General features: G+C 37.4%; 1 protein-coding gene across 2 annotated transcripts; it reads right to left on the bottom strand.

The window, feature by feature from the left end:
* Positions 1–361: 361 nt before the first annotated feature.
* Positions 362–23892, bottom strand: LOC131078900 (5'-adenylylsulfate reductase-like 3). Of its 2 annotated transcripts, none has more exons than XM_058016727.2 (4): positions 23426–23892; positions 1798–1985; positions 1502–1626; positions 362–1394 (listed from the first exon to the last, which is right to left on the bottom strand). In XM_058016727.2, exons 1-4 carry the CDS (start codon positions 23609–23611, stop codon positions 922–924), a joined length of 972 nt encoding a protein of 323 aa, XP_057872710.1. In that variant the 5' UTR covers positions 23612–23892; the 3' UTR covers positions 362–921. The 2 variants fall into 2 exon arrangements, with proteins under 2 accessions (XP_057872710.1, XP_057872711.1); XM_058016728.2 differs by having other exon boundaries at positions 1502–1614.
* Between the last annotated feature and the right edge of the window lie 37056 nt (positions 23893–60948).

The following is a 60948-nucleotide window of genomic DNA, read 5'->3' as shown; positions in this document are numbered from 1 at the left end:
AGAAATGGAGCCATAAATGGAAAAAGATTAAAAGCTAAAATCTAGTATAGCGCTATGTTGAATAAAATAAGTACATCACAAAAAAATTGAATGCACAATGATGCAAAGGAGCACGTGATAAGTAAAATATAGCACTAATCATACCAAGGCCATCTCAGAATCCATTGCAAGCACACGGTAAAAAAGGTGATATCCATGGCTAATATCAGAGGAAATGCCGAAGCCACAAGTTTCTGCTTCAAAGAAATATAGCACTGATTATCCCTAGGCCATATCAGAGTCCATTGCATGCAGATGTATGATACAATGTACAAAAGGGAGCATCCACGGCTTGATATAGGATGAAATACTGAACGATCCCTATCAAACAAATTCTTGCTTCTAACAAGAGAAAGTGAATATACAATTATGCCTGAAATATGATGAGGAGTTAGAATACAATTAAAAGTGCATATACAGATATGCCTACTACACCATTGAGGGTTTGGAATACCTAACCCTGACAACACAAACATAATTTTCCAAATATAAAATAAAATAATAACGTATCTAATTGTAGACCTTGAAAAGCACGGGAAAGAATGCTATGCAGGATGATGATGCACAATGAACCGCACAAGGGCTCACTTTGAGAAAAAAAAAGGCTATTCCTACAATTTAGATTTTTCCTTGCGCTCAATTTAAAAAGAAATTGAAGCCTTTCATCATCCTGCTTCAACTTTGTGCAGTCCTAAACTAGGATAGGCAGACAATTTACACAAATTCAAGTGATCAATGCCACCCCGATATACAAAAGAGGAAATGACCTTTTGCACCATTAAAATCTGCTGTAGACATTTCTTTCAGACCTTTGATTAGAGCTTGCAGCCCCCGAAGTTACAAACTGTAAGTGCTCAAGCAAACTCTTCATTTTGAATATTCCTAACGACCTTCTCCATTGGAACCAGCTTTACTAGAACTGCCTTCACCAAGTGAAACGGAAGCTAGAGACTTCGAAGCCCATGCTCTTGCATTCATAGCACCTCCTTGGAAGTTACCTGTCTTATAAAATTTCAGACTACTCATAATTCTATTTCTATTAAAGATGTATAAAATCCGTTCCATGTAACTTGGTGAGTATTCTCTCGTGCTGGCCACATCTGCAGGAAAAACATGTTTATTCCATATCCGCTTGAGCCATAATAACACCTTTGGGAATAGAAAATATAGCATTCTTGAAACCAGAAACAGGATAGCCAATGTCAAATAATTATCCTCCTGAAGCAATTTCTCTGGAGATTTTGCCCATGAATATGGACAGTGTTTCTCATTCTCAATATCCTTGACCATATCCAAACCTCTCAAACTGCTTCCATCTACCAGTGTCAAAAGGTAGGGAGAAACGGGTTCAATACCTGCACCATGATAAGAAATCGCTGGTTTAAAAGGAAGAATTGCAAGACAAGGTCAACATAACTCTGAAAGAATTAGCAGCTTGCAGAATTACTTGGTACAAACATACCTGTAATATTTTTGTAGAAAGCAACAAATGACTCTAGCTTTCTGGATCCAGTATAACGCACCCTCATTGTCTGGTTTTGGAGGACGATGCTAGGGAAACTGTGAACTCCATATCTTGAAAGAACACTGCGAATGTTAGGTGGCATAAGATTACAACTGTAATCTCAAATGAAGACAGGCACATGGTCCACAACACTAAAAAGCAAACGTGATTGGAGCAAAAAACTTCTATTCCTTCAAAGAGTCGAGATTATGCAACTAAAGGCAAGATGAATGATATAAAGTTTTTAATCCTACCTGGGCCTAATAGCAGACTCTTCAATAGCTACATGATGAATTGTTGGAAACATCGATGACAAAGTATTAAAAACAGGTTGACAAAGCTTTGAAAATGGACACCATGATGCATAAAATAGCACTGCCATGTAGGAGCTGCCACTTTTGTGTAGAATATTTAATGCCCTCTCCAGGGAAACTTCATCCAGCTTCATATAAACAAATGAGAAAACCATTAATTATCAACCATATTTCTGTATCTAGAGAGCCCTAAAAATGGTTTCTTGAAATGAAAATAAACATCCAATTATATATTGTCATTGATGCTCTCCAAATCATTCATACTCTAATAAATTGATAATTTGATATATAACTTAAAATCATGGCTACAAAAAGGCTTGTCACAGTCGATAAAATATTAATTAAGGGTTGTCCTTGATTCAAAAAAATTACTTCACATGATCCTCTTAGAACAACTTTTCAAGTGAATATAGCTAACATGACTCACGACTAGCATATTAAAAGAGAGAAAGAGGTTACAATCTTAATTACAAGGAACAATCAGCAAAACAGACCCAAAAAAAAGGTCTTAAGGTCAACAATAGAAAAGAGTATTGTTCTAAGGAATTTAAAGTATTCTATGAACATAATAAAATTGTAAAACATGAAACTACATCTTATACACCGCAATAGAATCTGGTAGCCAAAAGAATGAATAGAACTTTAATAGGCAGAGCCAGAAATATGTTAAATAGTACTAATTTAGAACAAAAAAATTATGGCCTGCCCCAACAATTCAAGTCTAAATACATATAATATATTTGATGCAGATGCCAACTCCTTGGGAAAAGGGATCAATACCTCAAGGCCCTACCAGGGGAAAGGGTTATTCATTTACACTTGGATCTGTGTTGAGCTAGACCTTTCTACCAAAATAAGTCATTTTAGGAGCAAGGGAAGTGAAATGGGATCAAAGCCTTGATTGCCAGAATTTCCCATTTAGATGTAGGCCTTGTAATGAATATGGTCATCTTATCAGCAAATGCTCTTCATGACAAATGAGGACATCCAAAAGAAATCAGATATAGAAGCCAAAGAAGACAAAGTCGGAAATACAAAGCCAAGAAGGTGGAATGGCATAAGGAACAAGAATAGCAAAAAAGGGACAACAGGAAACAAGGAGGCAACAAAGGGCATAAGGAAATCAAAGAACATGGATCCAGAGGAGGAATCTATCCTAGAAACCCAATTTAAAGAAAGACGCAAAACAATTGGCAATAATTATTTTCTTAGGGGATATGGCTTAGGAGAACTGGAGAAACTATAAGAAGAACCTCCCTACTCCTCAGATAGGGAAAAAAGAAGAGAAGAAATGTCTCACACAAAAAGGGACAAGAACTTGTACCCAGATAAAGGAGGCTCATGTACACGAAACAAATAGATAAGGGTAGATACAAGCTCAGACCAAAGCAGTAGAGATATCCCCCAACAAAATGCAAAAAGAGTGATATGAAAAAAAGAGACTTCAGAATTTCTAAGGCTATATGAGAAAAGGAGACTTCAGTGACTTCAGAATTTCTAAGGCTGGTAGACCATCCAAACATGACAATGATGGCAGACAATGGCAGCAAAAAGTTAATCACAACTGAAGGGCATCTTGGTAGGCCCCAAGAAATCTAAAACCTTTCAATGAGGGTTTTCACTTGGAACATTAGCCCTCAATGACCCAACCAAGAGAAGACTTCCCAGATGGCATTTGGGAAAATACAAACCAGACATTCTACTTTTGCAAGAAACCCAATTGGTGGAACAAGATGCCTTTACCAAAGCAAATGCCACTTCAGGTGGACTTGGCACTCTCTGGAATCTTTCTGATCTCTTACTCAAAGAGATTTAATCCACAGACCATTGGCAGGTTTTCCAGATCCATTGCAATAACCCTGTTAAAGATTTTGGACTTAAAAAATATTTATTGTCTGCAAGTAATCAGGAAAAGTAGTGTTCGGTCCCAAATTCTTCAAGTGATCAGTTCTTACGAGAACTTGAAATGGATTATGATAGGTGATTTTAATACAAGGATCAATCACTCTGAAAAATTGACGGGAATCATCCAATTCTCAGTAAGGTTCTAGTTTTGATTCCTCCATGTTAAATGTTTGAGCCAGGAAAAGGTCTTTCAGCTAGCCTAACATAAGGAGTGGAGCTGCTAAGATCTTAGAGAGGCCAGATAGAGTACTACCATCCACTCAGCAGATGTACAGGAACTTGGTCTTCAGTTGAGAAGTGATGACAGAATAGGGCTCAGATCACTGGCCTATCCTGATAAGCATTGAAGAGAATCGTTTTCCAAGAAGAATTCCCTTCATATTTGAGAAGGATGTGGCAAAAACATCCATAGCTTGACGGCTTTGTTTCAAAATGCTGGAGTTCCAACTCTCAAAGGTATGGCACTAAAATGTCCATGTTTGCTCAAAAGCTTGAAAATCTTTATAGTATGCATAAGGAATGGAACAACATTTTTTCCTCCAGAAAAGCGACTTGGACAAAAAAAATGGTGGAAAGCCAAATGGCTGTAATGAAGCAAGGTCTTATGGATAATCTGAAAACTCGCGAGTAAAATTTGACTTCTCAACTTGAGGAACTTCACCATAAGGAAGAGAATCTCTGGAAGCAAAATGACTCAAATAGGGGGGTAGAAACACAAAATTCTTCCTATATTGTAAAATGAGAGGTCACGCAGTACCATTGCCAAGTTGGAACATGCAGTAGGTGACTTCTTAGAGCAACCCAATGTGATCATGGAAACCCTCTTGAAGTACTGGAAGCTTGTTTTATAATTTCAGGGATAAAAAACATGATGTCTTCATGCTGAGCATCCCCAAACTACTAAATGTTTGACAATAATGCCCTTTTCACTAATATCACTTTGGAGTAAGTTTAAAAAGCCGTTTTTGGGATGAAAGGGGATTAGGCCCCTATCCAGGATTATTTACCAGCTTTTTTCTATCAGCATTTCTAGGACCTGATTGGTACGGAGCTATGATCTAAAGCATCCAAATCTATGCTCACAGGGCCAAACTCCATCTTCCTGGTCCTAATTCCAAAGTAATTGGCAGAAATCAAGCCAAAAGATTTCAGAACTGTCTGTTTTTGCAAGACAATCTAATAGGTTGAAATAGGTTCTTCTCAGTATCTCTGCTCGCAAAGGTTGATTCTTACAAGGGAAACAAATCTCAAGTGGAAGCATAGCCACCCATGAAGTGATTCATTCTCTAGCAGTCAGTAAAAGAAAAGGAACGCTTATTAAACTAAAAATCTCCAAAGCCTGTGACAGAGTTAGGTGGGCCGGCCTTGACAACGTATTGGAAAATTTTGTTCTTAACAAGGAATGTCGAGAATGGTTAAGCAATTGCTAAGCAACTCCAGGTTCTCAAACACCATAAATGGTTTGGCAAAAGATTTCTTTAAGAGCTCTGGAGGCCTAAGATGGGAGAATCTGCTCTCCCCTTACCTCTTCATTATGATGGTGGAGGCTCTAGGAAGATAACTCAAGTACCTGAGTGAAAATATGAAATTTAGTGGGTTTCAATCATCTCCTAAAGTGCATCCTTTCACTCACAAATAGCTTCCCTGCCTTCTTGGGGAGATGTTAGAATCCAGAGACTTGATTAGGGACTATGAGATGGCCTATAGTCAAAGGGTGAACCAAGCTAAGTCCAAGGTTTTCCTTAAATGACGTAAAGGAGGAGTAAATCTTTTTTAGTAGGATCCTCTCTTTTAAGAGATCTGAACTCCCTACTAACTATTTAGGATTCCCTCTATTTGCTAAAAAGAACAAGAAGGAACTTTGGTACCTATCCTTCAAAACCTCAAATCTAAGTTAGATGGATGGAAGGGTAAATTCTTATCTTTGGCCTTTGGAATCACCCTTCTCAAATTGGTTCTTCAAACCATCCCAATATATTGGTTTTCTTTACTTCTAGATCCTAAAGGAATTTCCACTACCTTGAACCATGCAGAACTTACTTTGGCAAAGAACGATGGGTACACAGAAACTTCTTCGATTGCATGACATAGGTTTGCAAGCCTATTGGATATGGGGGAGGGCATATCAAAAAAAAGTTATCTTTAATAAGGATTTTGTGGCTAAACTAATTTAGATATTCATTTAGGCAATCTCAGAGGCTTGAATTGAATATTCTAAAGGGCAAATATCTCGAAAGAAGGTAACTTCGTTTCTCTCTCCTTAAAGAATCTCAATAGTCCAGCTATTTTGGACAGCATGGATGGCATTAGAGCTTTATACCAAATAATAGGTATTCTAGATAGTCAAAATTAGAAAATCAACTGATTTTTGGAAAGATGTGTGTAATCTGATTCGCATTGGGAAACAGTGGACAACTTTGCATATAGGAAAAGCTAGGAGGCTATGCCAATGAAGATGTGTGTTTTCCATGGTAAGCCTTGAGATGCACAAGCACTCTTATAGTGCCATGACCAAGATGAAGCAAAGACATGTCAAAGGTGTGTAGAATATTGTCATCTATTCATCATACACGTATAATACATAATTACAAAGAATCTGGCTTGAGAAAAAGCTATTGTAATTAAACAGCTCCGGAGACGTGTCCATCTAATTTGCCAAAGAAATCCTAGAGTACAACCACACCAAGTCAACTAGTTTGACTAGTAAGAAGACAAGCATATCAAATGTACAGCAAATTGTATTTATACAATAGGCTATGAGTTAAGTCTTCCACAATATGCTAACTAGCAATTGCACCTTGGTGTGCAATGGGTACGCCAAACCAGTATATAAGGTCAATTAAGAAAAAAATTGGTATTTTTTGGATAAATTTGTGTAGTACATGAGGTCAATTGCATAAATTCATTTTAGGGTGTTTGAAGTGAATTTCAGGATAAGTGATATTAGGGACTAAACAATTGTTGTTTCAGGCTGGTTGTGTGCATAAGTTTCTAAGATTATATTTTTCATTGGAGATAGTAAAAAAGGGTGGCCATTTGCCTCACTTTTGCTAGAGTTTGTTTCCAAAAATTCTAGTTCTCCAAGATTAAAATTGTTGAGCCTTTAATTATTCTATTGTTTTCTTTCAATTTCCTTTCATGTTCAATTTAATTTGGTCATGTAAGAGTGTATAATTATTAGTTCCTTCGTTAGAGCTAATATATTTTGTATGGTTTGTATATGTGTCGGCAAAATATTGTTAGGCAAGAACTAAGCAAGATAAAAAAAAAAGTATGAAAAGTGCATGTAATGAGGATAATTAATGATGTGTGCACCAGCAAATGGAACGAAATGGACGTCACTTGTTATATGGAATAATAATAAGACCAATTGTATAACTTTGAAAGGGCTAAATGCTATGTTCTACAGTGGTTCACGAATGGGGACAAGGACAAGAACAATGAGGGATGCATTTAAGATATGATAGTCCAAAGGTCATTTTCTTGGGATGGCAGGGGATGGTAGTATATGTATATCATACAAACAGAGAGAAATAAAGAAATTTTTATAAGATTAACTAATATTGAGTAATATAACATCCATCATGACATCAGTGACAATAATGACAGTAGTATTACAACAATAAATATATTATGATTCAGATTCATAGCTAATGATATAAGTATTAAAATAGCTATATAAGTTTCTAAAAGTCAGATTCGTAAAGGAATTTTAAAATAATCTTCTTTTAATGTCGTGAAGTAATTTTTAAAATATTGTAAAATTAATACAAACATATTAAAAAATATAAAATTGCCATATCATATAAAATTAAAATTAAAATGTTCATGAATAAATTATTTAAAAAATCAATACAATTTAAAATTATTGAAAAAAAAACATCAAAAAATAGTAAAATACAAGATTAAGAACAAATATATAAAAAGTACTAAATTACAAAACAAACAAATTGACATCTTTCTTACTTAAAATTAAAATGAATTTAAAACATCTTCAATAGTAAAGATTATGGTATTAAATGTGATTGCGACAATAGTACGATGAAGTGGCTGCTGCCATTGTAGAAAATCAGTGTTATCACGCAAAGGGTCCGGAGAAGAAAGCATACAATGAAAAAACTGTGGCCCACTTGCTATCGCATCTCGAAGAAGAAGATAAGTGACACAGAATACTGACCAACAAAATCCAATGATGGAAAGCACTGACTCTCGTAAAACAAAATGGTGAAAATCGATGAATGGCTGTAATGCATTGCATCGTCTTGCTTGTATGTAAGAAGTTTAACACCGTTGATTGTTTCAATCAGGCTGTCCATCTCATATAAGGAGACGCCTTCGGCGTAAAAATAGATATGGGGCGAGGGAGAGAAAAATAAGGGGAGATTATGTGTGTGTCATAGAGAGAGAGAGAGAGAGAGAGAGAGAGAGAGAGAGAGAGAGAGAGAGAGAGAGATGTCAATAAATATAGAGGGAGTGATATCGATAAAGGGAGATATAGATTAGGGCCATAGAGAGGGATAGGAAGAGAAATAGATAGAGATAGGGAGTTAGAGGTAGAGATATAAATAGAAAGAGATATAGAGGAGCAAGAAGGAGATAAAGAGCTTGAGAAATAAATAGATAAAGTTAGAAAACAAGAGATATGAAATGAGTAAGAGAAAGATAGAGGAAATATTATTTCATTAATATGAGAATACAAGTAAGCATATTTGATCAATGTTGAAAAAGATGGTGTACAGATAAGGCCATTTATTTCAGTGCTTGACATGAAATATCTAAATGAAATTCAAAATCCACTCCTTATCTAGGTGGAACACATGATAGTTCAATTGAGATTGGCTTGCAAGAATTAACTGGAAGTTCCACCTGAATTTCATTGTAATCGTGTGGAAAGGTCTTATTTCAATATAAAATGTTGTCAAATAGACATCCAAAACAATGGATAGATAATGTGATGTAAAGTATATCTGCTTCCAAAGTAGAATAGACAAAGAAAAAAGAAGAGAATAGGAAAATGATTAAATTTATTCTAATAACATTTAATTATTATTTGTAATTTCATAAAAAGAACACAAATTATTAAATTAAATTCCAAACTTAAATCTAAATTCAAAATTTACTAATATTAACAAAAATAATAATTAGTAAACATTATAATAATAAAGATTTATTTTATTAAATTAATAAATAATTAATTAGAATAAATTTAAAATTTAAATCTAAATTATAAAATTAACATATATCAAAATCCAAATATTAAAAAAAATAATTTAAACAATAATTATAAATAATAAATTTATTACATTGATAAATAAAAAGTAAAACTAATTATTAAAGTTGATAATAAATGAAAAATAAAATTATATAAAAATCAAATCATAAATAAAACTTAACTAAACATTGTAATAAAAATAATTAAAAACTATTCAACGTGTATATTAGTATTTTGTAAAGAGGTGGAATCAACTTTGGATTTGACTTTTTTTAACATGATAAATACTAACAATATTATTAACCTTCCACTAGTATGTTATTAAATTGCAAATGTGTAGACTCTATGGTTATTGGTAATAGTAACGACACTATAAATGTTGCCAGGCATTAAAATTATATGCACGTCTACCACCAGCTGTTCATGATATGCTTGAAAACGTGTTTGGCTTCGTTGTCTATGCTCAAAAAATGTGAGTAGACAACAAAGTCCAAAAGAAACCAGTGGAAAAAGACCCTACGACTATAGTCAGCATTCAGACATGTGAAGTATTTCAGGGAAACGTGCCTGGGAAGACAGGTTGGTGGAAAAGATGGCAGGATAGTACCGACCACTCACAGCAAGTTGCAAGTCATTTCAAAATAGGTTTTAATGCAGCAAGTGACGGTAAAAAAAAGTGCAATATCTAACGATCCAAAATACTGTGATCGTCTTGCAGGCCTCTGCTATGATATGGACCGTCAAATTGTAAAATCAGCTCTTTCATCTCAAATAAGGAAACGCCTTCGGCGTAACAAGTGTCACTGGAATATGTTGTGCTTCCCATGTGCCCAAGGTTGTGCCAAATGTCAAATCTATATGGTGCCAATTGGCTGCCACAATCATATGGAGCAGACACAGCCATGTGCCGTACCCATATGGAGTCAAATAATCATATTGGTGCAAATGCATGTGTGCCCACATGCAGGTGGCACACAACAAAGAGATGTCAGCAAGGAGGTGGTGAAGTTTGTTGTCAAAGATAATGTGCACACTCCTAAAATGGAATGTGATCATGAAGTTACACACATGACTAAAGAATGTGAACAAAGTTGTCTTGTGCTAAGTTGGATTGAGCTAGTTGTGATTGGTGCTTGTGCAAATTTATGTGAAACCATTCTACCAGAAGTCTTCATGTGTGATGGATCTTAAGGCAAAGTACGAACAGAAGAAAATATTGTGTCATAAGATGTGATAATGTTGAGTCGGTGCACAAAAGTGAAGTTGGCATGAAATTGTGCTTCGATTGATTTGGCTCCAATTCTGCCCACTTTGCTAGGTTAGTATCTATAAGGCCTTACAGATTAATACCTCAACCATTGGGGGCTCAAGGTAAACAATTATTAGACCTCAACACTTTGCTATAATGTTTAAGAACAAGAGGATGAAAGGAAGGATATCTTCTGGCTTGGGATAGGAAAGGGAATGGGGCTGAAATAGTGAAAGGAGGTTACCTCAAATTCTTAAAGACTATTAAGGAAGCCCCCACCTTAAGATCCTAGACAAAGACTTGTCATTCAAAACCTTGGCTTGAGCCCAAAGTTTTCCTCTACTTGGTTGCTCAAAATAAAATTCTGATTTGGCAGCAATTAAACGAAAGGGGTTAAGATATAAATGGAATCATCATAAAAAACGCTAGATAGGCCACCCCTAATGGTTTCTTGAAGCTCAACTTTAACGGAGTTGCAAGGGGCAATCCAAGCAAAGTGGGCATTGGGATTATCAAAGATGATTTAGAGAATTTTGTAACATGTGGATCTTTCTTCCTAGGGCCAAAAACAATAACCAAGTAGAATAGACAACAATGTTGAAGATTTGAACATAGCACATGCGACTAGCAATAAGAATCTAATGGTGGAACAATATCTTCTTGCCTCGCCTTGCCTTAGCTTTAATAGCTATGTAATGATGTTTGGTTTACTCTCTGTTTGAGCTTGGTTTAATTAAGTTTTTTGGCTGTGATGGGTAGTACCTATTTTTGTTTGCATTGTGGTCCATTCTTCATTGATTATGGTAGGAAGATGTTTCCTCATGGCCCTCTCTACCATGGAACCATTTAAGACGAGAATCTAAAATCTAACTTCAAGTTCACCTACTCAAGTTTGTTGTGGCTGGAAGAGCATGTTTGATGAAGGTGTCAACAACTTAAGGAAGCAACATAGCAAAATGTCCATATAAGAAAAATTTGTGGCTCATCTAAAAACCATTTCTTATGGTGAATTCAAGGTTTTCAACAATGACCTATTGTAGTGAACTGCTAGCTTCAATATTTGTAGAACTTCTAAGTAGAGATGCATAGACTTGTTGAAAAGTAGCTTATTACCATAGTTCCACAAAGTTTCCTCATAGGAGGATGCGAGGATGCGGTGATGGGTATCAAGGATGAGGGGTACCAAGGGCCTAAATTTGGGGACATCACTAGAGTGATTGTGGGGGAGTAGCACTAATATACATATGGTATTTGAAAAAATATTTATAAAAAGATGTATAAGGATTACAAATGAAACTTTGGCAAATTAGTAAAATACTAAAACTTAAATACTACTGAACTTTAAAGTGGGTATTAACAAGTTAACATTGAAGTTTGAACAATGAAAATGTCGAATTTGAAGTTTATATTATATTCAAGATTTCATAATGATGTACAATAACAAAATGGAGTCAAGTGGGACCTCTAATCATCGCCAAACTCTTCAACACTAGATCTGCTAGAAGTGGGCTCCACCAAACTAATACCAACCAACCTTGCCCATGTAACTATAGCATCCTCATCAATCTATATAAGCTTCTCTACCTCTACATCACACCATGCTGCTAGACTCTCTTTGTACAAAAGTGTCTTGCGGTCAATGAGATGCAAAGCACTATACCCAACCACAAACTTTTTTGCTCTCCCAAAGGTAAGTTTGTTCCTCTTAAGGGAGTGGATGAAGCTATAAGTAGAACAGTTCCTCTCAATAGCAGTAGAACTAAAAACCTAAGATAGCAATCGAATGGCTAGAGTGGTAGTCAAAGAAATTGATCCATGGCAATTCCACCACAAAATTGGGTCAACTTGTGCCATAGTTGCCATATCCATCTTGGTTGCCTCAAAGGAATCCCTAAGAGTGGCAAATTTTATTCACCCAGTACGAATGATGTTGGCCTCTAGAAGATCATACATCTTTTGGATGACCCTAAAGAACCCTGCCTTCACCTCAGCATCCTGAATGGTGTAACTCTACTAGGCCTTTATTTGTACCACTTGGGGTTCAATGCACTAGCAACCATGTGCAAGATAGTGTTAAGCTTCTCCCATCCACAATAAATGATTGACTGAATGTGTTGTAGAATGCTAATGTGGGGTCCTCTCACACAACAACCCTCATTTGGTAGCATAGTATCAATAGGCTAGGTGCATTGGCATCCCCATACTAATGACTTCGAAAATTAGAGTAATGATGGAGACTATATATTTAGCATCGCCCCAAAAAACATCACTCTCCACTACATCCTTCACCCTCATCCCCTACACTATCTTAGACTCGGGCCACTAATTCCATTTTGTTGTCATAACCATTAATTGCAATGCCTATTGTAACTCAAGCATTCTGTCCAAGAGAATAAAATAGGATGCATATCTAGTCTTGACAAGTTTTAGTAATTCCTTCATAGAGAAGGTCCTGAAGAGCGCATGTGAAGTGTGGTGGTTGCAGATAAACATGTACACATCTCTAGCATCATTTACCACTACTTTGATCCAATCAATCTTTTCCATATCTGTGAGTGCATTATTCATGGCATAAACACAACAAGGAGTCCACCAAATATGTCTATAAGTTGTCTCCATTAATTTACCTACAGCTTTTCACACATTAATTTGAAGGTCCTAAAGAGTGCATGTGAAGTGTGGTGGTTGCAGATAACCATCTACACATCTCTAGCATCATTGACCAATACTTTGATCCAATCAAACTTTTCCACGTCCGTGAGTGCATTATTCATGGCATGCACACAACAAGGAGTTCAACAAATATGTCTATAAGTTGCTCGATTAATTTGCCTACAGCTTTGCACACATGGCTTGTGTTTGTCACTACTTTGACCACATTTTGTGGCCCAACCTCGCCGTAGCATCCTTGAGAATCTAAAACTAAAACTCGACATCTATGTGATGCCCTAAACAGTCAACTACCTTAAGAAACTATGGGTCCTCTAAACATGTAACCATGATATTGATAAGTGAATGATGCCAAATGTTTGTCCACCCATCCATGACTATAATGCATCCCCACTTGCCATCCAACATTCCTTCATTTTCACTATTAATGCGTTTATCTTAAAATGTTCCATCCAAGATTGTGCACCTCCGTTTTTGTCTCCCCTAGTGACACATATAATGGTCCTAGCATATTGCTAACATTGCCACTACTTCCTTATAATTAGAAGATCAAGCCACATGGAATGGAATGCCATTAGCAAAGGAAAATTTGCCAATGGCATCATCTACATCATGCTTCGCTTGTATATCATATAATTCAGCTATTTGGTTAGGAACATCACTTCTCAAATTGTGTTTCCCCTTAGCCTCTACTACATGGGCCCTTGAAAAGGGACCTAGCATATGTGCAACTTGCCTCTACAAAGTAGTAGAACCATGTGGCAAGTTTGGATGACCCATCAACCTATGAGACAAAGAAGCAAATATAGGTGCAACTACATTGTCTTCACTGTCACCGCACAGCTTATATATCTCAGCTCTACATTTCAGGGTTGCGAATCTCCCCAAAAACTTACACGCTTCCACACCTTTTCCTCAAATATGAAGGAGATGGACATTAACTCTAGTAATGCTGCCATAAAATTCAGGGCCACAAAAGTGTCACTTCCACAATGTTGCACCCCTAGATGTCCCAAACTTGCTTGATAATCTTGTTGCAAATTGTTTCAAAGGAGACTAACGAACAAAGGGACCCTTAGAAATATCTACTAGTAAAGTGGAGTAGCAATTCATACTTGCACATACACTTGCCATGGAACTGGTGGTTTGGGCTTCACCGTCACAGTCATCCCCTTCAACCTTAGCCTCAATTGCATAATTTAATTCAATACTTGCACTATAAACCTCAACCTCATCCTCACTCATCCCATGAGAACTCATTGTAACACTACAATAAACAATAAACAATATAAAATTTATAATTTTAATATTAAAATTCAGACTGTATGTAGCATAATGCAAAGAATTAAGACATAAAGATTTTGTTTCTGTTTTTCGTACTTCAGGTTGCACAAATTGTAGAAGTAAAGGATACACAAATAAAACTCTTTGTTCTTAATCTTTGTCAACCAAGGATTTCACTTTTGTTTTCTTACTTCAGGTCGCATGAAGTGCAAAAGCAAAGGATACACAAAAGTTTCATCCTAATTTGACAAATGTCAAAATAAAAAAAAACATAAAATTTATAAACTACTAAACCTAATTTGTAAAGCAATAAACTTAAACAAAAAATTTTAAAAATATTACTGCCTACAGCCATGTCTATGAATATGTTATTTTTCCAAATTTCAGTCTTGAATCTAGATGGCAATATGAACAGTGAACAATAAGTATACTTGCAGCCATGTCTAAAAATTTATGAAATAAATTAAAATATAAACATGAAACCAATTTAAAAAAATTGAAAAAGAGTCATACAATCCTACCTTATGCTTGGAAAATCCTTGCAACTTGGTGTAAACTCTCTCTTCTTTCTATTCTTCTTGGTCCTCCTCAACCCTCTTGCACTTGCAGCACTTCAATTCACTCTTTTGCTACTCTCAACCTTGCTGTTGAAATGAATTTATGAGTAAAAATGAGGATTTTAGGGTGTTAAATAGGGTTTGGAAGGCTTTAATGGGGCCCATTGACCATTTGCCTCATTCATAGTTTCACAAAAAAAAATGATTTTTTTTAATGAAAATATGTTTCATGCTTGTTGCTCGCGGGAGATGCCTAGGTGTCCAGGGACCCCAACATTCCCACAATGTTGTCGCATGCCCACGAACGTCTCTATCCTCAAAAAGTGAGTATTTTTTTTTCGGGGGGGGGGGAGGCAGGTGAGTACGCATCCTCATGGAACACTACTTATTACACACTAGAATGGCACCCTTGAAGTCACCAATGACTGCAATCTCCCACAACTTGGTGAAGGCATTCTTCTTAGCCAAGAGGCAAGATGTCTTCCATGGTGTCAACTTCCCTCAATCGGCTAATCCATGTCCTACTAAGGATAGCAGTGTATGGGTTGTTACAATGTTTAGAACTTGGGCTTCTCCTAGGTGTTATAGTAGTATTGGTAAATGTGGAGTTACCCCATTGTCTTAATATTTGCTTCCATACCTCAATATAGATTGTTTTTTGAGGATTTTTGCCAACAAGCTTATTGTTCTTTGTTGGGCCCTTTTTGTATGGTTTGCTTGTTCCTAGTGCTCAATGCTTTGGTGATACAACTTGGTGGCTACTTTTGGTTAAGGGCTCTCTCCTTGTAATTGTCCTTCATTAAATGTATCATCTTCTTTCAATATAGGCATGGGTGGGGACCTCAATGAAAACCATCAAAAAACATTTTAATAAAACCAAAAGGGGTTTTGCAAGTCCTAATAGATGTTCTCTTTGTTTCCATAACGAACAAGAGATCAATCACTTGCTTCTACATATCCACTTTGTCAAAGAGTTTGAGGAAATTACTTTCAACTTTCAACTCCCATTGAGCCTTTAGTTCTACTATTTTAAAGTGCATGGAAGCTTGGAGTAGGCTTTCAATGTTAGGGATTAATTAAAACTCGTTGGATCTTGCCCCAAAAATCATTTGTTGAAGGATTTAATTGAAACTAAAAAATACTAGTGCTCAATAACAAGAGTATCTATAGACCAAGAGTGGAAGGATTTTTATGGTCAATTGCATTTTTGTAGATAAATCATCTTTGTAAACAAACAAAGAAATCCTATTGATTTTGGTTTTCTAAGGAACTTGACTTAAGAATCCTTTTTTATTAGACTAAACCTAAAGTCAAAATGAAGGACAAGCAAGAAAAACGGGTAAAGCACCCCTTGGGATGAGCAAAGTTGAACTTTGATGGTTCCTCCAAAACAATCTAGAGATCTTGAGGACAAAAGCTATTATAATAGATAATGAGGGAGACAACATTAGATTTAGATCTAAAGATACAAGCACTAACTTGATCAGTGTGGCAAAAATGGGAGTATTGATCATGGTTTTAGAGTTCACAATGGAACCTAAAAGTTAATGTGTCTTAATTGAAGGGGATTCTATAATCATGGCGGAATGTATGAAAATGGAAAAGTTTGTCATTTGGAGGTTGTAGAGCCTTCTAGCTCATGCTCTATTTATAGTTTCTCAAACAAAAGAAGCTTGCTTTCTACATGTCCAAAGAAGTGGAGATAAAGCAACAGATTGGCTCATCAACCTTATAGCTATCATCCCATGTAATGTCCCCTTTTGTAAAATGCCCTAGTTTGCCCTAGATTACAACTCTCAGCCAATAAGGGAGGGTTTGAGGAGGAGTACCTTTATCTCCTTAAAAGGGAAAACCAATTGATTACAAGGTTACTTAACTAACTAAAGGAACCCCAATCGTAGCAAGCTAGGATGGGTAACTTGATAGGGTGTAACTTTGCAACCATTCCCCCTCCATCAAGCCACCTTCTCCCACTCACATGATTCCATCCATCACCATGGTAGAGAGGATAAGGATTTACCCCAATAGAGTGCCCTAATCTAACACTCCTAAGCCCAAAGGCAAAGCACCTTTGCCCCCCTTTGGCCTCATGCGAACACCTTCGCCCCCCTTTGGCTTCATGTGGACCCTGCCATATATGAGGTGGTGTGCTTAGGGGTGACCCCAACACCGTTCCCCCTATTTGAGATCCCTCTCTTCTCTTACCATGACTGAGAACATTCAAAACATATGAAGGTTCCAATATTATTCGGACATTCTACATATAACAAATAAACTGCAGATAAATCGTTAGTCAGATACAATATATAATCAGTTATAACAGCGGTGCATAGTAATCATTAGCATGCAGAGATATATGTATATTGATACAACATTTACCATGTTATGCACTAGAGACTCATACCAAACTGCAATATTCAATCAACCTGTTGAGTGTTTACGAAATACCAAGTCTGATGCAATGCCTCCTTGGAGTGATAAAATTGTTGTATAAGTATCTTCTTCTCCTTCATTGGTGAAGACTCATGTCTACTTGTTCATAAAGTTATAACCCTCCTCTCAAAAGACATCTCTATATCTTGTGTATCCCATCCTTTCATAACTACTAGGCCCCTTAGTGAAATCGCACTTAATTGGTGATTGGTTAATATATCATTTTGGGCACACTAATCAATGAGTAAACCCATAGACATTAGTTAACATGTTAATAGGATATTAATATCTTTTATGCAAGATTGCTGCCCTTGGCATCTCACAGGGGTCTCATGGAGAACATCCCTTAGTAAGTATGTTCCTCATAATTTGAAAAATAAGTGAATGACTTTATTCATGAATATACAACGTATATAGAGAGATTTACATGACGGTGTTCTAAAAAGAACAAACCGTTTAACTGCTTAAAAAGCTAAAAAGCAAACTATGCCTTCTAATAAAAGCAATAGTTACACTAAATGAACTAAAAAAGACAACTAAGATGACCATTATAGAATAAATATAATATTATTTTAATATCCTCCCTAATGGTCATCGTACTCACTAACCTATAGAAGACACTGCAAGTCTTTTGATCACAAATGCAAAGAAGGTTGCCCCTTCTCTTCAGAACACCCTACGGCTGCAAAGACCCTCCCAAGATCTGCAAAATGGTGATGACCAAGAGTACGAGAAATTGTCCAACTTGATGTAATGCTCACACACGAATTATAGAACTGTCACACATGTATTATAGAACTGTCACACCTTGAAACCACGATTTTGGGGAAAAATCGGCAAACCCTCCAATGAGCAATAGACACAATTTTGTCAAAAACCACAAAAACTTTTGCAAACTAGCACTAAGCATTGTTCGCTCCAGCAACTCCCAAACAAACTGCAAGATACCACAAGATAGCACGATTTTTGTGGGAAAAACCATCAAACCTGAAAATTTGAGGTTACAAATCATCCTTTTTGTGGAAGTTTCGATGTTTTAACGTTGTATATTCATGAATAAAATTCATTCAATCTAAAAACCCAAAATAATTTTTTAAGGAAAAAAAATATAAAACCCACATAATTTTTTTATAGACAAAAATTATGAAAAACCCAAGATAATTTTCTTTTGGAGCAAAAATTATAAAACCCAAAATAATAAAAACCATCACTAATTTTTTTAAAGGGATAAAAATTAGAAACCTAAAATAATTTAAGTCACACAGAAGACAGCTGAACACGTAACCCACAAAATCAGCAAACACAGTTGCTGAAAAAAGCATGCTAGTAAAAAACGACACAGAAAAATGAAGAAACTCGTCGATCAATGAACTACAAGTTCACAAAGTCGTCAGAAACCCTAGCCACAAATGGAAAACCTTCTCATTGCGCACAAAAAACGTTGAACTTGCACACCAAGACAAAGTCACGGCTCCCAAAAGGGAAAAATCACGCACCAAAAAAAAAACACAATTTTTACAGGCCCGATTTTTTCTGCATTTTTCACATCCATTTCAACCCACCCGTCACACAAGCTAGGAGAGCAAGGTTGCGCGGGAAAGTAAACAAAATGCCATGAGAGGGCCAAAATAATGCCAACGAACAGACACGGGAGTCGAAACAAACCCTCTAACTGATCTTGAGGCCCACAAACTTGCAAAAAAAAACGGCACCACAAAAAAGAAAACGGTCACGCAAAACAACGGGAGCTATGAGGAGGTCAGGAATAGAGAATAGTCTCACGTGATCACGCAGATTACAAACTAGCAAACCCATGAACACACGAAAATACGATGTTGTTTGAACTCTCGACGCCCAGAAAGAAGATTTCAAAAGTGCTCCCAATTCAGATTTTTTTTTCCTAAAAAAATCCTCTTAGAAAAAATTCTAGAAATAATATCCAAGTAGGAAGCTCAATTTTTTATTAAAAAATTCACCAAACTCTAAAAAATCCCATCGACCCACTCTAATACCAAGAAAAATAATTGAATGACTTTATTCATGAATATACAACGTATATATAGAGAATTACATGACGTTGTTCTAAAAAGAACAAACCATTTAACTGAAGCTAAAAAGCTAACTACGCCTTCTAATAAAAGAAGCAATAGTTACACTAAACGAACTAAAAAAGACAACTAAGATGACCATTATAGAATAAATATAATACTATTTTAATATAATTGACATCAATCAGTTCATTCATTTCTTCCTGCAGTTGGTCCAAATAAGGGGGATTTTTTAGAGAAAATTGTGACATATCGTGTCCAAGACAATTTCCTCCTAAGGGTAGGAGTATAGATATCTTGCAGCCTAAGTTAATAATACTACTAAATTCTGCATAAGAACATTAAGCACATCTCCATGCATACCACCAAGAACAATGATGCAATACAAGGGGGTTAAAATCATCAATCTTGAAGACACCTCAATACCAATATGGCATATTTCACAACAAGGGCTCAAAGACCCAATCATGCCTCTTCCTCTATAAACTAGTCCTCTTGTCTATTAGCCCTACTAGTCACAAAGTGGGCATAACTTCTCTCAACCCAATACTCTGCTCACACACTCTCTACATGGCACAAATGGTCTAATCCAACCATCTCCAAGGTTTGAAACCATCACCTACTCATCAATTTATGAATACCTCATTTCTAGCCTATCAACAAGGCCAAACACACAAAATAATCTGCCTAGGGCATCATTTTTTTCTCCCTCCAAACTTGAGTTTCTACTCTGAAACCAATGGGAACATTGAAAGGACTAGAAAAACTAACATTTCACCAAGATTTAGAATTTTCCCACAGTGGAATGGGAATTTATCACCATTTTTACATCAAAACCCTTGTTTGCTGGAATTTCAAACCCACTTTCAATAATTTGCTCATATCTCCCTTGATACTTAATGAAATGACCTCCAACCAATGCCAAAACAAAGCTAACTCATTCCTCTATCCATCCATATAAGTTTCAGATCACATACCATCCACACAAAACAATACAAAACACTGCTACATGATTGTTACAGAGAAATCTGGAAAGTTGCAGTCAATAAAACAATCATAACTCTCAAAATACTTAATGAAAATGCATGAGACCAAAACCGAATCGAAGTAGATTCATAACATCACTCATCCCAATTGATCAAACATCATTACACAGCCATACAAGGACGCACAGGTCCTTAGAACAGCAAAAATACAGTAAAAGCATCAAAAACCAATGAGTTTTTTCATTCATTTCATCTCTCCATCCTTCCAACCCCCAATAGGTCGATGCAATACAAGTATTTGAAGGAGTTTTTAACTGCCAAACATCTATAACCAACCCATAAACTTCCTTACTCAAAATGACTCTTCATCTCCCTAATTGCAACTTTACAACTTTGTACATTTTTGACAATTTGTGCAATATTTGCAATGTAACCCCTAAATGACCTTACACATCTTCTAAATGGTCCATAACAACCTTATTACACACCAAATGACTCAAAGCACCTAAATTCTACCACTAGACCTCCTAGTTACACTTTTGCAACATTGCATTGACAACATGACAACAATTTACAACTTTTTTCATCATTGGCCAAAATGAATCCCAATGGCCTGAAAACATCATAAATGGCCTCTTATGGCCTTATTACATCAATCTGACATGAAAACACCTATAGATTACCCCTTTGACCACCATTCGCCAATAGTGGTCTTCGTGCTCCTGCACCAAACAAGGATGTTACTGCCTGTAACTTAATAACAGTTCTGATCTGATCTGATCGATGGTGATGTCACTAATTGCTTTTGATTCCTTTCCTTTATATCTCTCAATTTGAAGGAGAGGTCACACCTCTTCATCATATATGCTCTTTGGCAAGAGACACACCCTTTCAACATTAGCACCCTTTGAAAGAGTGCAACTCTTCATTATTTCTGCCCTTTGAAAGGGGCACAACCTTTCACAATCAGATCTGCACTTCTGATTCCCAAGTTATCCCCCCCTTCAAATGAGTTCTCTTCTCCCTTTTATACCTCATATTTGGGAGAAGTCACAACTTATCATTTCATGCCTTTTGATCATTTATTAACTTAATTAAATTTTAATTATATTTAATTATTTATTTTTTCATTTTAATTTTATTTTTATTCTTTTGAATTTTAATTTTATTATTAATATTTACCATTAGATTGTATTTCAAAGTGGGGACATTACATCCCATTTTTAGCAACTTTTCAATTGACGTCAAGGTGATCAATCTAATCACGAGCCTTTCAACTCTTTGCAAACCTGCAGAGGAGGATAAAAGATAGTTTTAATTATTTTCCAAACTAATCTTCCCCTTTCCTTGAGTGGTTGTGTTTATCCCACCTTTTACCATGGAATGTGATTGGCAATAACAAGCCTTTTTCTCTTGAGATCAGCTTTGTGAACAAGCCCTTTCACTTTTCCAGCACATATAATTATAAGAATGAATGCATCCCTACCGTTTCTATTCATGTTCATCTTCGTCTTCCAAACAGTACACTGACCAGTTCAAACCACATAGACATCCTGGTCTAGGTACAGGCTGGGTTCCACCCAGGCCTGGGGGTTTGCCACTGATATGACTCAGACATACCCAGAGTGAACCCCCAGGCAGAACCATGGGCAAACCATCTAGGTAGGACCAAGAAGAACCCAACCACTTAATATTAAAAAGTCACTTTCTTTATGAAATAGAAATAAAAAAAACTATCTAACTAAAAGTGACTACCAGCCATTTTGATTTAACTTTAGCATTTGACAATTGACATTGAATTTCAATTACCAGCTGTGTTCTATATTTAATTTTGTGTAAGTTGAGCAAATATATGGATTTTGTCCAGGCCTGAGGGTTTGCCCTGGGTATAACTCAGACATAACAGGATGAACCCATAGGCCCAGACAGAACTGTGGGCAACTCACCTAGGAAGAAACAAGAACAACTCGCACCTTACACATAAAAAAGCACCTTCTTTGTAAAAAAGAACTGAGGAGAAAATGCCCTATCTAACCCTAATTGACTTGGAGGTCACTAACCATTTTGATTTATCTTTAAAATTTGGCAATTGAGAATGAATTATTAATTATCAGCTTCTCTATTTAATCTGTGTAAAGCATATAGCTAAAACCAGACATACCAAAACTGGGACCCAAAAAATCAGCCAACCACCAAAGCCAAGCCAGCAATTTAGTTAAAAATACTGCATCCAGCAGTAGAGATACAACCTACATCAGCGGATTAGAGATGCAATCCCTTGGTGACTTTGAAGGAAGGTATAACCCTTAGTCATACTATGCAAGCCAAAGGTTGTCCCTTTAAAAATGATCGATTGTTGAAAACAAGACCGGCACAAGTCCCAGGTGACTTTAACAAAACAGATATTCCTCAATCATCACATCCAAGCCAATGGTTCCACAAAAATAAACTTCAATCTTTAAAGATGAATCATGAAGCTAATAGCAGGCCCTGGGTGGGGAAAGCAGGTGACTTTAATGAAACAGGTTGCACCTATAAAAAGAAACCTCAATCTTTATGGATGAGACCAGTTGCAGGTCCAGGTGAAGAATCTAGGTGACTTTGAAAGAAGAGATGCCCCTTGATGATAACATTTTAGTCAACAGCTGAGTTAACCAAAAAAAATGGAAAATCGGCGCACACCGAAAACACACTCCATTATTTTTAATTAGGGCAAACAAAACATAATTAAAGAACACTCGATACTTTGTTATTTACCTGACGCAAACATAATTAGCAAAGCCAAACCCTCATTATTCTAATTTGAGGCACAATTAAGGAGTACTTTTTTTATTAAACACTTTCTTGGCTCATCAAATAGAAGGCATTCAAATATTTCTTGTTCATGGAAACAAGACAATTATTTTCAAAAAAAAAATTCAAAATCTTTTTTAATTACGAGAAATGAGACCTAATTTTACTAAAAAAAAACCTCTTATCTAACATATTTAGGACCAATAAAACATTATCCAACAAGAATTTATTAATTCTAGATACCCCGCACTCTAACAAAAAAAAATCCCTAATTCTTTCTAGTTTAAAACAAGAAGCCTTCGTTTAAAACCCTTAATTCTTTCTCTTTTTGACGGCAAATAACACAGTTTACTTAATATTTAAGGCAACACTTTCCTTTTTTTATGAAACCATCGATTTTTTCTTTGCTATTTGTCACAACTACGACATACCTCTGCAACCCTCGACTGGAGAAACCCAGTGCTGATGCCGTCCGAAGTCAAATCCGACGACGCACATAAATTCTGGAAAATCGCATCGTGAATTGATGGAATTCGACACAACCCCTTCTCTGCCATCGCCATTCCCAACGATATAAATTGCACGAATATTATCAACCGACAAACATATCCGGCCATACCGAGCAATAATCTGCCTCCTTGATTTATTTTTTGCTCCTCGACCTGAATTCCCGTCAAGATCTGACCACTATTTCTTTGATTTTCCGTCGAGGCAAAAAAGTTAAGCGGCAGATGAAGTGAGGGAAAAAAAGGGGGCTTTGATTGAAATCTGAATTAGATAGATTTTTGCCCTTTTCCTTTTGCTCCGCTGCACCCTCCGCCGCTACGCAGAGTACGGTAACTGACGGTGATATTAATGGCTTGCCTTTTCACACCTTTTATCTTCTTTCTTCTTTCTTCTTTTAGTTTATATTGTGTTTTCCCCTTTTTATTATTATTACGATTATACTGCTCTATGTGCTTGCTTCCAAGACGGCGGTACAAAATAAGATTCTACAAATGTCTTTTTTAACTTTTATGCTAATTAAATATGGTATTTTTGGGTATTAAGTATAAATTAATCTAATTAATGTCTAAGAGGTTTTTTGGTAATGATTAACATATAAAAATTTAATAGTCATTAAGATGTCAAAATATTAATATTTAATAATAATAAACATAATATTTTTTCTACAATGACAACAAGGGGTGGAGTGTATAAAGTAACAAAGAGTGGTAGGGGAGAGAGACCAGTAGTCATTAGGACTAACTTCGTCAACATGTAGCCGTCACATGGAATATCGTAAGACATCCATTTTTTTTTAGAAGTGTAATATTGACACGTAACTATCTACAACTAAGGTTTGAAGGCGTGAGTCATCATGCAAGTCGTCAAAATAACACGTCTAGTGTGAAGTGTCAAAAAAATGACTTTTTTAAGATTCGACCAAAACTTAATCTAAAAATCCCTAGTTGTTGAACTAAAAAATATCATTTGTAATTAGTAATCATAAATGTGTGTTATCTCTAATTTTTATATCCAACACCAAAGGAGCAATAGTTGAGCACAAAAACAACATATTATGATATAAAATAAAACTTATATGAACACAAAGGGACCAATTGTTGAACACTTAAATCTTTGGACAATCCCTCACATTTCATGGAGAAAAACAAGGTATTTATTGTGTTCACTTTTTATATTTCTGATAAGACAAATTACTAATATGAAATACGCCAATGCATATACATTGCTACCCCAATAGTTGTACACAAAAGAATAATATTTTTACACTATGATAATAGTACTTGTTTAAGTGAGTATCTTGTTTTATAAATGACATGCTTATAGTGGATAGCTATGATGTTTTATTTGAAACAAAAAATGATCTATTTCACTTGTTAATTAATGTATTTATGTTTTTTTTATATAACATTTATAGGTTCTTTTATGTTCAAGTATTGGTCCATTTTGATCAACATTTGGCATTTTTTTTATTTACATGTGGATTATTTATTTACATTTTATAGTATAAATATGTGGCAAGACTGGATATTATATGCACAATTGCTATAACGACTATTGGACCCCATACAACTACTAGTCCCTCTCCCCTACTCCTACAATGACAACAAGGAGTAGAGTGTGTAAAGTAACAAATACTCGTACTTTTTTATCTTAAATTTGATGGTCATTTGTATATCAAGTTGAACTTTGACCCATCAAGTTGTCCCTATCCTTTATCCTCCACCGTGGGTAATATTTAGTAATAATAATAATAATAAACATAATGTTTCCAACATATACAACATCTAAAACATATATATCAAAAGAAAGAAAGGACATAATTTTTTTAACTTTAAATTTAAAGATTAGTCAATTTTAAGAAAAAGTTTTACTAAAGAAAATAAATATTTTGATTTGTTAATTTTAGATTTTTTGTTTCTTAATTACAAATGAAACTATCTCTATTTGAGGCAAATCTAATAATCAAGATGCTCCTTGCCTCACATAGTCGTGGTTGCCTAATTGTGCTTCTTGGGCTCAACCTTATGTTGGACTTTGAGTGTACCACTCTCTTTTTTTTTTCTTTTTTCTTTTTTTAATGTTGTACTATTTTCTTTAGATTAATGCAAAGGTAAATAGGATATATTAATTAAAAAAATTGATGAGCACAAATTGAGTGAAAAAGTAAACTTTAAATAATTATAATTAACCAAACAAAAAGTATAGAAGAAAACACAAATATAATTTCTAAGAATGTAGGCATAATAAAATTTATGTGTCCAATGTATATAGCAAATAAAATTATTTTAACATGTAATAAAATAACTTTTAAAGTAAATAGAATAGTTTTGAAATGTTTTAACATAAAATAAAATAATTATTAAGTAATGTATTTAAGATAATGATATTAATTTATAAATTTTATTTAATTCTCCTATAATAATTTTCATCCATTTCAAAGTAATTTTCTTCATTTTTTTTTTCTTATTATGTTATAAAATGTCTTTTAATATATATTGTGCTCTCTAATGAGAGATGCCAGTTGGTTCTATGTATACACACATATTGTTGGCATTGACAAAATGGGTTAATCCAGAGAACCGGTATATGCGCTAAGATTTGTCATTGATGTCTAACACTAACCGGTGGAGTGGTATCAGTGGAGTGCAGTAGTAAAAGTAATGACTTGTAAACACATAGAAACAACATAAGAGACTGGTGACCAAGGTTCAATCAGCTCAAGGGAAGACAGACTAAGCTAACCAGTTTGTCACTCAAGAAGATCGGTGTTGAGGTCAAATCTTCAGGTTGGTCGTTCTGATGATGATGAAGTACAAAAGGTGACTTAGACAAGAAGGCTTAAGGTTGTATGCAAACCGGAACCTCATTGGTAAACAGGAAAAGTGACTTGATGTAAGCACAACAAACCGACAATCAAAGGTTGAACTGGTAATGTAGAGCGCAGTGGTATAACGGTACACTAGTGAGGCAGAAGGAAGATAGGTGATCACCATAAATCTCGGAGCAGTGATCGATTATTCAGTTGTGGTGGCAAAAGGTAAGTTGGTGAGATTATGTCTACACCAAACTAAAGGTTGGTGAAGTCAACTTTAGTCATCATGCAATTAAGCCATGATTACTTGCGGATTTTCTAGTTCGCATTTATATGACTGAACTCGACCCAGAAGTCACTATTTTTGGGGGATGCGGTGGCAGAATTGGTTGAGTAGTTGGCCGAATTGTTGCATGACGTACAGAGCAAGAGCGGGAAGATTTGAATTCTAAATCTACCGAAATTTGTGATTGCATTGATTAAGGAAACACTTAAAGGTGACGACAAAGAATGTATAAAGTATTTTGAGTTCATTCAAAATATTCTTGATCATAAAATTTTCAAAGTACAAATCGTGTGCAAGGCAATCCAAAAAGTGCAGAGTAGAATGTGAGGAAGTGCTAAAAGATTTTAGCAGAGCAGAGAGTCAATGAGGTAGAGCGACAAAGTGCAGAGCCGAGGGTAAGAGGATCGGCTGAGTGCAGAGCCGAGGGTAAGAGGATCGGCAGAGTGTAGAGCCAAGGGTCAGAGAACCCGTAGAGTACAGAGCTAAAGGTACAAGCAGAAAATCGGTGTTGTGCAAAGCAAACACAACCGGTATGAATAGAGTATGATTTTCATTGTGATTTGATCGAGCTATAAGTAGCTAGTCTAGCAGATCATCTTTTTGTTGCTTTCTAACCATTGCAACTCAAAATCCCTTAACCGGGTGGACTTTAACAGGTCCCATTGTAAAATCCCTTAATCGGGTGTCATCTTAATTGATGATCCTAAGACCTTTAACAAGGCTACCTTTAATAGGATAAAGGCACTAACAGGCCTTAATCAAAATCCCTTAATCGAGTGGCACCTAATAGTGTCTTTGTAATCTCCTAACAGGGATGGCTCTTTACCGAGCGTACTCTAGAAGAGTACAAATTTTGTGAGTTCCTACTCACACCGTGGTTTTCTCCCATTTGGGTTTCCACAAGATAAATCTTGGTTTCACTGTGTATCTTTTCATGCATGCATATTATTATGCAGTAATTGTTTGTATTGATGAATATTAAGTTAGTGGAAACTTGAGTTAAAAGTTTTAATAGTGTAAAATTGGTAAAGTGTTGATTCACCCCTCCCCTCTCAGCACCGATTGGGACTAACAATTGGTATCAAAGCATCAGGTCCTTAGATTTAGAAGAAGCTTAACAGCTTAAGGAAAGATCCAAGATGATGCGGAAGGAGGGTCCTAAGTTCTCTAAGGAGAATTACACCTTATGGTGTGGTCGAAAGAAGCTTTATCTAAGAACCCTAGGAGAACATTATTAGAATCATGTAATCACAAAGTACAATGAACCTTCAGGGGTTCTGACTCCAGATCAGATCAAAGAAAGGCAAGACAATACTGTTGCTATGGATCTTATTGCTAGCACTCTTTATGATAATGAGTATGCTGAGGTTCGAGATTTGAAAACAACTTTTCAAATGTGGAATAAGCTAAAGACAGTTTATGGAGGAGATCCTCATGTTCAAAAGGCTAAAGTGGACAACTTGAGAGGAAAATTTGATGAGATGAGGATGCAAGAAGGAGAAAATATAGAACAATATAGTAAAAGGATAAAGGATGTAGTAAATTTCATTAGAAGTGTTGGAGGAAAGATTGAAGAAGATGATGTGGTTAGAAAAATCTTGAGGACCTTGCTATCACAATATGCCATAAGAGTTTCTACAGTTCAGGAAATCAGATCCTTGGGAATAGTTAATGTTTCGCTTGATTCACTGATTGGAAAGTTGACCGCCTTCGAACTGAGCAACTATGATAACAGTGTACCAAAGACTGATGTTGCCTTCAAAGCTTCCATGATGCATGCACCAACAAGGAGAAGAAAAGAAACCAGAAGTAGTTCTACTACAAGAACCGGTCATTATCATGAAAATGACAACCTGTTATCTGAAGAACAGGAACAAGATGAGATTGAAGCTCTATTGGCAAGAAGACTGCCAAGAGGAAAAGGAAAGTATAAAGGTAAACTTCCCTTGAAGTGCTTATCCTGTAATAAAGTAGGTCATATTGCATCCAGATGTCCTGACAATGATAGGAAAGATAACTTTAGAAGCTACAAGGACAAGAACAAGAAGGAGTGCTATCTTGCAGAAGGATTTATTGATGAAGAATCAGAAGGATCTAATGGAGATGGAATTGCATTTGTGGTAGTAAAGGAAGATAACACAAAGGAAGGTGATATGGCACTTATTTATAGTTCAAACCAGTGTGGAGACTGGGTAATTGACAATGGTTTAACTCACCACATGACCGGTGACAGAAACAAATTCCTTAGCATGGAGGATTGAAATGGAGGAACGATGAGATTCAGAAATGATGCTCCTTGTGCAGTAAAAGGCAAGGGATCCATAGCCCTAAATGATAAAACAAATTGTGAAGATGTGTATTGGGTAGAAGGGCTAAAATATAGTCTGTTAAGTGTTGCACAACTTAACAATAAGGGTTACCGGTTAGAATTCAATGAAGGAATATGCAAAGTAAATGACAAATCAGGAAGTTTGATTGCTACTGGTAAACAATCTAGAGGCAATTTGTTTCACCTAGACACCACCATAGGTAGTTGTCTAATGGAAAAGGTAGAAGACAGTTGGTTGTGGCACAAAAGACCATGGCATGTTAACTTTGATAGCATAGCAAAATTCAATAAGACTAAGTCTATCAGAGGTATGCCTAATATTGTGAAACCTAAAAATGTTATGTGTAAAGAATGTCAACTAGGAAAGTTGACTAGGTCTAGTTTCGGCAGCAAATCTTTTTCATCTGAAAATGTGCTGGACTTAGTTCATACAAACCTGTGTGGTCCTATGAGAACCAAGAGTTTTTATGGAGATCGGTATTTCATGCTGTTTGTGGATGACTTCTCAAGAATGATGTGGGTTGTATTCTCGAAAGAAAAATCAGAAGCCTTTCACATGTTTAAAGTCTTCAAGGCTCGAGTAGAGAGAGGAATCGGTAAGAATCTGAAATGTCTAAGATCAGATAGAGGAGGAGAGTTCACCTCTCAAGAGTTTATGAATTACTGTGAAGAACAGGGGATTATGAGATAAATGTTTGCACCCAAAACACCTCAGTAGAATGGGGTTGCTGAAAGAAGAAATAGAACTCTTATTGATTGTGAGAGGACTATGACGATACAGAAGGATATTCCACATATCTTTTGGAGAGAAGCAGTGAGCATTGTTGTGTACACCTTGAATCAGATACAGGTAAAGAAAGGGACAAATAAAACTCCCTATGAATTATGGTGTGGATACTCACCTAATGTTTGTTATTTCAAAGTATTTGGAAGCAGGTGCTATATCAAGAGGGATGAGTACTCTAAAAAATTTGATCCCAAGAGTGATGAAGGAACCTTCTTAGGTTACTCCACAAATAGTAAAGCATACCGGTGTTTGAACAAAAGGACCGGTAAGATTGTAGAAAGTGGTAATGTCATAGTAGATGAGTTCTCTAAGAAAAATGAATAGGATAGCAAGAGTGAACCAGAGGATTATAAAGGATTCGAGTACACTGCACCAGTCGAACCTGCTAAAGAGAATCATGTTGTAGTGGAAAATGAAGAAGCTTGTGAAGTAGAACCTGCAAAACCAGTAGAAGAAGCTCCAAGAAATGAACCAACACTAGCAAAGTATGTCAAAAACAATCACTCCGCTGAAAATATCATTGGTGACAAAGATGCAGGAGTACTAACTAGAAGAAGAGCAAGAGAGAATGCCTGTCTGCTCTCCATAATTGAGCCCGAAACAACAAAGGAGGCTCTAAAAGATTATGACTGGATCAAAGCCATGGAGGAGGAACTGGAGCAGATTGAGAAAAACGAAACTTGGACTCTAGTGCCCAGACCGGAAAACAAAAATGTAATAGGTACCAAATGGGTGTTTAGAAACAAAATGGATGAAACCGGTCAAGTGGTAAGAAACAAAGCAAGATTAGTCTGCAAAGGCTATGCTCAAGAAGAAGGTTTGGACTATGGAGAAACCTTTGCACCGATGGCCAGGCTAGAAGGGGTCAGAATTTTGTTGGCCTATGCTGCTTACAAAAATTTCAAAGTTTACCAAATGAATGTCAAATCGGCATTCTTGAACGGTGGTTTAGAGGAAGAAGTATACATAGAGCAACCGGAAGGGTTTGCATCTGAAGATGGAAGAAATATGGTATGCAGGTTGTAGAAGGCTCTATATGGGCTAAAACAAGCACCAAGAGCTTGGTATGAGAGGCTGCACTCATATCTATTAAGAATAGGGTTCAAGAGAACCAATGATAACAGTAACCTGTATCTGAAGACCAGAGAAGAAAGAAAACATATAATTGCTAAAATCTTTGTAGATGACATCATATTTGGAGGAGATGATGAGATGAGAAGAGGCTTTGCAAAACAAATGAAGGAATAATTTGAGATGTCCATGATTGGTGAGAAAAAAAATTCATCGGCCTGCAAGTCTCACAGCTAAAGAATGGCATATTCATCAACCCAAACTAAGTACATAAGGGAAATTTTGAAGACTTTTGGAATGGAAGATTGCAAACCTGTTGGAACTCCAATGGTTACAGGTTGCAAGCTCTCCAAAAATGATGAGGCTCATGAAGTGAATGAGACATTGTACTGATCCATGATCGGTAAGTTGCAGTATGCAGTACACAGTAGACTAGACATAACACAAGTTGTTGACTTGGTTGCCAGATTTTCTACAAATCCGAAAGAGACTCATATGGTGGCAGTCAAGAGAATATTTAGATACCTAAAATGGGGTCTGATGAGTATGGTCTTTGGTATCCACATAAGGGAGACTTCAGCTTAAGTGCCTTCACTGAGTCAGATTGGGCAGGGAACATTAATGACAGAAAAAGCACTAGTGGAGGTGCATTTTTTCTTGGAGATAGGACTGTGTCATGGACAAGCAAGAAACAAAACTGCATCTCTCAATCCACAACTGAGGCAGAGTATGTGGTTGTTGCAATCAACTGCATACAGATAGTATAGATCAAGCAATTATTGGAAGGTATCCAAGAAAAGGTGACTGGACCGGTAGTGATTCATTGTGACAATACCAGTGCCATTGACATATCCAAGAATCCAGTGATGCATTCCAAGACAAAGCATATAGCTATCAAATATCACTATCTCAGGGAATAGGTTCAAGAAAAGGAAGTGAGGTTGGAGTATATACCAACAAAAGAGCAGGTGGTTGATATCTTCACCAAGCCACTACAGAAGGATACCTTTGAATACCTCAGAGGTAAGCTAGGGGTGATGCCCCTACCTACAGTAAAGTAGGTAAAAAGGTCTCTATATCAATCTGGTATGATTTCTTTATGAAAAATATCTAAGACTAGATTGATAAGTGTAGACTACTCCAGTTAGGGGGAGCAGTCTTGATTAGTGTACTGAAATATATATTTGGCATTGTTGTCAAAGGGGGAGATATGATTATTGTTTGACCATTGGTAAGTAGTGATTGAGCTGAAGTTGCTGAAATAGAGTATTACCAGTGTTAGGGGGAGATATTCATTACTCAGAGTAGAGGTAATGACCGATACATAAATAAAGAAAGAAATGAAGAAAGTACATGCAACTAATAAGACAAATTTTGAAGTCTTGTCATCAATGCCAAAGGGGGAGATTGTTGGCATTGACAAAACTGGTTAATCCAGAGAACCAGTATATGCGTTGATATTTGTCATTGATGTCTAACACTGACCGATGGAGTGTAGTAGTAAAAGTGATGACTTGTAAACACATGGAAACAACATAAGAGACTGATGACCAAGGTTCAATCAGCTCGAGGGAAGACAAACTAAGCTAACTGGTCTGTCACTCAAGAAGATCATTGTTGAGGTCAGATCTTCAGGTTGGTCATTCTGATGATGATGAAGTCACAAAAGGCGACTTAGGCAAAAAGTCTTGAGGTTGTATGCAAATTGAAACCTCATTGGCAAACAGGAAAAGAGACTTGATGTAAGCACAACAAACCGACAATACAAGGTTGAACTGGTAATATAGAGCGCAGTGGTATACCGGTACACTGGTGAGGCAGAAGGAAGATAGGTGATCATCATAAATCTCAGAGCGATGATTGTGATGCAGAGAGTCTTGGAGCTAATCCTATTCACCTTCTTGGTTTCTTGTCTTACTCAACCCCCTAACTCGTCAAGCCCATCCAATGGTACTTGGTTGGGGTTTTCTATCTAGACCTCCAAGGTCTTATCCACTTTGTCTTGCCTCAAAGGTATAGCCATTGATCTCTTTCAATCAACTCTTCTTATTGAGGTTTCCACCTCAATCTCTTCACACCACTCCTAAGGCTCCAACAACTTCTGCAAGGATCACAACACACCAACTCATTCAATGGGTGCAAAATGCATTTACTTAGTGTATTTGAAGTCTTTTAGAGGTTTGAGAACCTTCACACCCATCTCCAAGCTTTCCTAGTCTCTCTTTGTCTCCACCAGGCTCAAATAGGCCTAATATAATTAGCCCTTGCTTGGCGGTTTTAAGGACTTAGTTTCAAAACTTCCCAAATAAGGCCACAAATAAATTATAGATTTGGATACCCTTTTCAAGGTTACAAACAATATTTCAAATTTTCATTTGGGTTCGTCATACACATATGGGAACCAAATCTGCCCTAATTTCAAGGGTTTTGGCCTACTCAGGTGACTTACAAACTTGTTATTCAAAACCTTCACCAGTCAAAACATCTGCTCAAATAAATTAAGGATTATTTAAGGGAAATCATAGGGATTTACAACCATGGGTCCATTTTTCTTCTACCAATCCACATGTGCTCATAATTTGCACATCTTTTGCTATCCTAACTCACTAACTCCTAGCAGTGAGCCTAGGGTTTCATTGTATCTCCTCCACAAAGGCCTGCAAAAACCCAAACACCTACTCTAGACATATGTACAGACCCTAACCTAGCATTCCACTTGATTTCAATTGGTTCCATCAATGGATGCTCATGTTAGAGTCATTTTCCCCTTAGACCCTACTTTGCAAGGGTTTTACACCTAGTCCCATAGAATGGAGTAGATCTCTGCAACCAGACACAATTAGAATTGATAATCTACCTTATTGAAAAGTAGATTCAATAACCATTCATTACCTGCAAGTAATTCCCTCTGTCAAGGCCGTATTGGGCCGTACAATGCAACAAAAACAAAAAAACTGTCAAAATGGTGAAGAAAACAAGATTTCCTTACAAGTCAAAAACTCATTTTTTTGCATTATCAATCCTCTAATTTGTACAATGAAGTTGTTTTTGTCTCATATGCCCATGATTCATTTTGTTGAACCAATTTTCAACGCCAACATCCAAAAATGCAACTTTCATAAAATGTTGCAAAATGTTGCTCAAAAACTTTTACATTTTTTGTCACTTAGGATGCAACTTTGCATTCAAGTGTATTACAAGACTCCCAAAGGCCCTCAAAAATCCTAGAAGACCTAAACACAATACAATAGACCCCTATTACATGATGACTCTGATTTAGAGTACTACTCCTGTGATCAACATTATCATTACAACTTCCTAGGTTGATAGCATCCTAAACACAAATGACACAACCAAAAGCTTGGACGACTCAACCATGGCTCTACCAAGTCCCAAATGGTTGGTCCATTATCACATAATGAAATACAACACAAAAACTTAGGAAAAACCAAAATTGCATGGAGTGAGTGATAGGTGCCCTGCACCATACTCCCCTGGGACAAAGAACTCGAGTCCCTTGAGTTAAGAGGTCTGCAATTTCCACACCATGATGAAGTATATATGCTTCTAACATCCACATATCATCTGATTCAAGTAACCTTGCCACTTTACGAGATGATTCTTGTAAACTCCTTTCCTTGTCTTCTTTATCATCTTGGTGTCCCAGATACTCTTCAACTTAACTGGTTGGCTTGGTGGCAAATCCCTCACCCAATCTTCATTACCCTGTGATGAAGTATCCAACTGATTTTTTTATGACTCTCCCTTGTATGGATAGAGATCACATACATTAAAGATAGGAGAAATACCCAAGGTGAGAGGGAGTTCAACTTTATATGCATTATGTCCATATTTTTGCACCACCTCGAGAGGTCCAATCTTCTTCATCATTAGCTTGGTAGGCTACCCTTTTGGAAGTCTCTCCTTCCTTAGGTATGCTAATACTAAGTCTCCAACTTTAAATTGCACATTCCTTCTTGTTTTATCAGCATTCACCTTATACTTCTTGGACTTTTGTTGTAAGGTATGCCTTACCTTATCATGCACTTCTTTGATACCTTCTACAAAATTATCACCTTGTGCACTCTTAGGTGCCATAGAACTGAGATCTTTGAGCTCTAGTGTGCCCCTAGGATTAAATCCATAAACTATCTCAAAGGTACTTTTACATGTGCTTCGGTTAACTGAGTCATTGTACACATGTTCTTCCTGGCCAAGTACCAAGTCCCAAGTCTGCCCATGTTGTTTTGTAAGGCATCTTAGCATATTACCCAATGATCTATTGACTACCTCTATCTTCCCATCTGATTGAGGATGGTAGGCTGATGAAAAAGATAATCTTGTGCCAAAATTTCTCCAAAGTGTCCTCCAAAAGTGGCTTAGGAACTTCACATCTCTATCACTAACAATGCTGATTGGAAGGCCATGAATTTTGACTATCTCCTTGAAGAAGAGTCCTGCTATATAGGTGGCATTATTGGTGCTCTTGCAAGGTATAAAATGTGCCATTTTACTAAACCTATCAACCACCACATACACATTGTCAAATCCCCTTGGAGTTCTTGGTAAGCCTAACACAAAATCCATGCTCAAACATTCCCAAGGTCTCTGAGGTATGACCAAAGGTTGATATAGACCTGCATTACTTGATGATCCTTTTTCTCTTTGGCAGATTGTTCATTTCTCTATAAACCTTCTCACTTCTGATTGCAACTTGGGCCAATAGTAAAACCTACCAACCTACTCCAAAGTCTTATCTATGCCAAAATGACCCCCTAGACCTCCTTGATGCTTTTCTTGGATAATGTTTTGTCTCATAGAACTTTGGGGTATGCAAAGAAGATGTCCTTTGAACAAAAAACCCTCTTGTATCATATATTCTGAATAAGAGACATGTGAGGTGTTAGAAAAATCAGAACAAACAGTATATATCTCTGAAAAATCTTTATCATCATTGTAGAGGTCTTTTAACTCAGTCAATCCCACACTTTGCAATTGTATCTCCTGCATAGTCATGACTCTCCTACTTAATGCATCATCTACCTTGTTTGTTGTGCCCTTTTTGTGCTTAATAGTGAAGGTATAGGATTGTAGGTATTCAACCCACTTTAGGTGTCTCTGGTTCAACTTCTCTTGCTCATTGAGGAAACTAAGGGCATGGTTGTCAGTGAAAACTACAAACTCTTTGGGCAGCAAGTAATGGCACCACTCCTTCAATGCTTGTACCATGGCATATAACTCCAAGTCATATGTGGAGTATCTTTTCTTAGCTTCATTTAACTTTTCTAAGAAGAAGGCTATAGGATGACCTTCTTGGCTTAAAATTGCTCCTATTGCCCTTTGGCTAGCATCACATTCTATTGTAAACAACTGACTGAAATCAGACAACCTAAGGGTTGGCAGCTCTACTATCTTAGCTTTCAACATTTCAAACCCCTTATTGGCTTCCTCTGTCCACTTAAAGTGACATTTAATCCCTCCTTTAATGGTGTTGAGTATATGAGCACAAACATGGCTAAAGTTTCTCACAAACTTTCTATAAAAAGATGTCATTCCATGAAAGCTTCTAACATCACTTATGCCCCTAGGTATAGGCCAATTAACTATTGCTTCTACTTTACTTGGATCCATCTTTAAACAACCTTGCGAAATAACAAAACCAATGTAAACTAACTCTGCTTTCAAAAACTCACATTTTCAAGGTCGATTTTGAGTTGAACCTCCTTCAACTTCTTCAAGACCAGCTCAACATGCTTAAGGTGTTCCTCCTTGGACCTGCTAAAGATCAAAATGTCATCAAGATATACTATAACAAATTTTCCAATAAACTTAACTAAGACTTCATTCATGAGCCTTTGGAAGGTACTAGGTGCATTGGTGAGACCAAAAGGCATCACCAACCACTCATATAGGCCTGCATTGGTTGTCTTCCATTCATCACCAGGTTTGATTCTTACCTGATGATAACCAGATTTCAATTCCACCTTTGTGAAGTAGCTTGCACCTCCTAGATTGTCCAATAGGTCCTCAATCCTTGGCATGGGAAACCGGTATCTTATAGTGATCTTATTGATTGCTCTTGAGTCAGTGCACATCCTCCATTTTCCTCCTTTTTTAGGCACTAACACAGTAGGAACAATACATGGACTCAAACTCTTTTCAATAAACCCTTTGTCTAAGAGTTCTTGCACTTGTTTAGCGATCTCTTCATTTTGACTAGGTGTCATTTTATAAGCAGCTTTGTTAGGCAGATTTGCCCTTGGTATCAAGTCTATTTGATGATTTACATCTCTCATTGGAGGCAAAGAATCAAGCATATCATCTCCTATAACTTCTGCACATTGCTTTAGTAGCCCTTACACTTCTTGAGGCACTTCACTCATTGGATATGCCTTAGCTTCATCTTCAGGTTTTAACACTATAGCATGGCCCTTATGACCTTCTTGCTTTAACACCTTGAGGAAATCTGTACCTCTCATCAACATAACACTTGATCCTGCTTGCTTTTCTTCCTTTGGATCAGGTAACGGATCCATTTGGTACATCTTACTGTAGACGTATAAAAATGACCATATTCCTAAATGAATATTTTATGTTCATTTCTCTATTTTATTAAATTTAATTTAATTAAATTTCCCACATTCTTCTGCTTAAATTAAGTAAATTACTCAATTTATTTAAATTAAATTCACTATACCCATTTAATGAATAAATCATTTTATTCAATTAAATCCCTTCTATCCACTTTTAATTAAATTCAAATTTAATTAAATAGTTATCCTAAATTGAATAAATCTAATTTATTTAATTTCCCCAAATTGCAACCAAATTGAATTAAATTAACTTTATTTCAATTAAATCCTATTATCCCTCCATCCACTTGCATTTTCTTACATCTCCCACTTGCATTCTAAAACCTATTCCTAAATTTCTTCTAGACCCTTCTAATCACTTCTAAATTAACCTAACCCATCTTCTAAACTTTGTCACATCCCTAAACAAAGGGAAGTCACTTCTCAAACCCTTAAAGTCTTTGATAACCATTAAAGGCTTCAAGTCTTCAACCACTTAATTTTCCAAAATCTCCCAAACCATTAATGGTTAATTCAACCCTCTTACATGGTTAGAGACTTTTTGCCTAACTTAACCTTCATCCAACCCAAGAGTCTCTTCAAGAATTCATTGCTTTGACCATGGTTATTCCTTAATCATTTGCACAAGAGTTTATCCTTGAATTAACTCTTAATCCAATGGGCAATCTTAACTTAAGCTTGACCCTTACCCTCTAGATAACAATAAGGTCTTCTCAGGCATTTAATGCCTCCAACCCCTTCTCTCAACCCAACCCTATGTTGACAATTGTCATCATTTCATTGGTACAAATTGCAAACATGGATTCCCAACTTTCAAACTCAACCCTTGATCAACTCTTTCAATCCTAACCATCCATTGCCCTATTTTTACTATAAATAGAGCTCTCATTCCTCCATTTTCAGGATCCAAGTTTGTAGTATCACACTTATGATCAAATACATTCAAGCTCTCATTTCATATATGCTCATCATTTAGCCTCTCTTTAAAATAGAAATTAATCTAATATGCATTTTAGAGTATTTCTATTATCATTAGCTTAAATCATTAACTAATATAGTATGCTAGGATAGTTTGTTTATTAACCTTGTCATCTTATAATTAGTTTATTGCATTTCTAGAATCATGCATAGCTTAGGATGCATCTCATATTAAATCAACAAAAAACATCCCTCGTTCTTGCATTTGCCATCCCTAAACCATTTTGCTCAGTAATCTGAGAGCAAAAACATTGGTTTGAGGGACCGTGTAAGATAGAGAACCATGGGACCAACCTTGGGAAGCTGAGTGATACTTCATTACTCCATAGCTTGCACCAAGAAGTCCTATGAGTGTGTGAGCAAAGCTCCATAGAGCTCCGTTTTCACATATTGAGTTCTATCGACCTGCTTTTCCCGCATACATTTCTGGCGCCCACCATGGGGCCCGAACCCACGTATCTAATCGGTTTTGAAATATATCCACTTTTGCAGGTACGCGGAAAAAATGAATTAGCGCGTTGAGTTAACTGTTTAGCGCATCCGGTTAACAGCCTAGCGCATTCGGTTCACTATTCAGCGCGTGGAGTTCGTAATCTAGCGCTTCAAGTCCATTTATTAGCACATAAGATTACTAATTTTTTCTGTAGGTTTCGGCGCAGGGGAAAAACAGAGCAGCGTCTTGGGTGCACAGAGTAGCGCATCCCGAGGACAGTATAGCGCATCACTGGCTTATTTTAGCGCGTTACTGTGATTTTGTAGCACGTACAGTTTGGTCTGTAGCGCATCACAGGCCGAAATAAGAAAAACAAACATTGTAACCGAAAGTTCAAAATTAGACTTGTAGAAGTCCATCGAGGTATCTAACTGGTTATTTTGCAGGTCTCTTACAACTTCATTGCAGATAGGAGCTTCATCTTCGGATTAAGATAGTTAGATTTTTACTAACTTATCTAGGTTAGTTTAAAATTTGATTTTCTTTTCTTAAAATTGAACTCACCTTGTTTTAGGCTATAAAAAGAACCACTATCAAAAAAAATTCTTGCTTTCATAGAAGAAAACCTTCATTTTAAGCTCTAAAACGAACAACACAAAAAAATTCTTTTTGCAAAAATAGAGCTATAAAAAGAACCTCACCATCCTTTGGTGCATAAAAGGATTCACTTTTGAAATTTTGCAAAGGAAAGAACCTCACCTCAAAAGGCTTTGTTGTAATTAAAAAGGGAAGTTATTCCCCTTTTGTTTACCGATTTTTATTTGTTGACCAAATCGAACCTTTTGCTTTGTTGACTCGGTTATTTCCTTAGATTAAATAATCATTGTTTTGAGGAAGTAAAATTAACACCATCCTTTTCTTGGAGCAACATCTCCCAGTAGAGGTTAGAAAATCACTGAATTGAAGGTTTAAAAAGAATTTTTGATTGCCTTGAATCGAAAGAGGAAGGTATATGCTCTCCCCTTAACTGGGTGATTCAAAAAACCAAACCTCTCTTAAAAAGCTTTCTTTCCTTCAAAAACATTTTACGTCCTTTAGCAGACCTGCCTTCCCGAGGAGTTGAAATCAACTCTTAAAGCCATTTATGGCCGGTGTGAAGGGAACGACCTAAGTGGGGAACGACTTTGACGCCAAGTATTCCAACTCACTATAATCAAAAGTGAAAAGTGACGAAAGTCCTTTTCAACGGTTGCGCGCAGCGATTAGCCTTCCCCCAGTATCCTCGAGATACGTAAAGTCTTTGTTCTAAAGGTTGGGAAGCCTCCTAAGGGAGTTTATCACTGATGGCCAAACAGAAAGCCTGATTACGAGCCATAGAAATAGAAACTTTGAACTGAGTCAGTAACCAAACATTTATAACATCATAGTGCAAGGGTGGGAAAGAATCCGCCCCCAAGATTACTCACCATATATCTTCCAAGATAACTACTCAACTATGAAGCGATTCACTTTGAGTTAATTTCTGGTAAAAGGCAAAAAAACGGGCACCCTCTAGGGGGTGACACAACTGTTTGAGCTGATGGAGTATCAAGACTAGTGGGCTATGATGTTATTTATGACCTTTGAATAAAGAGTCTTTCTGAAGTGTATTATTCGTATCCAAACCTGTTGAAACATTGGGGACTTGAACACATCCTCGCAGAACATACACTTTTTGTTAGATTAGGCAAAATGGTTGTACTTTTTGTGCTATGCTTGCATTTATTACTTCAGAAAATCATCCATCTAAACTGAAAAACTCACGATCAAAACCAAAAATTGCAGAAAAACCAACTGAAAAAAAAATCAGGGCAGATTAGCGCGTGAGGACAACTCCTTAGCGCATAGGGTATTTCAGTTAGTGCATCAAACCATCCAGTTAGCGCGTCTGTTCCAAACAATAGTGTTTTATCCCAAAATCAAAACAGTGTTAAAACATTTAGCGCATCAGAGAAACAGTCTAGCGCGTAGAAGCATTAGCTTAGCGCGTGGCAACCAAACATTAGCGCATCAAGTTTAAAAGTTAGCACGTCACAGACCCAGGTTAGCGTGTAACTTTTTAAAGGCAGAAAACAAATTTTTGAGCAGTCAACTCTTTAGTGCGTGTCTGGGGGCAGCCTAGTGTGTGTGGTCATTCTTTTAGCGTGTGGAGTAATTTTGGTAGTGCATTTCGTCTCTGTTTTAGCGCATGACCAAAAACATATAGACAGGGGGCAAAACAGTGAGGAATTTTAAAATTTTTGAAAACATTTTCGGAAGCCTCTTGTTATCAACAACATTTTTTATCAAAGCAGAGTAGCGAAAACAAACTGTTAAAACTATTTCTTGAGCTAAATTTGTGTCAAAACAAACGTTGTAAAAATCCTAAACTGATCGCACAATAAAACATATCTATCTTATCATAATCCGGAAACCTCATCATAAGAATCAACAGAATCCCTTACCATCTTACGGATTTCATCTCAAAAACACTTGTTTAAAAATTTCAGGTTGTCAAATCAAGTCTCCATATCGGGAGGCTTTTTATCCATATCATTTGACGCACTTTGTCATGAAGGGGCATATAAACCTTCATTTTGATAAAGTAAGACTTGAAATTTTCAAAACAAGACCAACTGAATCCAAACAAATAAAAGGAAACCATTGATCACTCATGCATGACTAATCCCCATATTCTGAGAAGAAAGAGCCTTTATCGTAACATCACGTTGAAGAAACAACAACCTAGTTTTTCCAAATTCATCAAGAGAAATAAGTTTTTATACATCAATCGTGAACTCTTCAAATCTCATCGGGTATTCCTTCATCACGTCAAACGTTATATCCAAAACAAATCCAATGAATTTGACAAAGAGCCTTTAAAAACAAGGGCATATTGTCAAAAGTTCGCTTTTAATCAAATCATAAACAACAGAGGAGAGATCAATCCGGCATTCTTGCCTGACGAGTGTATCACTTATAACACATCTCAACCAGAACCACCCACCCCCGAGCAACATATCAACGAGAATTGTGTCCCCTTCGTCACTAAAAGTTTCTACTAAAATGCTTGTTACTCGCTCTCAAAGAAACCAACAAAGCGAGGCACACGCAGAGTCTAGTATGAATCGAAGGTTGTCAAATCCTTTTGAAGGTCCACACCTAGAAGAGACTGAAATTTCTAAAGTGCTTCTTCAGGAATGTCAGGAAAACCCTTCATTCCAAAAGCTTGTAGAAAGGCTTATGGAAAATGGCAAAGAAAAATATTTGCTCATGCTCACAAGTAAAGGCGTTAAACTTCTCGAAGATTTAGACACAAACATCTTTAGAATCAGATCTCGACAATATGCATATCAAGAACAACAAAGAGAAGAGGAAACTCATAACCTTGAACAATACATACCTGAGCAACACATTCCAGAACAACGTATACCAGAAATGCGTATACCTGAGCTAGAAACTCCAGAGCAAAATATACCATTTAACACACCTTTTCAACTGAGAACTAATATAAGGGAAGAACTTTTCCCTTGATAAGACAATGTAATTTTGGCTTCCCTTACTCAACAAATGCAAATGTTACAAAGGCAAATACAGGACATGCAACAAGAGACAATAGTACGGTACTCTTTAAACGAAATCTATCCTTATCCTTTCAACAGGAGATTGCACATGATCCCTTTTCCTCCAAACTCAGATGTGCCTAAATTTGACAAATACGATGGAAAAAGTGATCACTGTGATCATGTAAGAGAATTTTGTACCATGAGTCTTGAGTTTGCTCATGATGACACCTATCTGATGAGGTTATTCCCAAGAAGCCTGGGAGGACAAACCATGGAATGGTTATCCAAAATTACACCACCTGTCAGATCATTTGATGAATTGGTTAATAAATTCATAACCCAATACTCCTATAACATCCAACACGCCATAACCATGCTAGATGTTTGCAACACCAAACAAAAGAACAACGAAACATTCATGCTATTCCTTCAACGCTGGCGACGTATGGTATCCAGATATCCTCGAGATATTCCTAAAAAGGAGAAAATGGAGATCTTCATCGACAACTTGAATGGTGAAATGAGTTACAAGCTAAAACTTCAATGCATACCATCTTTCGCTAAATTGATTGAAAATGGCATTCAAGTAGAGGAAGCATGTGTCAAAAAGGGAACACTCAAATTCTACAAGGAAGGAACAAACTCATCAAACTACAATAACCAGAACAACAACAACTTAGACAAATCTCGATTTTGGACTCGACACAAAAACGAAGGCAACAATGACTCACATGATCTCAAATCTAAGCAACCAGTGCTTGCATTATCCGGAAATCCTCAGACTACGAAAAATCCTAAAAATGCTAATCCAAATACTAGCACATATGCACCAAACATCGATCAAGGACAACTCAACACAAACAACACCAATGATACTCAAAGCAAAAACATGAATCCAGGACCTAACAACAATTCATGCAACAACATGAACAATTTCCAAAAGCGTATCTTCACACCACTGGGGCAATCACTAGAATCAGCATTCAGAGAACTTCTAGCAAACAAAATTCTCTCCTTGCCTGCGATCAGCAACTATGAACCCCAAATCAAACCACCTTGGTGGAATGATTCACACTATTGTGATTTCCATCGTAACAAGGGTCATCGAATGAACGATTGCATGAGATTGAAACACATTGTGCAAGACATGATTAATCGAGGTGACTTAACAGTAGATGGTCTCAAAACAAATGGTGATCACGGAGCCTTTAAAAATCCTCTCCCAAATTACAACAAAGATGGAGCTTCAACCTCGGATGATACACGCGTAGCTCGTATCAACCATATCTACAACAACACCATAAATCACATATCAGTTGAAGATCATCAAGTAAATGTCATCACCATCCGAGATCAACGTGATCATGAATCTGTCAATGTGACAACCCGAACTCAGAAATATGTCTTAAAAGGGCATACTGCACCTATAACTACTATACCAAAAATCCAATATGACTTGGTTAGCCAACTACGCAAAACTCCAGCTCAGATATCTATACTAGAATTGTTGAAACTATCACTGAAGCACAAAGACATATTGGAACAAGCGCTATTGGAAACCAATGTACCTCAAAATCTGGATACAGACAGATTTAAAGGCATGGTCGCCCATATGACTGGACCTCATAACCTCACCTTCTCAGAGCATGACAATGCTTCCTTGAGTCATCTGCATAACACTCCTCTCCATATCGAAGTCATTGTTTGCAAACACTGAGTAAAAAGAGTCTTAATAGATGGAGGAGTCGGACTTAATATATGTACTTTAAAGCTTATCCGTGCATTAGGCTTCTCAGAAGAGTCTATTGATCCCTGCAAGAAGATTACCATAAAGGCATATGATGATGAAGAAAGGTCCTCTAAAGGAACCATGATTTTACCTATTCAAGTGGGACCAATGCAAAAGGATACTATGTGTCAGGTCTTAGACATAGATCTCACCTACAATATTTTGTTAGGGCGACCCTGGATACATGAAATACAAGCAGTACCCTCTACGTATCACCAGTGTGTCAAATTTCCTTATGACGGACAAGAAATCTCCATATATGCTGATCACAATCCATTTCAACATTGCAACGCAATGGGGGCAGCCCAAGACAGTTTGGTTCCTCATAATAGAGAAAAGCAACGATCTTCAACTTCAGATCTACAAACAACAAAGCCCAACTCATTATCTAGAGATTTTAAGCAGCAAATGCAAATCAAAGACCAAGGCATGGGAGAATACTCTTTGGAGCCTTTATGTTTGGCCAAATTGCCAACATCACCCAGATCTCATGGATTGCCTACTACATCAACACATCTGGTCACTCAGCCCATCACCAAATTCGACGGTACCTTCATCCAATTGGGCACTCTAGCACATGGATCAGAAGATAAGGATATTCTTAGCTGGTTATACAAAGATGAGGAAGAAGATAACAGAGCAGCTACACTGGACATTGTTCTACCTACACACCTATATGGAAAAGGATACTTAATCATGCAACAAATGGGATATGATGGTGAAGGACCTATTGGGAAACGCAAAGGAGTCACTGAACCCATAGATCTTCCTTCACAACCCAATAGAGACAAAATAGGATTGGGTTGTAAGCTCACTTTCCTATTAAGAAAGCTGCCCCGCATAACTGCAAAACCTCAATGGAAAGTAAAGAAGAAGTACAAAGAAGAATCCTGGCAGGAAGCACTCTTTGAGTCAGCCGAAACAATCCGCAAGGCACGGGAACATCAAGAATAGAAGTTACATCAGGGAAAGCTTCTAAGCCACAAGAAGGCCATATCTGCAGCAGTAGCTCATATTCAAACACCAATATCTCAAGAACAAATAATATCATCTCCGGATACCATTATTCCTCCCCGCGGAAGCACAGTCTATGAACAAATACAAAAAGTAGAAGGAGGATCTGACACCGAATCAACAAAAACTATCAAAATGGTATCCATCATCAAAGATTTATTTTCACCATACAACATACCAGTTTACAGAACTGATAGAATCTGGGATGATGCCTCAGAGACCGATTCCAATGAATATGAATGGGGTACCTGCTCAAATGCTACTACAGATATCCCTAATGATACTGACACCATATCCCTTTCTCAAGAAGAGCATAACGCAGAAGATAGACCTCTTGAATTTGGACCACAGAACATCTATGATGCCAAGGAAAGCGAACAAAAACATTATGAACAAGTCTATATGGAAGATAATACCATCGAAGACCTCGACAAAATCCTGAACTTCTTTACAACCAAGAACAATCACGATGAAACCTTTGTCTTGACACTTACAATAGCAGAACTTAATCCACCAAACGATACCTTACCGCTTGTCTTTCCTGACCTCATCGACTGGAATGAACCTGAAATTCATGATATACCAATTTTCCTAGATGATGAATCTATTATCCACTACCTATGTACTGTAAATTCGGAAACAGGCTCTACCAGTGAACAAAGTAACGATGCTTGCCAATCAGGGAGTGCCAAGTCTCTCAGTCGCAAAAATAAACCAAATAAAAGATCTGATGCTGAAAACCAGTCAATGGAAGCTCTAGATCACAAAAAAGTAAAAATAAAGGACACATCTGAGGGTGAAAACCTTTTTAAGGTGCCTAACGATGGGAGACTTGACACTCTTCCTAAGCACTTTCATGAGTGATCACCCATATTGATGGAGCCCACTCAATCAATCAACATTGGTACCACAGAAGTAGTCAGAAACATACACTTTGTAGAATCTCTGACAAAGGAAGAAAGATCAGCATTCATCATTTTCTTTAAAGAACATCAAATTAACTTTGCTTGGTCATATGCTGATATGCCCGGAGTAGATCCACACTTAATCATGCATCACTTGTCCATCTCTTCAGGAGTTAAACCAGTCAAACAAAAGCTATGAAAGATGAATCCACAGGTGGCACTCATGGTCAAAACTAAACTAAAGAAACTATTAGATGTTGGATTCATCCGACCCATTGACTATGTAGAGTGAATTTTCAACATCGTTCCAGTATCAAAACCAGATGGTAGTATCAGAATATGCACTGACTTCAGAGATGTCAACAAAGCTTGTCCAAAAGACGACTTTCCTCTGCCCAGTATCGACATAATTGTAGACCTCACAACAGGCCATGCAATGCTCTCACTAATGGATGGTTTCTTAGGCTATAATCAAATCAAAATAGCCCCAGAAGATTAAGATAAAACCGCGTTCACCTGTCCTTGGGGAACGTACTGTTGGAATGTTATGCCTTTTGGCTTAAAGAATGCAGGGGCCACTTATCAAAGAGCAATGACAACAATCTTTCATGACATGATGCACACATTTATGGAAGATTACGTGGATGATTTACTAGCTAAATCCTTCACTAGAGCGGAACATCTCAACATCCTGACAAAGATCTTTGATCGATTGGAGAAATTCCAAGTCAGACTCAACCCTAAGAAGTGTGTCTTTGGGGTTACATCAGGCAAGTTACTAGGCTACATAGTCTCAGCTAAAGGTATCGAAGTAGATCCAGCAAAGGTACAAACCATTATGGAAATGCCACCACCAAAGAATATCAGTTAACTCAGATCTCTACAAGGACGACTTCAATCAATCAGGCGATTCATCGCTCAACTAGCAGATAAAAGTCTACCATTTAACTATTTACTACAAAAAAATGTACCATTCAGATGGGAGACCAAGTGTGCAGAATCTTTTTACCAAATCAAACAGTACCTGATGAATCCACCAGTTCTGGTACCACCAGTCGCAGGAAAGCCACTTATCCTTTATATCTCAACAACAGATATATCGCTGGGGGCACTATTGGCACAAGAAGATCAACAAGGGAAAGAACAAGCCATATACTATATCAATAGGACATTGAATGGCTATGAACTCAACTATACATTCATTGAAAAGGCTTGCCTAATAGTGGTCTTCGCATCTCAAAAGTTCCGGCATTATATGCTAGCACACACCATTAAGCTAGTGGCAAAAATTGATCCTCTCAAATATCTACTCAGCAAGGCAGCTCTTACAGGCAGATTGGCTAAATGGGTCATGATTCTCAGTGAATTTGATATCCAATACACAGAAAGACGAGCCATCAAAGGACAAACAATTGCAGATCAATTGGCTGAAGCACCGCTACCAGGAAAACAAACTATGGAGATTGAATTTCTGGACAGGGACGTTCTTGCTATTTCTACCAAACAATGGACCCTATACTTTGATGGATCCTACACACAACATGGTTCAGGTGCTGGCATTCTATTCATCACTCCTGAAGGACACACTATACCAAGATCATATAGGCTTATGTTCCCATGCACAAATAATGTGGCTAAATATGAGGCATTGGTTATAGGTATCAAAATGGTCATCGAATGGAAAATCACAGAGTTAAAAGTCTACGGAGACTCACAACTAGTCATAAATCAAATCAACAACGACTATCAGACAAAGGATGACAAGCTACTACCCTACAAGCGAATGGTGGATGACTTCAAACAATATTTTATGCATATCACCTTCGAGCAAATACCAAGGTTGAACAACAAAGCAACCGATGCCATGGCTACTATCGCTTCATTACTACAAATTATAGAGCAACAGAGTCGTTACGAGTTCCTGGTAGAGCAATTGTTCTCCCCAGCTTATGACCACTCTGAATCCCATGTTATCTATGCCTTGATTGGTTCAGATTCTCCGTTATATGGACAAATATACGACTACCTTAAGAACAATATCTTACCCATTGACCTATCCAGAAACCAAAAATGTAATTTTATCCGGCAAGCTGCCCGTTATACCCTTACCGCTAATACTTTGTATCGTTGAGGTCTAGATGGTACTCTTCTTCGTTGCCTTGATCGTAATGATTCTGATTCCGCTTTACACGAGCTTCACGAAGGTATTTGTGGAACACATTCAAGTGGGACTACTCTTGCTAAAAAGCTTCTAAGGATGGGATACTACTGGCCTACAATGGAGAAAGATTCATATCACTTTGCCAAGAAATGTCCTAAATGCCAGATCCATGGCAATCTGATACATGCACCAGCACAGGAACTACAGCCATTCACGACATCCTGGCCCTTTTGTCAGTGGGGACTAGACTTAGTTGGCAAAATTCATCCTTCATTTTCAAATGGACACAAGTTCATTATAACTGCAACATAATACTTTACCAAGTGGATAGAAGCAGTTCCCATGACCACAGTAACTGGGAAACAAATTGCCTCTTTTATCCTAAATTATCTAATTTGCAAATATGGTATTCCAAGTTCAATCATCACAGATAATGGACGGCCTTTCAAAAACCAAGATGTACAAGAACTATGTGAAAAATTCAAAATCCAACATCGGTTCTCTACTCCATACTACCCACAGGGAAATGGTCAAGCAGAAGCATCTAACAAGACAATACTAAAAATCCTAAAGAAAACAGTGAATGATGCAGGCAAAGATTGACATGTACAACTTAATCCAGCACTTTGGGCATACAGAACCAGCATTCGTACACCTATAGGAGCAACACCATACTCATTGGTATATGGATCAGAAGCCATTTTACCCTTGGAGGTAGAAATCCCATCTCTCAGAGTCTCTTTGAAAGGTTTAATCCCAGATGAAGAGTATCGAGTTAACCAACTGCAAGAACTCGAACTATTAGATGAAAGATGTCAGCATGCTTACACTCATCTCAAAGCATATCAACAACGCATGTGCCAGAGCTACAACCACAAGGTCATCCCTCGCAACTTCAAAGTTGGTGACCTAGTCCTCAAAGAAAATCCAAGAAATCAGCAAGATCGAGAAAAGAAAGGGAAGTTTGAACCTAACTGGTTGGGTCCCTATGTCATCATATCAGTCTATGGATCAAGTGCCTATCAGCTAACAACTTCAGAAGGAGATGTGCTCGACGAACCAACTAACAACATGCATCTGAAGAAGTACTACACTTAAGCAGCCTAATGCACGGAAAAAGCCAAAACAAGAAAAAAAATAAAAAAATCCAGAAAAAACAAATAACAAAGTACAATAAAAGCAACTAGTGAAAACCTGGTAACAGGTGCTATTGTGAAAGAATGGCTCCTCTATTTATCTCCATACCATTTTATCTGTATCCTTAAAACATTATCGACCATCGCCCGACACTTAGCACATATCCATTCAGGACATACTTAGCGTAGTCACTATCCTAGTTTATCCATATATATATATCCTCTTACCACATTCCACCATGGCTTGGAAATCACTGTACACATTCACATCAAGAGGCACACTCAGCTAGGGGCAATAAATCGTCAAAACTTGCAAACATTCAAGACATCAAAACTATTTGCAAAATTCAGAAGCATTGCATCCAACAACCAAAACTACACTTCATCGCAAAGTAAAACAAAGAAACACAAAAAACCCAAGGATGGATGATTTTCTGAAGTACTACATGTTGCATTATCACATAAAATTTTGACTATTTTTGCATTATTGAACTTTTTAAATTATTGGATTTTCTCCCTTTTCTCACTAAAATGCTTCACAGTTAGAGATCATGGGGAAACTCCAATATTTTCTTAGTCTTTAGTCTGGGAGGCGATCACTTGTACTGTGTGGATACTTGCCTCGAGACGTGATACATCGAATATCACTGAAGGCATGATTCCACTTCATGCATACAAATGATTTAATCTTGTCTGTTTACGCAATCCACACTCAGGTCGTCCTGGTTCAATTATACCTTGACGCTTGTGCTATCTTGCAAAATCAAATATCATGTAAATTTTTCTCAGGTCATTATGGTTCAATTATACCATTGTGCTTGTATAAATTTTCAACATATCCTAAACAAATCAATGCTCAATGATGATACCTACAAAGAAAGCAAACAACATATGGCTATATCGGATGGCAAATACAGAATGAGGATGCTACCAAAAAAACAATTAGTTGCATATCATTTTACAATTAGTTGCATATCATTTTAACAGAATTACATATCATTTTACACTTAGTTACATATCATTCTCATACATCTCATTTTCAAGATACATCTCACAGCATAACATCATACATCTCATTTTCAAGATACATCTCACAAACATATCAAAGCATACATCCTGCATCATACATTATATCATATATTTAAGCATTGCATCATCATAAAGCAAAGAAAAGAACACATAAGCACACACATCCATATAACACACCACATGATCAAAGATAATGATGACGTATATATATATATATATATCCAAAAATGATCAAAATGTACAAAATCTATCATCTCTGTGTCCAGTACAAAGAATACAATGATCTAAAATACAACAGAGATGACGTCTCTCAAGTATGGCTATCCCCTGATGGAGATGGTCTGGCTCCAGATGTCCCCACCCCTGGATCTCCAGGGGGATCCTGTCTCGATGGCCCTGTCACACCTCGGTTCTCAGACCGCGACCCAGTCTCTCGAGATCGACTAGATCTCGACTGTGGGAAGCTCTGTACTCGGCGATCCCTGGGTACCGCAACCTCATAGTGCCAACGGTAGTACTCCGCCTCCTGAGCTCTCAAAGATAGCTCTCTTAGGGTGTCTCTCATCGGACCACCCGCCGCTACTCTTTGCACGCTCGCTGCAAGTTCCTCCGCTTGACCCCGCCGCTCTATCTCCGTGTCTCGCTTACTGGTCAACTGCGCAATCTGTCACTGATATGTCAATACCTGTGCCTGCAGCTGCTGTACAGTCACCTGCAGGGTCTGAATTTGCGCATCCTCAACATGAGTGGGGATTCGAACCCATAGCGGTACCTGTGTAGGGGCATCCCTTCTAACTCTGCCTGTCCTCGGTGCTGGAGGTGGGAGCACATCCGTCCTCCTCCTCTGAGCTGGCCGTATCACCTCGTCCGTCCCCCCCACTGCAGCTAGAACCTCTCCCATCCTCTCCTCTCCACCTGCTCCAATGGCCAAACCGCCTCTCCCCCTATCCATCACTGCCCGTCTAACTGCTCTCTCCAAACCTTTATCTCCTCTCCTCCCTCTATCTCCCCTCCTCCCTCTATCTCCTCTCCCTCGTCGTTGTCCTCCACCATCTCCATCATTCTCATCATCTCCACCTCCCTCATCATCATCATCAAATGTCAGCCGCATCTCCTCTGGATCTGAAATCCTCACCATTGCCCGCGCAGCGAACAATCTCGCGAACTCATCTGTCATGCCCACATCCAAAATCTCTAGGGCATAATCCCATATCTGGCCTACCAAACCAACAAACTCCTCCACGACCACCGCACTATCAATCATCGGACCCCAATCTGGTATGTCCTGCCTCTGCCGTGCATATAAACAGGCCCCCTGAGGTATACCCTGTTGTCGACCAAACTGTCACAAAACTCTGGTCACCACGAACCTCTCAATCACAAATGGGGTCCTCCCAATCAGGTATCTCGTCATAAACACATAGTACATCTCCAGCCCGTCCTCCGCCCATACCTCACACCCTATATACGGTCACCATGTGACCATATCAATGTCATCCAAAACTCTCCTCCAATGCTCTAGTTTGCCCAGCTTCCGCTGGACAACTAGACCCCTGTACCCATAGGCATAGGCACGTCCAATGGGCCTATCTCTATCTGCTAATGGCCTGGCTGTCGGAATGTGCTCCCAGCACCATACCTGTAAGAGCGTCACACCAGCTGACAAACTATCATAACCTAGGTATACCACCTCGTGCAAGTCCTTGTATAGATGGGCTAGCATAGCCGATCCCCACGTGAACCTGCGGCCCTGTGTAATCATGTCCTCTAACACCAGCCCCCATCCCACAGAGAATCCCTTTGACCTGCGATCAGGACAAAGGAATCCACCTATAAACCCTGCCAGTACTGATGGAAGCGGTGCATAATCCAAGTCCAGGAACTCCTACCAAGGGATCTCATATCCGCATACTGTCTCATCCTGGAATATACGGTGAAGTGCCTCTGTGCCACCCTCCTTCAATTGCTCATAAGGTAGTAGTACACCTACTACTGGTATGCGCAAAATCCTGTAACAGTTCTCTGGTGTGACTGTCATCTCACCTGTGGCAAAGTGGAAGGTGTTTGTGTCACTGTGCCACCTCTTTGCGAGCGTTGTAAGTAACCCCCGGTTCACAGTGAACCGAGGCATATCCAACAGGGACATCAACCTGCATCTCTCAATAATATCCAGGTCAGCCTGTGTCAACCGTAGTATCAAAGTCCAAGGCCTAGGAAATCGCTCACGCGATTGAACCACACCCAATCACTTCTATCAACCAGCAAAACAAGTCCAATATCAGTTTCCACATCAAAACAAAGATATCAAAATCCAAATCACATCAACAACATGAAACAATTTGCTCATTTACATCAAGTTCAACATCCTATCATTTCATATCAACTTGTAACACAACTCAAGTTATCAAAAACCATATCAAAACTTGTAAAACAACTCAAGTCTCCAAATCACATAAACTTGTAAAACAACTCAAGTTTCCCACCAATATCAGCTTGTAAAACAACTCAAGTTTCCAACCCATATCAGCTTGTAACACAAATCAGGCTTCACACATTGAACTTGAAACAACGTGCAAAAACAAATCATGCTTTGATCAAAACAACACATTAATATCTATGCATAACTTATCGCAAATCAAAACAAGTTTATCAATACTCATATTGGACAAATCAATACAAACCATGACAACAAAACACAACAACGCACCAATTACACCTATCCTGACAAAACTGGATTTATTCTATCAATTTTTTTCATTCACAAATCCCCCCATCTCACAAAATTTTTCCTGATGCGCTAAAACAGATTGTCTACGCGCTAAAATCTACCCATGCGCTAAGCTGTTTTTCCCACGCGCTAATCTATTTACCCTATGCGCTAGAATACCTCTACGCGCTATCCTTTTTCTCCAATGCGCCACCCAACCTACCCTATGCGCTAAAACCTATTTTTGCGCTAACCTATACCTTGCTGACGCTACCTATTTGACCCTATGCACTAGGTCTACCCTACGCGATAAAACCCCTTACCCATGCGAACCCCTGTGACCCCTATGCCCTAGGTCTTACTCACGCGCTATCCTATTAACCTTACGCGCTACCCTATGTTTGACATGCGCTACTTTCCCTCAATGCGCTAACTGAGAACTTCTATGCACTACACTATTTTGTTTCAGACGCAGCCTTAAAATTCAAACTTTATGCGCTACCTAAATTTTCGTATGTGCTAAATTGCGACTTTGACGCGCTAAACCGCTAAAACCGAATTTCAAAAATAAAAAAAATGACCAAAAATGACAAAATAAAAAATAAAAAAAAGGGTCAAAAGTGTTGACTTACTGGTGGTCCATATGCGACAGGTCTCCGGTACCTCCGAATGTGCTCAAAACGATGCCTGAAATACGGAATAGGCATTTTGACTTCTCTCCAAATTCTCTTTCTCCAAAGTCAACAATGCACAAATGAATCAAATCAAAGCACTTTTCCCCTTTTATAGGAGAAAATTGAAATTAGGGTTAGGAAACTGGACATGTAATTTGCTCGCGGTCTCCCTTATACCCTAAAAACTATAAATTATCCGGAGATGAATCAATTTACACATTTCACATAAACAAAATCAACACAAATCATAAAATCCAATCAAAATTTTCAAAATATTGATTCATCTCCCGAGGGGGCATCACGCATCAAATCAAATTTGGGGCACGATTTGCAAATCATAAGAGCAACACAAAAATTCCATTTGATCATAAATCACGATAACACATCATTTTCTTTGAAATAACATGTGCACACACGTCACTTCAAAGAGGGGCAAAATGTAGACGTATAAAAATGACCATATTCCTAAATGAATATTTTATGTTCATTTCTCTATTTTATTAAATTAAATTTAATTAAATTTCCCACATTCTTCTGTTTAAATTAAGTAAATTACTCAATTTATTTAAATTAAATTCACTATACCCATTTAATGAATAAATCATTTTATTCAATTAAATCCCTTCTATCCACTTTTAATTAAATTCAAATTTAATTAAATAGTTATCCTAAATTGAATAAATCTAATTTATTTAATTTCCCCAAATTGCAACCAAATTGAATTAAATTAACTTTATTTCAATTAAATCCTATTATCCCTCCATCCACTTGCATTTTCTTACATCTCCCACTTCCATTCTAAAACCTATTCCTAAATTTCTTCTAGACCCTTCTAATCACTTCTAAATTAACCTAACCCATCTTCTAAACTTTGTCACATCCCTAAACAAAGGGAAGTCACTTCTCAAACCCTTAAAGTCTTTGATAACCATTAAAGGCTTCAAGTCTTCAACCACTTAATTTTCCAAAGTCTCCCAAACCATTAATGGTTAATTCAACCCTCTTACATGGTTAGAGACTTTTTGCCTAACTTAACCTTCATCCAACCCAAGGGTCTCTTCAAGCATTCATTGCTTTGACCATGGTTATTCCTTAATCATTTGCACAAGAGTTTATCCTTGGATTAACTCTTAATCCAATGGGTAATCTTAACTTAAGCTTGACCCTTACCCTCTAGATAACCATAAGGTCTTCTTAGGCATTTAATGCCTCCATCCCCTTCTCTCAACCCAACCCTATGTTGACAATTGTCATCATTTCATTGGTACAAATTGCAAACATGGATTCCCAACTTTCAAACTCAACCCTTGATCAACTCTTTCAATCCTGACCATCCATTGCCCTATTTTTGCTATAAATAGAGCTCTCATTCCTCCATTTTCAGGATCCAAGTTTGTAGTATCACACTTATGATCAAATACATTCAAGCTCTCATTTCATATATGCTCATCATTTAGCCTCTCTTTAAAATAGAAATTAATCTAATATGCATTTTAGAGTATTTCTATTATCATTAGCTTAAATCATTAACTAATATAGTATGCTAGGATAGTTTGTTTACTAACCTTGTCATCTTATAATTAGTTTATTGCATTTCTAGAATCATGCATAGCTTAGGATGCATCTCATATTAAATCAACAAAAAACATCCCTCGTTCTTGCATTTGCCATCCCTAAACCATTTTGCTCAGTAATCTGAGAGCAAAAACATTGGTTTGAGGGACCGTGTAAGATAGAGAACCATGGGACCAACCTTGGGAAGCTGAGTGATACTTCATTACTCCATAGCTTGCACCAAGAAGTCCTATGAGTGTGTGAGCAAAGCTCCATAGAGCTCCATTTTTCACATATTGAGTTCTATCGACCCGCTTTTCCCGCATACACTTACCATTCTTGGTGATTAGATAACTATTATTTTCTCCATCATGATAGACTTTCATATCATATTGCCATGGAAGGCCCAAAAGAAGATGACAAGCATCCATAGGAAATATGTCACATAGTAGTTTGTATTTATACTCACCAATTTCAAAGTCCACCCATACTTGTTCATCAACTAAGACATGTTGACCCCGGTTGAGCCATGATACCTTATAGGGAGTGAGATGAGGTAATCTTTTCAATTTGAGTTTATCCACCATTTCAACTGAGACAATGTTCTCTGTGGAGGACTTACAAGTGGTCCTAAATAAACTTTTCCTCTCTGGTGGCTCTTGAGCTTGGGGTATCTTAAGCATTGTTCTTCTCATCATCAAGTTTTCTCCATTTGTCATTGGCCCTGCCTTACTGGTTGGAGAGGTCTCACTTTGAGTGTCCTCCTCTTGCACTAATTGAGTCCTTTCACCCATGTATGAGCTTGATGAACTTGAGGCTTTTCCTGGGCACCTACTCATGGTATGTCCTACTTGATTGCAGTGATAACACCTATCGATGAAGATTGTATTTCCTCTCCCCGAGCTTCCAAACCTGCCCCTAAAATTGCTTCTTCCTCTATAGGATCCTCTAAATGTTCCTCTTTGTGAGTCTCCACTTCCTTCTTGGTTATGTTGTTCTTCATTTCTTGAAGTATTCTGCCCTCTACCAAAGATTCCTCTACCTCTAAAATTATTACCACCTCTATGTTTCTGTTTTGTTCACTTCTCCTCTTGATCTTTTCCTCTGCCCTTAATCCCAACTGAAAACACTTATGAATAGTGTTTGGTGTAAGGATGCTTATTTCATCTTGAATGTTTTGCCTAAGTCCATTCATGTATCTTGCCAATTTCTCCACTTTATTCTCATGCTTCCTAGCCTTCAAACTAAGTTTGTGGAATTCCTCAATGTATGCATTAATATCTAGTTCCCTTTGTTTCAAATTTTGCAGTCTCTTTTGAATTTGAACTTCATAATTCCCTGGTAGGAATTGAGCCTTAAGCCTTATCTTCATATGCTCCCATGAAGCTACCTTCTTCTTACCTTCTTGTACCCTTTCTTCTTGCATCATGTTCCCCAAACTAGGGTTGATCCCCTAAATCTTGATTTGGCCACATTTACTCGTTTCTCCTCTGCTACCTCCTTATAATCAAAATGATTATTTAGGGCCTCTATCCAATCTAGCAACTCTTCTCCATTGATATTTCCTCCATAGGTGGGTAATCCATCCAAATTATCCTTGGAGATGGATTTGACTGCATCCAAGAATAGATTTTGGTCTTGAGGCATTGCTACTGCTGCTTGTTCCTCTTCATCTTCTACTTCTTCATTTGTCTCATCTCCCCATTCTGTCTTAACCTTCCCCTTCTCCTTCTTAGCATCTCTGGTTCCTTTACTTCCTTCCTGATCCTTCAATCCTTCTAACATCTCTGCCACCATCTGCCAAATGGCTTCTGGAGTCATTGCCTTTAGAGGCATTGAACTTTCTTTTGATTCTTCATAGTCTGACATACACCAAATCTTTCAAAGGGTGGCTCTCTGATGCAAAGAGTCTTGGAGCTAATCCTATTCACCTTCTCAGTTCCTTGTCTTACTCAACCCCCTAACTCCTCAAGCCCATCCAATGGTACTTGGTTGGGGTTTTTCTATCTAGACCTCCAAGGTCTGATCCACTTTGGCTTGCCTCCAAGGTATAGCCACTGATCTCTTTCAATCAAATCTTCTTATCGAGGTTGCCACCTCAATCTCTTCACACCACTCCTAAGGCTCCAACAACTTCTGGAAGGATCACAACACAACAACTCATTCAATGGGTGAAAAATGCATTTAATTAGTGTCTTTGAAGTCTTTTAGAGGTTTTATCACCTTCACACCCATCGCCAAGCTTTCCCAATCTCTCTTTGTCTCCACCGGGCTCAAATAGGCTTAGTTTCAAAACTTCCCAAATAAGGCCACAAATAAATTATAGATTTGGATACCCTTTTCAAGGTTACAAACAATATTGAAAATTTGCATTTGGATTTTCCATACACATATGGGAACCAAATCTGCCCTAATTTCAAGGGTTTTGGCCTACCCGGGTGACTTACAAACTTGTTCTTTAAAACCTTCACCAGTCAAAACATCTACTCAAATAAATTGAGGATTATTTAAGGGAATTCATAGGGATTTTGAACCATGGGTCCATTTTTATTCTACCAGTCCACATGTGCTCAGAATTTGCACATCTTCTGTTGTCCTAACTCACTAACTCCTAGCAGTGAGCCTAGGGTTTCATTGTATCTCCTCCACAAAGGCCTGCAAAAATCCAAACACCTACTCTAGACATATGTACAGACCCTAACTTATCATTCCACTTTATTTCAACTGGTTCCATCAATGGATGCTCAGGTTAGAGTCATTTTCCCCTTAAACCCTACTTTGCAAGGGTTTTACACCTAGTCCTAGAGAATGGAGTAAATCTCTGCAACCAGACACAATTAGAATTGCTAATATACCTTATTGAAAAGTGGATTCAATAAAAATTCATCACCTGCAAGTAATTCCCTCTGTCAAGGCCGTACTGGGTCGTACAATGCAACAAAAAGAAACAAAACTGTCAAAATGGTGAAGAAAACAAGATTTCCTTACAACTCAAAAACTTGTTTTTTGCATTCTCAATCCTCTAATATATACAATGAAGATTTTTTTGGCTTATATACCCATTATTCAGTTGGTTGAACCAAATTTCAACGCCCACATCCAAAAATGCAACTTTTGCAAAATGTTGCTTAACAACTTTTACATTTTTTGTCACTTAGGATGCAACTTTGCATTCAAGTGTATTACAAGACTCCCAAAGGCCCTCAAACATCCTATAAGACCTAAACACAATACAATAGATCCCTATTACATGATGACTCTAATTTAGAGTACTAATCCTGTGATCAACATTATCATTACAACTTCCTAGGTTGATAGCATCCTGTACACAAATGACACAACCAAAATCTTGGACAACTCAACCATGGCTCCACTGAGTCCCGAATGGTTGGTCCATTATTACATCATGGAAGGCAACACAAAAACTTAGGAAAAACCAAAATTGCATGGAGTGAGTGATAGGTGCCCTACACTAGATTGGTTATTCAGTTACGATGGCAAAAGGTAAGTTGGTGAGATTATGTCTACGCCAAACTAAAGGTCGGTGAAGTAAACTTTAGTCATCATGCAATTAAGCCATGATTACTTGTGGATTTTCTGGTTCGCATTTATATGACTGAACTCGACCCAGAAGTCACTATTTTTGGGGGATGTGGTGGCATAATTGGTTGAGTAGTTGGCAAAATTGTTGCATGACGTACAGAGCAAGAGCGGGAAGATTTGAATTCTAAATCTACCGAAATATGTGATTGCGTTGATTAAGGAAACACCTGAAGGTGATGACAAAGAATGCATAAATTATTTTGAGTTCATTCAAAATATTCTTGATTGTAAAATTTGAAAAGTACAGATCATGTTCAAGGAGATCCAAAAAGTGCAGAATAGAATGTGAGGAAGTGCTAAAATAATTTAGCAGAGCAGAGAGTGTATGAGGTAGACTGACAGAGTGCAGAGCTGAGGGTAAAGAGGATCGGTTGAGTGCGGAGCCGAGGGTAAAGAGGACCAACTGAGTGCGGAGCCGAGGGTCAAAGAACTGGCAGAGTGCAGAGTCGAAGGTACAAGCAGAAAACTAGTGTTGTGCAGAGCAGACACAACTGGTATGAATAGAGTATGGTTTTCATTGTGATCCGACCAAGCTATCAGTAGCTACTCCAGCAGATCATCTTTTTGTTGCTTTCTAACCATTGCAACTCAAAATCCCTTAACCGGGTGGACTTTAACAGGTCCCATTGTAAAATCTCTTAATCGGGTGTCATCTTAATTGATGATCCTAAGACCTTTAACAAGGCCAACTTTAATAGGGTAAAGGCACTGACAGGCCTTAATCAAAATCCCTTAATTGGGTGGCACCTAATAGTGTCTTTGTAATCTCCTAACAGGGATGGCTCTTTATCGAGCATACTCCAGAAGAGTACAAATTTTGTGAGTTCCTACTCACACTGTGGTTTTCTCCCATTTGGGTTTCCACGAGATAAATCTTGGTGTCACCGCGTATCTTTTCATGCATGCATATTATTCTGCAGTAATTATTTTTATTGATGAATATTAAGTTAGTGGAAACTTGAGTTACAAGTTTTAATAGTGTAAAATTGGTAAAGTGTTGATTCACCCCTCCCCCCTCAGCACCGATTGGGACTAACACATACATTAACTACATCTCATTTAGAACTCATATGTAGCATTTAACTAACACTTTTCTTGGTCTCAAGAGTGATCACAATGCAATTGGTATGGAGTCACTAATAATAAATGGTGTAGTATTCATATAACTTATTTGTTATCATTTATAATGGCATGTCAAGTTAAGAAATACACCATAGTAGATGAAGCATGTTGGACAATTAGGTATGATTATCGTAAGTGGGTAGGAAACAAAAAATTGTATGTTGGAGATACACATGATAGTTTTGTTTTAGCATTATGGGTTCCCATATTTTATGGTTTAATGTTATTTTTTACTACCTTTGAATTTTTGTGGTTGTGGTTGTGGACGCAATGTGTAACTTCTTCAAGATTGATATTAACTCCCATAATGTGGTGAAGGTAAACACAAAAATACTTTTAAAGTGTATTAGCAAAACAAACATGGGATTATATGAATTTAGATGAGAAAAAATTATTTTAAGTAGCATTATGAGATATGTGATTTATTTTTTAGTGTCTCGCCATTATGTAATTGGTATGAAACTTAGAGTCACTATGAAAAAATAATCACATCCACACAATGTTAGATTGCTCTTATGATTTATAAATATAAATTGCCAAATTGTGCATGATTCATCAATTGTGAGAACACTTGTAACTCATGTTAATTGAATGAGAATGTATTAGTGTTCATGAGGTAACAATAAGTGTGATGATGAGGAACTAATAGGCCACCCTCTTTATGAGGAAGAGGTGTCATGTGAATGGCAAGGATGTTTAGTTATTGTGTGGCAATGGTGGTGTGGGTATTGGTTGTGATTTGTGGGGTGTTAACTTCTTACAAAAGTTAATCAAAGTTTAGTTAAACAATTTTAAAGTGAGGTTCAAGATGCACAATCTTTCACTTGAAGATTTCATTTAGAAGCTTTATAGGAATGATATGTGAAGTGTGATCATGAGA

The sequence above is a fragment of the Cryptomeria japonica genome, chromosome 2 (assembly GCF_030272615.1).
Source record: "Cryptomeria japonica chromosome 2, Sugi_1.0, whole genome shotgun sequence".
Lineage (NCBI taxonomy): Eukaryota > Viridiplantae > Streptophyta > Pinopsida > Cupressales > Cupressaceae > Cryptomeria > Cryptomeria japonica.
The sequence above is the reverse complement of the archived record's forward strand: the minus strand, read 5'-3'. Positions and strand labels throughout refer to the sequence as shown.

Bases quoted from the DNA above. Each gene is read 5' to 3' on its own strand.
- LOC131078900 (XM_058016727.2), bottom strand. From the start codon at position 23,611: ATGGCCGGATATGTTTGTCGGTTGATAATATTCGTGCAATTTATATCG. The intron at 1,986-23,425 runs GTATGTCGTAGT...GTTTATATGAAG, and splicing joins TCCAGTCGAGGGTTGCAGAG to CTGGATGAAGTTTCCCTGGA. The intron at 1,627-1,797 runs GTAGGATTAAAA...TAACATTCGCAG, and splicing joins GAGTCTGCTATTAGGCCCAG to TGTTCTTTCAAGATATGGAG.